Genomic DNA, 72,089 nt, shown 5'->3' on the forward strand with positions numbered 1-72,089 from the left:
CTGACGGAAACCGGTGTTACCACAGCGGCAAAGCAGTTGCTTGACGCAGACTAATACTATCATACTAATACCAGCAAAACTTGAACTTTAAATTCCTACGAATGAGACACAATATTAGCTGTCTTTATTTACCAAGCGAGGGGAGTAAAGTATGGCATTCTCAGTGGCTGTCGACATTTAGCTCATGACTGGTTGTCTTCATTCTACGTGACACATTGCGCCGTTACTAACAGCTGCACCTCATGAAAACCTCCCGATAGCGTTAAGTGCTCTCTCACTTCAGTCGGCTGCCTTTGTACTGTTATATGCGAAGCTGGTGTAGTGTATATAGCGGCTTCTGTTCTGGTCATATGTTGGTATGTGAGTCAATGTTGGCTCCAGGAACGCCCCCTTCCCCACTACTACTCATATTACCTGCTACTGCTTTTGGTCTCTGTTTTACGCAACGGTTAGACGCTAAGGGCCACTAAAACACGTCTGTTTCATAGCTCGGCTCGGTTCGTCACAAGTAATCAAGTCATCATCATCTTGCACAGTTTCCAGCCTCCTTCCGGGTCTGTATGGAACATAGGCCTCTGCATCGTCTTCTGTCTTGCCACCATCTCTCCGTCTTCACCTTGGTCCAGTCGTCTCCTTTCTTCTGGACGCATTCCTCTACTCCTTTCAGCCATCTGTCTCTCGGTCTTCCTCGTGGTCTCTTTACATCCAGTTTCATCTCGTGTATCCTCCTGGGTATCCTCTTCTCCTCCATTCTCTTAACGTGTCCGTACCATCTCAGCATTGATTCCTCTATCTCCTCCTGTAATGCTTCCACCTTCATTAACTCTCTGATCCTCTCATTTCTTAACCTGTCCATTTTTCTCACCCCAATAGTGTTTCTCAAGAATTTCGTCTCGCTAGCTTGTACTTTGCTTTTCTCTCTTCCTTTCGTAACCAAGGTTTCTGGTACATGTCAGTATCGGAACATGTATGACAGATACAACCTTTTTATTCATTTGGGGTACATCGTTGTCCATATCAGGCTTCTGACACTCTACCGGTTATAAATTCTCCTTCGTACGGGCACAAGGTGGAGGTTACCGGGACCTCCAATGTTAGGCGCATTATGGAGCTCCTGGGGGAAACAGCTTCTTGGGTCGGAAAGAAACCCGACGTGCTCTCACTATGTCTGCCGGGATGACCTCATCGGAGATATGCAGCAGGCCCTGCCTACGGCTATCGAGCATGCACGGTGCAGTGGCATGAAAGTCGTGGCTCACGCCGGCATGTAAGACGTCTGTCGATTGGGTTTTGAGGCCACTGCCTATTCATACGAGCGGCTGACGGAAGTATGGAAGGTTACAAGCTGTCTGGCTTGGCTCCTTCCGCTTATTTGCTGAATTCATCTTCCCCGTGCCACGACTGGCGATAGGCAGGACATTTCGTTTTCATCATGCTAAAACAGATAATTGTAAATCTAGGGCAGCGGAAGCTAAAGTAATTATAAGCAACTGATTGGCCAATTCTTGCAGTATAATAGGTGTTTACATACAGATTCAAATGGTTGAAATGGCTCTAAGCACTATGGGACTTAACATCTGGGGTCATCAGTCCCCTAGACTTAGAACTACTTAAACCTAACTAACCTAAGGACATCACACACATTCATGCCCGAGGCAGCATCCGAACCTGCGACCGTAGCAACAGCGCAGTTCCAGACTGAAGCGCCTAGAACCGCTCAGCCACAGCCGCCGGCATTACATACAGGTGTCAAAACTATTAAAACATATAACTATAGTTTGTTGAAGTCGGTTAGACTCACACAATCGGTTTCGCAACTTTTAAGTGCCATCTTTTGGCTTATATCATGCTATGTCATATGATATAGGGAGCTATTAATGCGGCAGATGAATATCTGTCGTGACCAGGCAAAGATCGCAGCATTTTTCAACTGGTAAAACCATTATCAATGTTGAATGTCCTGTCTGCTTTAAAATCACTTACTGTCAACACTTCATCGATAGGAATAAGTTCCCGTGTAGCTGTGCCAAGCTACGGACGTCGCCCCTCGTCAATGTCATGCAGGAAAGTATCGGGACCGGAAGCCGGCACGCTTACGTGTGTTTGTCAACAACATAATAATAATCGTAGCACTGACAACTCCAGCTGCGAGGTCTCCAAGGTGTGTTGCTGGAACGTGTGCTGTGGCTGCCGTCCGCGTACTGACTTTATTGGAATTTTCGTTCAGTTCTATATTTTAATAGTTTTAACACATGTTATTCCGCATGAAGTGGTCAATCAATATGTGTATCATGGTAACAGACTTATGACGTTGTTCAAAAGGATCGGGCCTGCAGCCGGTCGTCGTAAACTTCATTGCACGATATTCCGAGTGGACAACTGCCAGGATCTTCAGGTGAGCCGAACGAGAACTGAGAAAGACGTTCTCCGCTCCGTCTTATATAGTGCACTGATGGTACTTCCGCGCATGCGTCGCAGTCGCAGAGACATAAGGGCCACACCGCCCAGCGACAGCGCCCTCGCTGGTGGAACTGCAGTACTCAGCTGCCGTCGGTATTGTCGCTGACCGCAGCTATCGAAGTCTTCTGGCGTCTTCATCTCGAGCAGATTTCTGAGATGACGGGATTCCATGCGTTATTCAGTTGGTAACCAATGTCACGGTTCATTAGATTTCCCGCAATGCGTATTTCAACGGATTCTTTGATAATGGAGTCCCAAAAAGTTGTTGCTGTGGCCAAAATCGAAGTTTTGTCGTACTCCATTGAATGTCCGTTAGAAATACTATGTTTTGCAACTGCAGACTTACTGGGTTGCAGTAGGCGGGTGCAACGTTGATGTTCCGTTCAACGCTCTTCCATTGTACGCGTTGTCCGTCCTATATAGGCCATATCACATTGACACGGTATTTTGTAAATTCCCGCATACGGTGTCGGATGCAGAGAATTTGCCTAAGGAACTTGCACATATAAAGACGGTGTTCAAAGACAATGGATACTCGACCCGGCAAATTAACAGAGCCTTCTCAACTAGAGCCAGGATCCGGGAAGTGGATAAAGAAGAGAACGTGCCAGCCTAGTCTCTAGCTTTTCTTCCCTTCGTTGGAAATATCTCCTTCATGATAACGAGGATTCTTAATAATTTTCATGTGAAAATGGTTTTTCGTCCGCCTACTAAGATTTCGGATTTTTTGGGATCGGTGAAGGACGATTTGTTACTGCGGAAGGCGGAAATTTACAAAATACCGTGTCAATGTGATACGGTCTATATAGGACAGACAACACGTGCAGTGGAAGAGCGTTGTACGGAACATCAACGTTGCACTCGCCTACTGCGACCCAGTAAGCCTGCAGTTGCGGAACATTGTATTTCTAGCGGACATTCAATGGAGTACGACAAAACTTCGATTTTGGCCACAGCAACAACTTTTTGGGACTCCATTATCAAAGAATCCGTTGAAATACGCACTGCAGGAAATCTAATGAACCGTGACAGTGGGTACCAACTGAATAACGCATGGAATCCCGTCATCTCAGAAATTTGCTCGAGACGAAGACGCCAGAAGACTTCGATAGCTGCGTCCAGCGACAATACCGACGGCAACTGATTACTGCAGTTCCACCAGCGAGGGCGCTGTCGCTGGGCGGTGTGGCCCTTATGTCTCTGCGACTGCGACGCATGCGCGGAAGTACTATCAGCGCACTATACAAGACCGAGCGGAGGACGTCTTCGTCAGTCCTCGTTCGGCTCACCTGAAGATGGCTGGCCGTTGTCCAGCCGAAATATCGTGCAATGAAGTTCACGACGACCAGCAGCAAGCCCGAAATCTTTTTGAACAGTTGATTTGCCGGGAAAATTTCAAATTTTACAACTTATGCCGTTATTTAATGCTGGGGAATGTATTTTGCAAAACTGCAGTGGATGTCGGCCGAAGCTTGTAGATCCATTGTAAGAACGCGTGGAAACCACACTCATCTCATACACAACTCTGAAAGCGAAAGGGGAGATTACACGGCATTCGGAAGTTTTACTCCGGCTTATGTGCGGCGAGGAGCCACCTGAGAGGGCTCGCTGAACTCCACTGTCAATCAGTCTAAGACGAGATTCGCGGAATTCGACACGGTTCGGGTCTATAGGAGGCTGAGGGCAGTAGTCTCAAGCTCTAACTGTCACCTAACAACTTATAGTGAGAAACCACAAATCTTGAAATGACTGAGCCTACCGTGGTAGGAGGAGGAGCCTCGTGGAATTCCCGTCACATTAGTTCGGATTCTGAGAATTCGGGAGTGCATAAACAACGCTCTGAATCGCTCATCGCCTACTCACTTCAAAGGGTAATTTCTGGAGCAAACTGGAGAGGAGGATGTACTGTAACTGTCCCGTTTTTGGAGACTTTCTCTGGTGGGAATTTTTTAAACGAGACAGTTTTCACGCTAATGGTGGAAAACAGTAACATTTCCTGATTGACATTTGCGGCCGGAACGGTGCAAACAGCATAGTCGGAAGCAGGATACGCGAAAACTGACACCATTCGTTTGAGTGGAAGGTGAAAGGTCGCTGGTCTTAGACGTCAAGGACTCGGAGTTTAGAGTGAGGACGGGACTTCGTCTCCGACTTCTGGCGAGAGGGGTTCTAGTACTTCACTCTGACCACACACGACTGACTTACTGTCACAGCTAATTGCTGAAAGTGTGTATCAGCCCCGGTGGTAGGTGGGCCTTGATGTAGGCAAAGGCGACATACCGTTGCCACAGTACCGTTTTCATTTATTTTTCAATCAACCGCTGGAGTAACTGGGTTGCAGTCGTACTAGTGACTGAACATGCAGCTCGGATACGGTAGTCCTTCCCCCGGTTTCTTTTACCTTCATTGTAATCACTTTTTCTAATACTCATGTCAGTAAGTCTCATGCTACATCATTGCTTTTAAAAATAATGAAACATCAGTTAAACTTTATTCGTATTTCATCTGAAGTAACCTGTAGTTTCCTTCAGTTCATTTTATTACTGTTTGTCTTATGAGTAAAATAGTCCTTCAGTAGGATTTTATAGCAGTTCGCCACCTTAGGATTCCATGCTAGGGTCGTTCTTGAGAAAGCGATTCCGTTGGGCAATTAAAATTGAACATCGGGCCTTAAAGGGTGTGTGACAGAGTCTGGGCAGTTCCACCATTCCCGTACGATTTCTCAGCCACGCACCGCCGGGTTTCACATGTGGTGAAGACTGATGGGCTCGCGGGCGGGTGCAAGCAGGGCTCACAATTTCCAGCATCATTCACAGAATTAATCGGCGCTTTTGGACTGGAACTGAGTTGAGCGTCTCAACCAAAGGCTCTGGCGATTCTGTGAAGGTCTTGGCTGTAGGTTTCTGGACATGCGTTATGGGTTAGATAACTGTAGGACTTCGCTGGATAGGTCAGGGGTGCACTACACAGAGAAGGACCTACTCGGATAGCAGAGTACTTATGGACAGTACATGGTTTTTTTTTAGGCTCATGAACGCAAATTCATCAATATGCAGAGAGCGAAATCAGACCACGTACAAATTAGAGACTCTTCGACAGTAAAAATTTTAACAGTAAGCTGTCGAAATATTCGCAAGGATATTACTCAGTTTACTGCCCTCCAAGAAAGTGCTCGCGTTCAAATTATTCCCGGAACCGAGAGCTGGCTTGAACCTGAACTAGTAAACTTTGAAGTAATTAGCGAAGCATGAAACTTATATCGAAAAGACAGATTAAACGCCGTAGGAAGGGGAGCGTTCATTGCAGTCGACAAAAATATTGTGTATACTGAGGTCGAAATTGAGTCTAGCTGTGTGGTTGTCTGGACGCATGTAACAGATCTAGGTGAACTCAATTAATCATCGCATATTTTTACCGGCCATCCGACATCGCCGTAACGGGAAGTCTACGTTCAGTAGCGCAGAAACACACACACCATGCAGTATTAGTAGGAGACGATTTTAATCAACTGAATATAAACTTGGACATCTATGGATTAATTGCAGGCGATAGAGGCAGGCAGTCTTGTGAAGTACCTTCGAACAAGTTTTCCGAAATCTGTCGTCTGCCGTTGATTCGACAGCCCATATGCCATGGAAATATTTTAGACCTTGTAGCTTCAAGCAGGCCTGAACTTATCGATGATGTTTAAATAGAGACAGGAATTATTGATCGTGATATCATCTTACAGACGATGGTCACTATAGCTAATAAATCCATCAAAAAGGCTAGGAAAGTGTATTTTCTGGAAAGGTCGCATTAGCAGTTGTTGACACCCCATTTAAAAAATGAATGAACATCATTTAGTTCCAATGTAATGGACGAAGAGGAATTATGGGCAAAATTTAAACGGATTATTAATTGCGCTCCGGCGGAGTATGTGCCGAGTAAGTGCATTAAGGATGGAAAAGACCCACCGTGGTTTAATAAAAGAATGAGGCAGTTGCTCAGGAGGCAAGGACTGGTACACACTATTCTCGGTTCGAATGTAATAAGTTTTTCTTGAGACGAAAAAATTCCCGTCCACAGATCAGCACGGTCTCAGGAAGCGACGTTCGTGCGAAGCTCAGCTTGCCGTTTTCTCGCATATCCTGCGAACAATGGGTGAAGGTCAACCGGCAGATTTTATACTACTAGATTTGCAGAAAGCGTTCGACGTGGTGCTCGATTCCAGATTAGTATCCGGACACCTGGCTGAAAATGACTTGCAAATTCATGGCACACTCCATCGGTAATGCTGGAATTCAACATGGTGTTGGCCCACTCTTAGCCCTTATGAAAGCTTCCACTCTTGCAGGCTGGAAGGTTTCTTCGCGAATGATAGCCCATTCTTCTACGAGTGCTGCACTGAGGAGAGGTATCGATGTCGGTCGGTGAGGACTGCACGAAGTTCAAATGGTTCAAATGGCTCTGAGCACTATGGGACTCAACATCTGTGGTCATAAGTCCACTAGAACTTAGAACTACTAAAACCTAACTAACCTAAGGACATCACACACATCCATGCCCGAGGCAGGATTCGAACCTGCGACCGTAGCAGTCGCGCGGTTCCTGACTGAGCGCCTAGAACCGCTAGACCACCGCGGCCGGCGACTGCACGAAGTCCGCGTTCCAAAACATCCCAAAGGTGCTGTATAGGAGTCAGGTGAGCACTCTGTGCAGGACAGTCCATTACAGGGATGTTATTGTCGTGAAACCACTCCGCCACAGGCCGTACATTATGAACAGGTGCTCGATCGTGTTGAAAGATGCAAAGGCCATCCCGAATTGCTATTCAACAGTGCGAAGCAAGATGGTGCTTAAAACATCAATGTAGGCCTGTGCTGTGATAGTGCCACACAAAACAACAAGGGGTGCAAGACCCTCAATGAAAGACACGACCACACCATAACACCACTGCCTCCGAATTTTACTGTTGGCATTACACACGCTGGCAGATGACGTTCACCTGGCATTCGCCATACACGCACCTTCCCATTGCATCGCCACATTGTGTATCGTGATTCGCCACTCCACACCACGTTTTGTCACCGTTCAATCGTCCAGTATTTACACTCCTTACACCAAGCGAGACGGTGTTTGGCATTTACCGGCGTGATGTGTGTGAGGTTTATGAGCAGCCGCTCGACCATGAAATCCAACTTTTCTCACCTCCCGCCTAACTGTCATAGTACTTGCAGTGGATGCTGATGCAGTTTGGAATTCCTGTGTGAATGCCTGTATAGATGTCAGCCTATTACAAATTACGACCCTCTTCAACTGTCGGCGGTCTCTGTCAGTCAACAGATGAGGTCGGCCTGTACGCTTTTGTGCTGTACGTATCCCTTCACGTTTCCACTTTACTATCACATCGGAATCAGTGGACCTAGAGATGTTTGAGGAAATCTCGAATACAAACGTATGACACAAGTGACACCCAATCACCTGATTACGTTCGAAGTCCGTGAGTTCCGCGGAGCGCCCCATTCTGTTCTCTCACGATGTCTAATGACTACTGAGGTCGCTGATATGTAGTACCTGGCAATAGATGACAGCACAATGCACCTAATATGGAAAACTTATATTTTTGGGGGTGTCCGGATACTTTTGATCACATAGTGTATGAATGACTCGAAGGCTTCTTTCGCAAGGCAACCCAGTACGTTGTCCTCGAAGGCTTGTGGTCGTTAGAGACAAGGCTACCGTCAGAAGTTCCACAGGGAAATGTGATAGGACCACCTGTAGGGCGGTCCAAAAGAACAGCGAAAACGCTTAACAAGTTGTGAGGGAAGGCGCACTAGTCGGTTTTCAAGCAGGAACGTATATCCGGAGGCGTACGGCTTGGGCACTGGCGAGTGTAAAAGTCTGAGATTTGTGTGCGTTCCACATTAAGTCAATAACCCCAATATGAGTATCACATCGCGCTGTCGAACTGCTTACCTCCTACAGCAATGCAGAGTCTACATCGACGGTGCTGAGCTCCACGCATACGAGCCAATATGTCCTTTCGTCTTTGAAATATTTTAATTGCTCCGTGGACACGAGTAATAAGATTCTCCGCTGACGTTACAGGTGTGTCATACGTCATGATCTCCATACTACCCCTCCGAAAATTGTCGACAGGTGTCAGATCTAGCGACCGTGCTGTCCATGAACCTGGTCCACCGCTTCCAGTCCATCGATCGATTGGGATATGCGACGCCTAGGTGATTTCGCAAAGTCACATGAAAGCGTGCTGGAGCTGTTGTAGCCACATGTGCATCCGAACATTTAGTGGCGCTATATCGAATCGATTAGTCAAAATATCTCTCATAAATGTGAGGTGGGTCGGTCTATTAGTCTGTTGGCGTAAATATGCCGCAATGATATGTTCAGCAGTTATCCCGGCCCGAGTGTTAATACCTATGCTGTGTTGGTGATTTTGAATCACCTCCACAGGTGACTTTTGGACCACCCAAACATGAATGTTGTGCAAGTTTAATATGCCGTCTCTAATAAACGAGCATTATTCGTGTGAGTAGCACCAAGCTCGAGAACTGTGTCTGAAGAATGCATTGTATAAATAACACTCTGCTAAATGTACACGTCGTGGGTTGTCCTCCTCCCGTAATGTCTGGACTTTCTGCAAATGGTATGGGTGAGCCGGTGTTCATGGACAACACGCCACACGGCACTTTTACTCGTGTACAGCGACCGTGCCACCTGCCAAATGCTGGTGTCTGGGTCCTCTTCACATTTTCCTCCAACTGTAGTTATCGAGCCGAGCGTGAACGACTCTCACCATGTTTCGGCACCTACCAGGAGACAAACTGTGGACTGGGGATAGTATTCGCAAGTACCAAACAGAAGATGCTGCTTCTCTTCTGTACAGTAGATACACCTCAGACTAAAAATGCCTACGTGCAACGTTCCGTCTTCTCTGAGGCTTCTCTCAATGGCCACGAACGTGGAATGATGTGGGGCACGTCTGTTTTGAAAACGTTCCACATACAATTTTGCAGTAGCTCTCCCATTTCAATTTGATTTACCTTATGCCAACACTACGTCGGTCATTTCCACAGCTCCGTACTAGTACATGTTACTACACTGGTAGACCACACAAAGTTCGCCATAGGACGTGCACAAGGGCTGTGAGGAGGAGCGCAGTGCATGCGCAGGGAAGGTATTGGGCTCAGGTCGTCCGTCCGCAATACACAGGTGGCTAAGGGGTTGCGTAATCGGAACGAACCCTTACAACCGTTCGTTCTCAGATTTCGACGCTCTCCAGTGCCCAAACTGTGCGTTTCCAGATATGGGTTCCTTCTTGAAAACCAGTTTTCCTTCTGCACAACATACTAACCGTTGTCGAGGCTTTTCGAGACAGCCTCTATATACATGAATGATCAGGGTAAGCTGCATCCTGCAAATGTTTGCTCTGGTGTACGGGCAGGTGTCGCTGTTGAGTGACTGTAGGAGGATACAAGGCAACTCAGACCAAACTTCTAGTTGGTGTGACGAATGGCAGCTTGTTATAAAAGTAGAAAAACATAAATTAAGGCAGATGAGTGAGGAAAGCAATCCAGTAAAGCCCGAATACAGCACTAGTAGTGTTCTGCTTGACAGTCATTTCGTTTAGATACTAGGAGTAACGCTGCAAAGCGATACGAAATGGAACGATCACATAAGGACGGCAAAGGGGAAGCCGAATGCTCGATTGCTCCTTATAGGTAGAATTGAAAAACGTCTGGTTCGTGCGACCCATTACTGTGTAAGGTCCGAGTGTTTGGGATACGCTCGAGGTCGAATTAAAAGAAGACTTCGAAGCAAATCAGAGACGGGCAGCTAGATTTGTTAGCGGTGGGTTCGATCAACACACGAGTATTGCGATGCTTCGTGAATCCAAGTAGGAATTCCTGGAGGGAGGACGACATTCTTTTCGAGGAATGTTATAGAGAAAATTTAGGGAACCGGCATTCGAAGTTGACAACAGAAAGATTCTACCACAACCAACGTACATCTCGAGTAAGAGTAACGAAAGTAAGATGAGAGAAATTAGGATTCATATGCGGCAATTAGACAGTCGTTTATCCCTAACTGTATTTCCGAGAGGACCAGGAAAGGAAGTGACTATATCTGTATGACTGTATCTGTACCTACATCTACATGGATACTCTGCAAGTCACACTTAAGTGCCTGGCAGACGGTTCATCGAACCACCTTCACAATAATTCCCTGTTATTACACACTCGAAAAGTGCTCAGAACAAAACAAACACCCATATCTTTTCGTATGAGCTCTGATTTCCCTTGTCTTTTCCATGATCGTTTCTCCTTTTGTAGGTCGGAGTCTACGAAATAATTTCGCATTAGAAGGAGAAAAATGGTGATTGAAACTTCGTGAGAATATCCCGCTGCAACGAGAAACACTTTTGTTTTAATGATGTCCATCAAAAATACTGTATCATGTCGGCAACACTCTGTCCCCCATTTCTTGATAATACAAAACATACTTCTCTCCTTTAAACTTTTTCAACGTACTCTATTAATCCAATCTGGTATGGATTCCAGACGGCGCAGAACTACAAAAGAGGAAGGAAAAGCGTAGTGGAGGCAGTGTCTTTAGTGGATATGTTGCATCTTGTATGTGTTCTGTCAATAAATCGCAGTCTTTGTTTCACTTTTTCCACAACTATTTATATGTGTTCTTTCCAATTTAGGTTGTTCGTAATTGTAATGTCTAGGTATTTACTTGAATTTACGGGTTGGGTTGATTAGGGGGAAGAGACCAAACAGCGAGGTCATCGGTCTCATCGGATTAGGGAAGGAAGTCGGCCGTGCCCTGTCAAAGGAACCATCCCGGCATTTACCTGAAGCGATTTAGGGAAATCACGAAAAACCTATATCAGGATGGCCGGACGCGGGATTGAACCGTCGTCCTCCCGAATGCGAGTCGAGTGTGCTAACCACTGCGCAACCTCGCTCGGTTTGAATTTACGCTCTTTAAATGTGATTGCTTATGAATAAAAGAAATGTGTTTTGTACAAGCTCGACGAAGTACAGAACTGATGTATAATACAATTTTGATTTATTTCTTTTCTATTTTATTTGATTATATTTCTTGAGGACATTTCGTTTTCTAGCGATGTATGATAAATTTTAACATTCCTTTATTTTTAGTACGACATTCCTCTCTTTCTCGTTACAAATCAACAATTTTCGAAAAAAACCTTAATTAAACATTGACAACTTCATTTTTGTCATAAATACCACTTATTTTTAAGTAAGAGACAGGAGGATACTTATGCAGAACAAAAATGTACCATAGTTCAGCGGGCCTTTATACACTCCTGGAAATTGAAATAAGAACACCGTGAATTCACTGTCTCAGGAAGGGGAAACTTTATTGACACATTCCTGGGGTCAGATACATCACATGATCACACTGACAGAACCACAGGCACATAGACACAGGCAACAGAGCATGCACAATGTCGGCACTAGTACAGTGTATATCCACCTTTCGCAGCAATGCAGGCTGCTATTCTCCCATGGAGACGATCGTAGAGATGCTGGATGTAGTCCTGTGGAACGGCTTGCCATGCCATTTCCACCTGGCGCCTCAGTTGGACCAGCGTTCGTGCTGGACGTGCAGACCGCGTGAGACGACGCTTCATCCAGTCCCAAACATGCTCAATAGAGGACAGATCCGGAGATCTCGCTGGCCAGGGTAGTTGACTTACACCTTCTAGAGCACGTTGGGTGGCACGGGATACATGCGGACGTGCATTGTCCTGTTGGAACAGCACGTTCCCTTGCCGGTCTAGGAATGGTAGAACGATGGGTTCGATGACGGTTTGGATGTACCGTGCACTATTCAGCGTCCCCTCGACGATCACCAGTGGTGTACGGCCAGTGTAGGAGATCGCTCCCCACACCATGATGCCGGGTGTTGGCCCTGTGTGCTTCGGTCGTATGCAGTCCTGATTGTGGCGCTCACCTGCACGGCGCCAAACACGCATACGACCATCATTGGCACCAAGGCAGAAGCGACTCTCATCACTGAAGACGACACGTCTCCATTCGTCCCTCCATTCACGCCTGTCGCGACACCACTGGAGGCGGGCTGCACGATGTTGGGGCGTGAGCGGAAGACAGCCTAACGGTGTGCGGGACCGTAGCCCAGGTTCATGGAGACGGTTGCGAATGGTCCTCGCCGATACCCCAGGAGCAACAGTGTCCCTAATTTGCTGGGAAGTGGCGGTGCAGTCCCCTACGGCACTGCGTAGGATCCTACGGTCTTGGCGTGCATCCGTGCGTCGCTGCGGTCCGGTCCCAGGTCGACGGGCACGTGCACCTTCCGCCGACCACTGGCGACAACATCGATGTACTGTGGAGACCTCACGCCCCACGTGTTGAGCAATTCGGCGGTACGTCCACCCGGCCTCCCGCATGCCCACTATACGCCCTCGCTCAAAGTCCGTCAACTGCACATACGGTTCACGTCCACGCTGTCGCGGCATGCTACCAGTGTTAAAGACTGAGATGGAGCTCCGTATGCCACGGCAAACTGGCTGACACTGACGGCGGCGGTGCACAAATGCTGCGCAGCTAGCGCCATTCGACGGCCAACACCGCGGTTCCTGGTGTGTCCGCTGTGCCGTGCGTGTGATCATTGCTTGTACAGCCCTCTCACAGTGTCCGGAGCAAGTATGGTGGGTCTGACACACCGGTGTCAATGTGTTCTTTTTTCCATTTCCAGGAGTGTATATCTTCTCACAGTTTCTAGAGGGCTCATCGCTTCCAGTTTCTAGAGGAATCTACTACTTAATCACGAAATTATTGCACTTGCGCACTGTCGAAATAGTGCGGTGACGCTACAGCAAACAAGTGCTGTTGTCACTAAGGAAGACGCATCGCACTGTATATGCTTTCAGCTCAGTTGTAAATGTACTATCAATCCCGATTACTTGCTGACTAACGATAAGCCGACCGAGGCACCCTCTCTCCCAGGTGCAATAGTATTGTGCTCGGTTAATTGTAAGACACTGAAGGCACAAGTAAACAAAGCGATCGATATGAGGTAAAGTCAGAGAGATATGCAACGTGCCTAATGTACAGGTAATGCGGGCACGACTTTAACTGACCAAAGCTACTGGAAAAGGTACTGTAACCTACACTTACTTATGATACTCTACAGTAGTTTTACAAATGTGTCTCAGTAAGCCTACTGCGGGAATAGGACCGACAGTTTAATGTGGACTCAGAAAACTACGTGTGGCTCCTTGTGAATCTTCGCATCATTGTGACGTGAAAGCTGTGTTAAAGGTACACTGAAAAATTGTCATGGTTCGGCAGGGACTCCATCCCATGTCCTCTCGGTTTCCATACACGCAATTTAGCAGTTGACAACAATTCCCGCTGCCTTATTTATCAAAACGGTGTACATGACCACAGTTCAGTCTTAGGATATTATCGTTCGTGAACAAAATTATCGTAGGCACGTAAATGAAATAATATTTTCGTTTTATTTCGTTCTGTTTTTATTGCAGTCTGTTTAACATTTTTCTTGATGACGACTATCGGTTTCGTTCCAATGTCGAACATAATCAGATGTGTTAACACAAATAAAAGACATGCTATGTTTAACCTTACGTAATTAAATGGAAACACGCATATAATATACAACCATTACCATGCCAGGGATTAGAAAATGTAGGGTGGGCTAGCTTGTCACTCTCGTTGTTTGGTATATCGCAATGATAAAGTCAACATATTAAAACCAAACAGTTACAAAGATTAAATAAAATTATGGTCATTGTACAAAACTGAATTGTGAATGGAAGAGAATCCACAGTCTACATCTTGAACATATGGTCTTCGTTCATGCCTATCAGTGTACTTCTTTTGTGGGTCTTTTACCAGGGGTCGTCGTTTCCCATGGATCGGTGACACGTGCTGCGACTCCGCTGCTGGGTGGGTGTCATGTAGTCAGGCTGCACCCACCAGCTCGTGTAACCATCGTGCGACGTGACTGTTTCAGCACGAAGGGGGGGGGGGGTGTATGTGTCTAAAAAATGCCTTCATAAGATTAAAAGGAATCTATGCATTTGAAAAACATTTCGATCATTGAGCAGTTTGTCACCCTCCTTAAAAGATGTGTGAAAATTTCAAATTCCATCAGTAAATTAAGGAAACCATTTTTTTGGGGCTGTGAGCGTTACTGACAAGTAGTGTGCTATGTTTTGTGTCACGCTTTTCTCTGTTTATATTCCTATCGAACACAGTTTTATTACACTCCTGGAAATTGAAATAAGAACACCGTGAATTCATTGTCCCAGGAAGGGGAAACTTTATTGACACATTCCTGGGGTCAGGTACATCACATGATCACACTGACAGAACCACAGGCACATAGACACAGGCAACAGAGCATGCACAATGTCGACACTAGTACAGTGTATATCCACCTTTCGCAGCAATGCAGGCTGCTATTCTCCCATGGAGACGATCGTAGAGATGCTGGATGTAGTCCTGTGGAACGGCTTGCCATGCCATTTCCACCTGGCGCCTCAGTTGGACCAGCGTTCGTGCTGGACGTGCAGACCGCGTGAGACGACGCTTCATCCTGTCCCAAACATGCTCAATGGGGGACAGATCCGGAGATCTTGCTGGCCAGGGTAGTTGACTTACACCTTCTAGAGCACGTTGGATGGCACGGGATACATGCGGACGTGCATTGTCCTGTTGGAACAGCAAGTTCCCTTGCCGGTCTAGGAATGGTAGAACGATGGGTTCGATGACGGTTTGGATGTACCGTGCACTATTCAGTGTCCCCTCGACGTTCACCAGTGGTGTACGGCCAGTGTAGGAGATCGCTCCCCACACCATGATGCCGGGTGTTGGCCCTGTGTGCCTCGGTCGTATGCAGTCCTGATTGTGGCGCTCACCTGCACGACGCCAAACACGCATACGACCATCATTGGCACCAAGGCAGAAGCGACTCTCATCGCTGAAGACGACACGTCTCCATTCGTCCCTCCATTCACGCCTGTCGCGACACCACTGGAGGCGGGCTGCACGATGTTGGGGCGTGAGCGGAAGACGGCCTAACGGTGTGCGGGACCGTAGCCCAGTTTCATGGAGACGGTTGCGAATGGTCCTCGCCGATACCCCAGGAGCAACAGTGTCCCTAATTTGCTGGGAAGTGGCGGTGCGGTCCCCTACGGCACTGCGTAGGATCCTACGGTCTTGGCGTGCATCCGTGCGTCGCTGCGGTCCGGTCCCAGGTCGACGGGCACGTGCACCTTCCGCCGACCACTGGCGACAACATCGATGTACTGTGGAGACCTCACGCCCCACGTGTTGAGCAATTCGGCGGTACGTCCACCCGGCCTCCCGCATGCCCACTGTACGCCCTCGCTCAAAGTCCGTCAACTGCACATACGGTTCACGTCCACGCTGTCGCGGCATGCTACCAGTGTTAAAGACTGCGATGGAGCTCCGTATGCCACGGCAAACTGGCTGACACTGACGGCGGCGGTGCACAAATGCTGCGCAGCTAGCGCCATTCGACGGCCAACACCGCGCTTCCTGGTGTGTCCGCTGTGCCGTGCGTGTGATCATTGCTAGTACAGCCCTCTCGCAGTGTCCGGAGCAAGTATGGTGGGTCTGACACACCGGTGTCAATGTGTTCTTTTTTCCATTTCCAGGAGTGTATTTATACATACGTACTCCAGTATGGAAACTGAACCCCTTCTGTCCTTGTGTAATATCTATCAGTAACACTTACTACACTCTGCTCACTTTATCTTGTATGCTCCTAATCTACTGAATTTTCCTGCGTACTCATCGATCTTACGTTATAGTTTCATTCCAATGAAAACTTGTGTACGAAATGCTACGCTGATTGTTTCAGGATAACATCTTGGTATTTTTTAGGGTTCCGTAACCAATCCATTATAACGTCACTTTGTTGTCCGTCTGTTAAGGCTTAATTTTTTCAGGAGTGATAGAAGTGTCAAGCTGAAATTTTGTCTCCAACACTAAGATCTGCAGTCCTTTTTTGTTGTAAAAAATTTAAGCTTCTAAGTCAACGAAACCAAAAGGTACTGCGGTTTATGTCAAATATTTTAATGCTCACACACTCACTCATCAAAATCTATTGATGAACTATGTACTAGGATTGTCCAGAAAGTAAGTACCGATCAGTCGCGAAATGGAAACCACTGGGAAAATCCAGTAAAGCTTTGCACAGATGTGTTGGGCAGTGCCTCTAGTATGCCCTTCGATCGTGTCGCGTCGTCAGTTTTGAGTGAACAGTGAGCACGTAAAGATGAGTAGGGAATAGCGTCTCCCGCCAAGTATGATGGCCTTGTTAGAGATTTCGCCTGTGTCATGCAATCCACATAACAGAACTGTCGAGAATTTCCTTCTTCGTGCCAATTCTCGGCCGCACGCTGCAGGGGCAATGAAGACGCTCCTGCAGAGTTTCCGATGAGAAGTGTTTGATCACCCATAAAACAGTCCCTAATTGTCCACCCCCCCTCCCCCCTGAGTCTCATCTCTCCTCATAAGAACCGCTGGCTATGAAGACAAATTTTTTTCACGGGCAACGACCGCCAGACCGGAGCAGATAACTGGCCGAAAGCGCAGGCGGCTGCTTTCTATGACGAGGATATTGGAAAGTTGATACAATACTACGACAAAACTCGAAGCTGGAGCGGCGACTATGTAGAAAAGTAGGTAGAAGGTGTACCTAACTGTTCCAAATAAAACATTTCTGGTTTTCACTGTGGTTTCCATTTCGCGACCGATCGAAACTTACTTTCTGGACAACCCTCGTATATACACAATTAACTTTGTAAGTAACCTTCAGACCGCGAGTTCTACGCACACTTGTCTATTTTTTAGCTTTTGTTATCGTTATATAATTCCTCTATATATATAAGTGGTGTACATTACTTGTTCAAAATGAGTATGGCTGCTTCTTTGAAGTTGTTGAGATCCACTTTCAATTCCTCTGTGCTTCTATTACCGTGTATTGTATGCTTTCCGTCTTTCTTCGAATGCTTGTTTTACTTCTGTTTTACATACTCTCAAAGCAGTTCTATTTCTTACCTTTCTCTTCTTTCCTAAAACTTCATTTGCAGTTTTATGGATTGCCTGCATTATATTTACTCATCCTCTCCTTGTCTGTTTTCTTAAAGATTTCTTAAACTTTCTTGTCGTGGGAGACATAGTTATGCAATTCTTCATTTTCTCGTTCATGGTTTGGGTTATTTTTCCTCCATTTCTCGATGTAGTATAATTTTTGAAATTACTACATGTTGTTGTTGTTGTTGTGGTCTCCAGTCTTGAGACTGGTTTGTTGCAGCTCTCCATGCTACTCTATCGTGTGCAAACTTCTTCATTTCCCAGTACCTACTGCAACCTACATCCTTCTGAATCTGCTTAGTGTATTCATCTCTGGGTCTCCCTCTACGATTTTCACCCTCCACGCTGCCCGCCAATACTAAATTGATGATTCCTCGATGTCTGAGAACATGTCCTACCAACCGATCCCTTCTTTTAGTCAAATTGTGCCACAAACTCCTCCCCAATTCGATTCAGTACCTCCTCATTAGTTATGTGATCTACCCATCGAATCTTCAGCATTCTTCTGTAGCACCACATTTCGAAAGCTTCTATTCTCTTCTTGTCCAAACTATTTATCGTCAATGTTTCACTTCCATACATGGCTACACTCCATACAAATACTTTCAGAAACGACTTTCTAACGCTTAAATCTATACTCGATGTTAACAAATTTCTCTTCTTCAGAAACGCTTTCCTTGCCATTGCCAGTCTACATTTTATATCCTCTCTGCTTCGACCTTCATCACTTATTTTGCTAGCCAAATATCAAAACTCATCTACTACTTCAAGTGTCTCATTTCCTAATCTAATTCCCATAGCATCAGCCGACTTAATTCGACTACATACCATTGATGTTCATCTTATATCCTCCTTTCAAGACACTGTCCATTCCGTTCAACTGCTCTTCCAAGTCCTTTCCTGTCTCTGCCAGAATTACAATGTCATCGGCGAACCTCAAAGTTTTTGTTTCTTCTCCATGGGTTTTAATACCTACTCCGAATTTTTCTTTTGTCTCCTTTACTGCTTGCTCAATATACAGATTGAATAACATCGGGGAGGGGCTACAACCCTGTCTCACTCCCTTCCCAATCACTACATAGTGATCCGTATATATGTCACTGTCTCTGTGTACTGTAACGTCATGTACCAAGGAAATTCAATAATTATTGATTAAGTTGTGCTGGGAAGTAATTTTTTTACGTGAAAACTCTTAATGTTTTTTTTAAAATAAACAAACTTTGTTAGCAACTAAATTTTCAATCTTCATGTCTACATATTTATTTCTCAACACAGTCACCTTGACGACGAACACGTTTCTCCCAAAGGAAGACCAGTTTCTTGATACCGTCGCTGTAGAACGTTTGAGTTTGTTGGCGGAGCCAAAATCTCACCAATGCTTGCGTCGCTTGACCACTGTCAACTTGAAGTTCTCGAACGTGTTATTTAATTTTTGGAAACAGATGAAAATCGGATGTGGCCAAGTCGGGACTGCATGGAAGATGATCGATGGCAGATTGTAGCAGATCTCACAGTGCTCGTGTGTGGCATGGCACTCTCATGTTGAAGGGGAGAGGGCTCCATCTGTGGACGAACTTTTCGAATTCGGGCTTTCATTTTTCTGATGGTCTCGCAGTACGTTGTAGAATTTATGTTGGAGCCTTAAGTCATGAATTTCAAATGCACCACACCTTGACCATCCCAGAATCCAATAACACTGTGAACATGACTTTGCCTGCTGATGGTATGGCCATTAAATTTTTTCGCGACTGTGATCCTTTGTGGTGGAATTCCATTGGTGCTTTATTATTCTCAGAGTCAACATGGTGAACTCAGTTTTTATCATTTCTCGCAATGTTAAAGAACTCATCACCATCACACTCAAAACACAAAAGAAACTGAAGACAGATATCCAGTCCCATCTGTTTCGTGTCAGGAGTCAGCATTCAAGACATCCACAGTGAACACAGTTTTCTGTGCAGCAGCTCTGCAATGGTGGCCTCCACATGCTCTCGTGATATACCACATTTACCTGGGAACTGCGTGTGTGTCACACGATGATCTCCTCTGATGAGTTCGTCAACCCGATTCCTATGAGTCTCGTTGATTGCCGTTCGCGGTTGTCCACTCCTAGCACTGTCATACGAGCACGAACGACGCAACATCGCGCATTACTAACATCGATACCTCCTTACCGTACACAGCATTCACTCTTCTAAGGATTTAAATCGGAGTAACATTCTAATTTCTCCTTCCGCTTTCAGTATAGTAACAATGCTAATCCACACCTAGCTCTTTGTCTGCTCTGCTCCACTAAATATCATTGTGTATTGTCTCAAATCTCTAGTTACTTTTAATTTCTTCTTGTAGCTACATTTATATCTCTCCCCTCTAGTTCTTCTTCTGAGTCTTGTTCTTATGTATACCCTTCACATTCCATGTACCGTGTTTAAAATATATTTTACATCAGATCTAGGTCTAGTCGTTTCAACATACCCATTATGTTTTCCGCTAAATCCCTCCTCATGTTTATTGTGAGTTGATTAAGTGGAATTCGTTTTATGTTGGACTGACACCTATACCCCGAAGAACCCCCTAAGGGAAGGATAGGGTTCGATTTCGGAGCTCTTTCTCCTCGAATACTTATCTTGCAGCTGTTGATATTATCCTGTATTCGTCTCACTTGAAATCTTTACCTTTTTTCAGTTTTACTTCAGTGACACCTGACACCCACTATATCTAGACTGATACCTTGCATATCCATTTTCAGTTTTTTTGGCTCGTCTGCCACGTTCAAACTTCTGACATTCCTCTCTCTGAGTCGTAGAATCTTAATCCTGTCGTTGATTCCTCAGTCTTCTGCTGGTGGTTACTTCCTCCTTGGCAATCCGCTCCGGATATCCGACAGGGGGAGGGGGGGCGAATAATCTGGAATGTTTTTCCAATGGAGAGATCAACATGACACCTGAATGGCCAATAGATGCTTGTGTCTTTAATTCAGTGACTTCAATGGGTTTCTGCACCCTCATACCGTTGATCATTATCGGTTCTTCCGCCTTTTAGCGGCAGTTTTCCTCCCCAAAATTCCCTCCATTCCTCCGTCCTCTGACAAACTCGTTGGCAGAACAAAGATGACTCTTCAGACAGGAGGTCTTCGGTCGTCATTACTGATTATCATTATTAAAATGTGAACACTCCTTGGGAACGAACCAGGGACCCAGGTTGTTTTCATTGCTAGTCAAAGACGCTGCCCCCTTATACACAAACTACACTTCCACCACACCGTAAGGTGGCTTACGGAGTATAAATGTAGATGTAGGTAAATATATGGTAACCTACTGAACAGTAATGCAATCAGTATGCTTCGCGGGAGTAATAAACTTCTCTGTTTGACTATTAAATTATGAACGGGGGTATTCTGTAATTTTAAGTAATACTCTTCGTAAATGTACCCTTAGCACATTTTCAACGTCTATTTTTTATGGTACGATAATTGAGGTGTGTGAAACAAAAGGTGTATTTAGTTATGTTTAAAATTTAATTTACTACATGTAAAATGAAACAGTATTCTATTTCAATAGACAATAATACTGTGGAATATTTTATGTATAAAAGCCACAATTTTCACCAGACACAATTGGTGCTGAAAATTCGTAACACAATGTTATTTCTCTTTGACGTATATACAACTACCTTCTTTGTGTGACGAAGAGTAATTGGGGTACCACTGTTAGTTCAACATTCGTATTCCACTGGCGAATATTGAGCGGGAAGGACAATCGGTTGTAACCCTATGTGTGTGAACTCGAACCTCCATAATTTTACCTTCATACTGTTTTCGTGAAGTATGCGTAGGACGAAGCAGTGTACTGGTTGGCTTTTCTAGTATCGTTCTCATCGCGGAATTGTATGAGTAAAGCACACAGTGATGAAAAACATTTGCCTTGTAGTGTTAGTCACTTGACATGGCTGATCATTTTCACCACGTCCGCCCCCGGTAGCTGAGTGGTCAGCGCAACAGAATGTCAATCCTAAGGGCCCGGGTTCAATTCCCGGCTGGCTCGGAGATTTTCTCTGCGCAGGGACTGGGTGTTGTGTTGTCCTAATCGTCATCATTTCATTCCTATCAACGAGCAAGTCGCTGAAGTGGCGTCAAATCGAAAGACTTGCACCCGACGAACGGTATACCAGACGGGAGGCCCTAGTCACAAGACATTTTATCTTCAGAACGATTTAGATCTTACTAGCCAAACCAGTGGTGAAACATGCTCCTATTTTCTGGATTTTTGTAGTCCCTCTCTTAATTGTGCCTGGCAAACGTCTCCGAATGACACACAATACTCAAGTATCGCTCGTACTAGGGTTCCGTAAGTTACCTCCCGTGTGGGTGGACTACACTTTCTGAGTCTTCTTTCAAAGTATCTGTCATCTACCTTTCGTAAAATAGTTTTATATTTTAGTTCCGTTGTAAATAGCCCCGTACGTTAGTAATAGGTATTTGATGACTGCCACTGTTGCCCTTTTGCAGTGAAGATATCAGCAAACTCGTTTCTCGTTGGCTGAAGTTTGTCGCCAAGGAAACGGATGATAGTTAAATGTGTTGACATAAAGAATAAAGATGCAGATTGTTAGTAACGTCTGTTTTATTCAATAAGCTTTAAGACTTTTCAAATAAAAATTTCGGAGAAATTACGTTTCAGCACGCCATCGTATTAATCTGATCTCGAAACTTTTATGACTGATGGAGTATTGCGGACGTGTAGGCAAATAGATGGAAACTACTGTGGCTCCACGTTGTACCCCTGAAGTGTTCCGTATGGTCAGTGCAGAAAACAAGGGCAGTCCTGCAGCGAACACCCGTCACATGCTAACAGCTCTGAGGAAGCGGTAAAACTGGTAACAGCGGCGGTATCCACAAAGGCTGGTGGGGCGTAGGGGGACCGGAGGAAGGCTGCGAGCCCCCCGCACAGGGCTTGAGGGCGGGCACGGCGCGACAAAGTGCAGGTAATTCCGAGAATGAGGCCGCGGCTGAGGCGCCATTACAGTTATCTGCGGCCATTAGGCACGGGGCCAGGGTTCGCTCCCCAGCGGCGCAGGCCGTGCTGACGCGCCACCAGCCAGCGCCCCAGGGAGCCGAAGATGCCACCGCGCAAGGGGGCCGAAACGAGTCGACACACGCCTGATTTGTGGCGACAACGTGAGCACCGACCTTCCCACCAGTCAAAGGAAGGAGGATCAAACGTGTGCTCCATCGGCTGAAAACAATGAAATACTATTAGCGATCAATAAATAAAGCAACACATCTCCTCCTCGATCAATTTCGGCTGAAAAGAATTTGTTATGGGACATCGTGGAATATTCCCGCTTCAGTCCCTGAAGTTTCACGAAGTTCCGATAGGTGGCGGCGCTATACTCGTTCGTAGCTTTCAAAACGGCGTCTGTAACAGGGGTGTTTTCCAAGCAGAGAACTGGCATTGCCTTTTTTTGGCAGATAACCGGAGCATCGCAGATATTCATACGCGCTTCCATAGGGGCTATGGGCACTTGGGGGTGAACAAAAGCACGGTGAGTCGTTGGTCGAGGCGTTTCTCTTCATCGCAACAGTATTGAGGAAACCTGTCCTATCTCTCGGGTGCTGCCTGACCGCACTTCCGCGTCACAGACGATTAAACATGGGTTCAAAACACTTCGAACGGGAAACAAAGAGGCAATCCATGAAGTGGCGCCACAGTACCTCTCCGCCGATGAAAAAATTGAAAGCCGCGCCCTTAGCCGGTAAGGGCATGGCGACGGTCTTCTGGTACTCTGAAGGGATTACTCTGTTTGATGTCCTACACCATGGTGCAACTACCAATTCTGAATTGTTAGGTGCTACCCTCAGGAAAGTGAAACACACACCTTAGTGTGTTCGTTGCCACAAAAATACAAACGAACTTCTCCTTCTCCATGACAACGCAAAGCCTCACGCAAGTTTGCGTACCCGAGAGGAGCTCACAAAACTTCATTCGATTGTTCTTCCTCATCCGCCTTACAGCCTGGATCTCGCATCTTCCGAAGTCCATACGTTTGGCCCAATGAAGGATGCACTCTGTGGGAAGCAGAAGTTGGGGAAGTTCTTGATGCAGCAAGACTCTGCAGCTCCGATGTCGACCAGTAGTGTTTTACATTGCAGGCATTCAGGCCCCCACAGTAAGGTGGCAAAATGTTGCCGCACTGAACGGTGATTATGTTGAAAAATAGGGGTTTGTATCCAAAAGAGTGAGAAATAATGTGGTGTACCAGAACCCTTAATAAAAACCAAACTGCTTTCAGAAAACAAATGTGTTGCACTACTTATTGAACGCCCCTCCTATGTTAACGGATCCTTTACGTTAGTTACTTTTATTCTCATTTATGCTTTTATGGCATTATTATAATTCTTTTTAAATTGCATCTAGCAAACATAATTGTACACAGAATTCGCAAGTACCTGCCCCGCTTCGCCTATGAACTTAACTTTTTCCCCCCTCCCAGTTTCCTCTCTTCGGTAACCCACACATCCATACATATTATAAAAGTGAGTGTATGTTTATATGTATCACCGGGGTGGAAAAGAGCGCCGGTCTTTGTTGCCGAGCGGTTCTAGGCGCTTCAGTCCGGAACCGCGCTGCTGCTACGGTCGCAGGTTCGAATCCTGCCTCGGGCATGGATGTGGGTGCTGTCCTTATCTTAGTTAGGGTTAAGTAGTTCTAAGTCTAGGGGACTGATGACCTCAGATGTTAAGTCCCATAGTGCTCAGAGCCATTTGAACCATTTTTGATCACTCATAGTGATAATGTGCTTAGAGCTATTTGAACCATCTTTTTTTTTTTTTTTTTTTTTCTACTGAATACTGGATTGATCCAGTATTTCAGATGAGAGCTCTTAGTGACTTGTGACCAGTTTTACACATAATTTGAAACCTTTCCGATGCTGGAAGGGAAAAGGTTCGTCCCTTACTAATTTTTGCTCTTCAAGCAGTAATAAGTGGACCATCAGAGATGATCTTTTCATTTATTACTTCTTTACGACTAACTTTATTCCCCATGTATACTGGCATTTTGGTCAAAGGAAAACCACGCCAACGATGACGTCAGGGCACCTATCAAACGGAGTACTGTTTGTCGGGTAGTCCCACATCCACAGTCGGTGTGTACACAGTCACACATGGTACAGTATGCACAGAGGAGACGCCTGCCAGACTCTCTGCAGTTGAGGGCTATTGGAAGAATGGAAGCAGGACAGTCGCGAACTCATGTGGCCCGATGGCTTAGCGTGAATCGTTCTGCCTTTTTCTCGGACGTGGCAATAGTTTATACACTCATGCTCATAAATTGAGGATAATGCTGATACATGGTGAACAACGCTCTGGTGGGTGGTTTGCGGGTTTAAATCACCTCGGGGTATGACCATGCGGTGCATTTGACCTACGGTCGTCGCACGGTGGCGCTGGCAGCAGTCCACATACGCAGAGGTGTGTTGATGCATGTCAGAGTAAGATGCAGCGAGTAAGTGTGCACACGTTTCCAGACGTGTTAATGGTGACTGTGTGTTGAAAATGGCTCAAAGAAGACATAATGGTGACGTTATGAGGGGTAGAGTACTAGGGCGACTGGAGGCTGGTCAAACTCAGCAGGTCGCAGCACGGGTCATCCATGCGTCACAAAGTGTGATCTCAAGATTATGGCAACGATTCCAGCAGACAGGAAACGTATCTAGGCGCTACAGTGCGGGACGTACACAGTGTACAACACCACAAGAAGACCGATACCTCACCATCAGTGCCCACAGACGGCCACAGAGTACTGCAGGTAGCCTTGCTCGGGACCTTACCGCAGCCACTGGAACAGTTGTCTCCAGACACACAGTCTACAGACGACTGAACAGACATGGTTTATTCGCCCGGAGACCTGCAAGGTGCATTCCTCTGACCGTTGGTCACAGGAGAGCCCGTAAAGTCTGGTTTCAAGAACACAGAACATGGTCACTGGAACAGTGGTCACAGATTATGTTCACGGACGAGTCCAGGTATAGTCTGAACAGTGATTCTCGCCGGGTTTTCATCTGGCATGAACCAGGAACCAGATACCAACCCCTTAATGTCCTTCAAAGGGACCTTTATGGAGATCGTGGTTTGGTTGAGTGGGGTGGGATTACGATTGGTGCACGTACACCCTTGCATGTCTTTGACGGAGGAATTGTAACAGGTCAGGTGTATCGGGACGTCATTTTGCACCAGTATGTCCGCCTTTTCAGGAGTGCAGTGGGTCCCACCTTCCTCCTGATGGATGATAACGCACGGCCTCACCGACCTGCCATCGTGGAGTACATTGAAACACAAGATATCAGGCGAATGGAGTGGCCTGCCTATTCTCCAGACCTAAACCCCATCGAGCACGTCTGGGATGCTCTCGGTCGACTTATCTCTGCACGTCTTCACACCCCTAGGACACTTCAGGAGCCCCGACAGGCACTGGTGCAAGAATGGAAGGCTATACCCCAGCAGCTGCTCGACCACCTGATGCAGAGTATGCCAAGCCGTTGTGCGGCCTGTGTACGTGTGCATGGTGATCATATACCATATTGATGTCGGGGTACATGCGCAGGAAACAGTGGCGTTTCGTAGCACATGTTTCGGGACGGTTTTATCAACTTATTACCAATACTGTGGACTTACAGATCTGTGTCGTGTGTGTTCCCTATGTGCCTACGCTGTTAGCGCCAGTTCTGTGTAGTGCCACGTTGTGTGACACCACATTCTGCAATTATCCTTAATTTATGAGCATGAGTGTAGAAACCTATACTGCATCTCAAAGACCAGGTCACGGCCGACGACGTGCGACATCAGAATGAGAGGCTCGTTATTTGGCTGTAAGTGCACGACGCTGCCTCCTCAGTACCGCGCAGCAGCTGGCATCGAATCTCTCAGCATCCACTGGACGTGCTGTATAGAGGCAAACAGTGTAGAGAAGGATTCGACAGAGAGAGACCTTTATTGTCGGAGACGTGCTGTATGTGTGCCTCTGACGCATCTTCACAGAAGAGAACATCTAGAGTGGAGTCGTCAACATGCCACCTGGACGGTCGAAGAATGGACCAATGTTCTTTTCATAGATGAGTCCCGATTTGGTCTGGAGAGTGATTCTCGACGGACTCGCATACGAAGTTAATGTGGAACACGATTTGGAGACGCGAACATTGTGGAAAGAGACCGACATCGAGGAGGATCACTAATGGCGTGGGCAGGGATCATGTTGAGCACTCGAACACCTGTTCATGAAATTGTATGGGTGAATGGGAAAGATTTAACTGCTTTCAGGTATCGTGACGAGGCCATGGGACCTCATGTACGGTTGTTGCGAGGTACTGTTGTGGTCACACCCCATAGTGACAACATTAACGAGATGTCGCAATGTGTGTGTACAAATCTGTGAAGTCAGAAAGAAAACGAAAAACATTTTCGTCTGCTGCCATTTATGTTGCAGCTGTTTACGTGCTGTATTACTTACGTTGTTCCAACTTTGCTATTACCTGTTGATATTGTTTTGTGGCAAAATAAACGCAACCTTGCAAAATTTCGGTTTGTTACTTTAATTTTGGACAACAGTATATTTCATAGTCAGTATCCATATATACTACTGGATGTACCTGTAAAATTACATCATTGTTCGACATACAGGTCAGGAGATAAGATGCCATAATCATTGAGCTGCGTCAAAATAGAGCTGCAGAACGAAATTTGCTTGTGACACACGGGAAATAAATGTACAAATTTGTGTGAAATACGTTAAATATAGGTGACATTCTGGTACGCAGGCAAAGCCATGGCTAAAGGTTTACCCCTAAACGCCTTGATCGATTTTAACAAACTTGGTACACGTATTACTTATCATCTGGAAAGAAATTCTACGGGCATATGGACCAGCAGCGTCCTACACGGATGATAGTAATAACATGGAGAGAGGAAGAAAAGGGAACGAGGAGAAGAACAGAGATATCGAGGGGGAAACCGACATAGATGGAGGAGGGAATGGACAGAGAAAAGTAGGAGATATACAGAGAGAGGCGAGAGGAGGAAATAAAGAAAGGGAAGAGGAGAAAATGGACAGAAAGAGGGGGAGGAATGCATGGACAGAGAGAGGGGGAGGAGATTGTCTTGGACAGGATGAGGTGGAGATGGATCGAGAGCGGTGGGTGGAGGAGGTGAACAAGGAGAGGGTGGAGATGGAGATGGATGGAGAGAGGGAGGAGTACATGGACAAAGAGGGGGGTGACAAGGCGATGGTCTTAGATGGAATGAGAAGGAGATAGAGAGGGAAGAAATAGATGGACAGTTGAGATGGAGGCGAGCGACATAGAGGGGGAGGGAGGAGTTGAACTAATAAAAAACTGTGATAAATGCAAAGTTGGGCAACGCTGAATACTCAGATAATCCCTGTATAAACAACACACAGCAATTTGTTTGGATTAAGTCTGTTTTAATACGTGGTGATATTTGTATATTGTACCTCGGCATTTTATACGGCTTCATGATTTTCATAATAAATTAGCTCCCCGTCCAGGTCGTGAAGACTCAAGGGAAATCGACTGGCTGCCTATTGGTGTCATGGCAGATGGGGTTGGAGCGGCACGTAGGCAGCATACCGTTCTCCCTGCTGTTCTGACGACTGTGCAGACTGTGGAGCTGTTGCTGCCCAGTCAAATATCTCCTCAATGGCGTCCCAAGGCTGAGTGCACCACGTGTCGGTACTCTCACGAACGAAAAATCCTTGGAAATACCGGGAATCGAACCCGGGTCTTTCGCCCTGCAGCTATCCACGCTATCCTCGATGAACAACCAGCTACGGAGACGAATTTTGATTTTCAGAACCATCAACTGGAATTATTAAATAGCTTGACAAAGCCGAAAACGGTAATGCGAACACAGTAATTTTTAATCGATCTTCGTGCATTGAATTAATGATGATGATCTACATCTACATACACATTACACAAGCCATCATATGGAGCATAGCAGAGGGTACTATGATACTAGTCATTCTCTTTCCTGTTCCACTCTCAAATGAATGGAGCGAGAAACAAGTGTTTATAAGTCAAGTCCTGACCTCTCTTGCCATGTCTTCACGTTTCTTACACGAAGTGTCTGCTGGGGGCAATGGGATCGTTCTGCAGTCTGTCACAAATGTTTGTTGTCCGAACTTTCTCAACAGCGTTTCGCGAAATGAAATTCTACTTCTACTTCTTCTTCTTCTTCATCTTCTTATCTCCAGTGTTTCCCATTCGAAATCACCAAGTACTTCCGTAAATGTTGCGTGTTTGTCAGAACTACTTGTAACAAATCTGGGTGCGCGCCTCTCAGTTGCTTCGACGTTTCCTTTAACCCGACGTACTGTGGACAGACGAGTATTATTAGCCGCGCGGGGTAACCCGCTCCGTCTGAGGCGTCTTTTCACAGTCCGCGCTGCTCTCCCGTCGGAGGTTCGAGTCCTCCCTCGGACATGGGTATGTATGTGTTGTCCATAGCGTAAGTTAGTTTAAGTTGGATGAACTAGTGTATAAGCTTAAGGACCGGTGACCTAAGCAGTTTGTTCCCATAAGATGTTACCGCAAATTTACAAATTTTTTACACTCGAGTATTACTTACGTTTAGACCGTAGAAGTGTTCTGTACGTGGTTTCATTTATTGATGAGCTACACTTTCCTAGAATACTTCCAATTAACAGAAGACAACCACTCGCCTTCCCTACAACTGACCTTATTTGCCCGTTACATGTCATGTGCCTTTGTAACGTTACATCTAGATATTCAGTCGATGTGACTGTGTGAAGCAGCATATCACTAATACTGTATTCCAACATTACTGGATTATTTTTCCTACTCATCTGTACTGACTTAAATATTCCCATATTTACAGCAGGCTACTCCTTATCACATCAAATATGAATTCTGTCCAATTCATTCTGTGCCCTCCTACGGTCACTAAAAGTCGAGACTTTTCCATACACTACAGCGTCATCAGAAAACAGTAGCAGACTCCTACTCACCCTGTCAGAAGATCGTTTATGTATATAGAGAATAAGAGCGTTCCTATGAGACGTCCCTGCGGCACTCGAGGCGGTAACTTTGTTTTTATTTTTTATTTATTTTTATTTTACAAGTCACATTGTGTACGTCCAAATCGAGGAGCAAATGTCCGTAGTCATGGAACTAGTCACTGTATAAAATTTACATGCATGAAGTAAAGTGAAGACGAATCCTATACAGCTGTCAAGCTGTGAGTATATATTACTATAATCAACAATGTAACACAGGAATTACCTTAATTTTCCCAACAATTCCCCTACTGAATAGGAATGTGTCGTGAGGATACTCCTTTGTTTGCACTTCAACGTGTGAGATTTTTTAATTCCTGTGGTAGTCTGTTGAAAACAGATACAGCAAAATACTGTACGGCTTACCGCACAAGAGTCCAGGAGGTGCGACCCAAATCCAGATTGGTCTTTCTGCCTAGTATTAACTGAGAGACAGCTGCTAATTCTTAGGGATGAGCTCATATTGTTAACAACAAACGGCATTAAAGAAAATAAATCTTGAGAGCTCAACGTCAGAATGCCAAAACTCCTGCGCAGCGGACATCTAGATGTTCGCAAACTTACACCAGACACTGCTCGAGTTATCCGTTTCTGAGCCACAAGTACCATTTGTGAATGGGAATAATTACCCAAGAATATAACTCCGCATGTGAGAAGCTAGTAAAAATTAGCAAAATACACTAATTTTCGTGTTGCAGCCCTCACTTATTGTAGGTACTGTTCCATTGTTAAGTAAATGGAAGATCTTGAATATCAGCTTTCCGCGACAGTTTACAGTCTATCTAAATACCTACAAATCTGAACTGATCAAACTCATCGCATAAGGCGTATTATACGACTGGACCTTAATTGCATTTGGAACTAATGGCCATCATGGGCCTTAGTATAAGACGTGACTCTTACAGGCACGAATACAGCCATGTATTCGTTGTGGCTTGAAAGAAAACAACCTCTGGATTTCAGGAGGTCTCCTGTGCACGAGTTGCTGTTGATCTGACGGCCACCAACGGTGATGATACTCTGGACTACACACCATTGAACGCATTACACGCATTAGTAGAGCCTAATGGTTCAGTTCATTTATGTGTAATGTTCGATTGTCTGCTCCACGATGCATTTTCTTTCACAGCTAGATTGCTGTTTAAGTACAACGTTTGACCTTTTGTACAGAGAGGAGAAATTCCGAGATCTGCCGCCTTCGGGCAGTGAAATTATTCGCTGGCGACAAATGAAAATTATTCCAAGGAGACGTAGATGATTTAACGCAGTTGCTTACCAACCAGGAGGTCCGTCCGTATCGCGTAACCGTTTTTTTGTTTTTTTTTTTTGTTTTTTTTTTTTTGGTGAATGAAAGAGAATATTCTGATAATTGAATGAAATGTTTTGTTAAAAATATTCGTCATCGTCTTGCTCACGATGGATTAAAAAAAAATCTGTCTTTAAAGCCAGTTAAACAAGAAGCTTAATTATTTTTTCTGTGTGGGTTGATGCTCCAGGATAGCTGCCTATGTGCAATGGCAGCGTACACATTTATTGAAATTACTCTTAATAAAACTGTACCTCTGGCCAAAAATGAATTTGAAAATATTACAAGACGTCGTTTTGTATTTATTGAGATTATTTTTTTAACACTTTTAGCATTAAATGACTATTAAAATAGCATATATCATTTTTATTATTAATGGCGTCGCTACAACAATGAGCCTATACAAAATAGCCAGGGTAACATTTAATTATAACGTAACTAAATCATGGATAGGAAAAGTACTTGCTACTGACAAAAACAGAATTTTGAATGATTATTTTTAAATATATTCAAAATATTACTAGAATTACTACAGATAATTGTATTAGTTACAGACCTTGAACAATAAGCGTCCGTCAGCTGGAACGTTAGAACCAAGAAGACAACGAAACAAAAAACGTTCATCCCTTTTGTACCAAATGACAAAGATGCTACACATTACTATTCTGAGAGCGCATATAGCGCTTCCTTTGTTGCGTATCGATACTTTAATTTATACTCTGTTTTTCTCTGGAGGCAATGCTATATCCGTGTTCAACTCCCGGCCTTGGTACGAGTTTTCATTTGTCGTCGGTAAATTCTTTCATTACCCGAAAGTGGCAGAGATCCGAATTTCTCCTCTCTGAACATGTCTATCTCCAACCGCGGGATCAAACGTGGAAATGTTGATTATTCTTTCGAACACGTCCGAAACGACTGACACCACTCATAGAGATATATGTTCATCCTTGTCTGACCGATAGTGCGAGTACTTGTCTCTGTCGTGTGTTATTTGGATTAGAATATTTAATAAAACATTGTCTGAATAATGAGTTTAACGCAGCTCTCCACTCCTTACTTACGTACCAAAACCATTTCCTTGCATATAGAGAAACCAGTTAAAGTAACCTAAAACCTTGGATATTTCTCCAGAGGAGAGACAGTTGCGAGTAATAGAACGTAAATACTTTCTCCAGTAACTAAGTGGATGAATGGAAATTTATTTCAGTTTCATGTTATTTTATAGGACGTAAGCATATGTCAGTTGAACTGTATCATGATAATACCAAAACTTCACAGAAATCCAGTAAATGCCATGACACGACAGAAAATAATAATTCATATCCAAGACATATTTAATTCACTTTTCCAGAATTCCTTGCCTGCTTGAGCACTGGAATGTTGGCTCTTCGAACACCAGAGACAGTCGATATTTTCCACAAAAATTTTTACATCTACATCTAGCTACATCATACTCCAGAATCCACCTAATGGTGTCTAGCTGAGGGTACGTCCGGTACCAGTAACTGACCTCCTTACCCTTCTCTACAAGTGAATGGCGCTTGGGAAGAATGAGTGTCGGTAAACCTCTGTATTGTCTCTAATTTCTCAATTTTTCTCGTTGTGGTCATTTCACCAGCAATATATGGAAGAAAGTAGTATGTCATTCGATTCTTCCCGGAAAGTGCTCTTCGTGAAGCACCACGCCTCTGTTGTAACGTCTCTCTCATGCTGACTAAACGGTCCCGTGACGAAACGTGCCGCTCTTCGTTGGATTTCTCTATGTCTTCCATCAGTCCTACTTGTCGCGCTACTTCGCACCTATCCACCGTTTTGATTCCCGAATAAACCTTTTTGTTGCGGAGGGACTTCAATCCAGCTTTCCTATCTCACGTAATCCTAAATTCCCTAAGCATGAACGAGTTACATGTGATAAAATTTAATACATCAAATTACAAAACTGAGAAAAATATTAACATACATCTAAAGTCAAAGAAATTGCAGAATACAGATATTACCTTGGCGATACTTACCATAGGAGTTACACTGCCTCAGTGCGCATAGAAGTAAGAAACACCGTTGAAAACATGATGCATGAAGTGAATCATAACCAAGTAAAGAGCAAGTACTGTTGCATCTGAAATTTGCTGAATAGAAGCAAAATTACAAATCGCAAGAACCGCATAATACTTGTAACAATTGGTGTTAAATTTACATAAAGTTCCTAACTTGAAAAATCAGAGTTAAATCCTATGCAAAATCGCAGTCTAAATGCACACAGAAGCGCCATATCATTCCACAGACCAGCTCAGCTACTATTCTACAGCTTACTAACGCTGCACAAAATCAAACTTGCCTCACCTCCGTAACACAGACCAAAAAGACTTGGGGAGGCGAACAGACCAGTCAACAAGACGAATTTTTCAGAGGTGCAAGACGCCTCCGCCAACCGGAAGTCATTTTAGTAGTCCTCAAAATTTTCTATTGCTTCAACGTCTAAAATTTGAACTTCCATGTTCCTCGTGCGTACACCTGTGAGACCCTTCCGAAGCCACTGTTTATGAGAATCCGTCCAGATAACGCTCAGATTATACGATCTGAACTGCGTATCGCCTGACTTGAATGCTAGGCACATAAAGTAGCTGTCTTGCAGGTCCTCTAATCGCTCAGTCTACATGTAAATCAAATCCTAGCAAATGCGTCAGTAGAGATGAGAAATATATTAAAGACTGTAAACTCAATTTTATTATATTAAATGACATTTCAAAAACACTACCACACTCATTAGATTTTGACTTAACTAAGTCCGCCACATAAGCCATTCCAGCACTCTTTAGGCAAAATTAAATATATTTAAGAACAAGACACTTTGAGATAGTGTCTGGACTCCTAAAGTTCTCTGATAATTCTAAGTTGTTTTGGTCTTTAATAGGTTTCCCAAGCATGTGAAACATCGTTCGTGACACGAGTGGTTTATCATAAACTGGATGTTAAATTAACCAGTTAAAATTAACGCGATTAACAGCGGCAAGTGCTCTATGGCAACCTCAAAACTAACATATCAACTTTAATTTCTCTGTACTCGTCACTGAGCAAATATTTGTGCGCGTGTTTGAATTTTGAAAGACCTGACTAACTTGTTTGTTCTGTATCTCGATTGAAACCAAGTATCTGTAGCCAATGTAACTAAGCAAACGTTCCGAGCCTGACTGAGACTCGATCGCCAATAGGACTACACGTAAAGAATCAAGAAATACCGAAGTTTCCACCACTACGAGTTAGAAAACATGAACTTGAAAATTTCTTTGCTCTGCCTGATATCCTGTCAAAACCGTTCTCTCTCTGTTAACTAAAACGAAAAACTTTTAATATATTTTCAAGTAACGAAGTTTGATTGCGTTTAAAACGAAGTGCCGTGATCTACACTTTTGTGAAGGGGACTCAAACGCAGCACGTAAGCAGCTTCTTCACTAAGTAAAATCAAACGTTCCATACCGAACAATGGCACCTATCGTTATTGTTGTCAAAATATGAAAAAACATTAAAAATGTAAGTAGTTTGTCACTAGTAGACTTCAAATGAAACCATGAATATTTTTGTGCTGGATCACGATACGAACCCTCATACATACACTATGTGATCAAAAGTATCCGGACACCTGGCTGAAAATGACTTATGACTTCGTGGAGCCCTCCATCGGTAATGCCGGAATTCAGTATGGCGTTGCCCCACCTTCAGGCGTGATGACAGCTTCCACCCTCACAGGCATACATGCAATCAGGTGCTGGATGGTTTCTTGGGGAATGGCAGCCCATTCTTCACACAGTGCCGCACTGAGGAGAGGTATCGATGTCGGTTGGTGAGGCCAGTCACGAAGTCGTCGTTCCAAAACATCCCAAAGGTGTTCTATAGGATTCAAGTCAGGACTCTGTGTAGGCCAGTCCATTGGTGATGATGATGAGTCCCATACTTCTTTACAGAGTGTAGGGGAGCGACGCGGGAGACCCGCGCCGCCTTACTAGACAAGGTGGTTTGCCACTGCCTTCCTCCGGCCGTAATGGGGATGAATGATGATGATAAAGACGACACAACAACACCCAGTCATCTGACCCCACCGGGAATCGAACCCGGGACCCCGTGCTCGGGAAGCGAGAACGCTACCGCGAGACCACGACCTGCGGACAGGCCAGTACATTACAGGGATGTTATTGTCCGCCACAGGCCGTGCATTATGAGCAGATGCTCGATCGTGTTGAAAGATGCAATCGCCTTCCCCGACTTGCTCTTCAACTTTTGGAAGTAATAAGGTTCTTAAGACATCAATGTAGGCCTGTGCTGTGATAGGGCCACGTAAAACAACAAGGGGTTCAAGCCCTCTCCATGAAAAACACGACCACACCATAACAGCACCGCCTCCGAATTTTACTATTGGCTCCACACACACTGGCAGATGACGTCCACCGGGTATTCGCCATACCCACACCCTGCCATCGGATCACCACATTGTGTATCGTGATTCGTCACTCCACACAACGTTTTTCCACTGTTCAGTCGTCCATTGTTTACTGTCACAGTACCTGCAGTGCATCCTCATGCAGTTTGGAATTCCTATGTAATGATCTGAATAGATGTCATGCTATTACACATTACGACCTTCTTCAACTGTCGGCGATCTCTGTCAGTCAACAGACAGGATCGGCCTTGACGCTTTTGTGCTGTAGGTGTCCCTTCACGTTTCCCCTTCACTGTCACATCGGAAATAGTGGACCTGAGGATGTTTAGGAATGTGGAAATCTCGCGTACTGACGTATGACACAAGTGACACCCAGTCACTTGATTACGTTCGAAGTCCGTGAGTTCCACGGAGCGCCCCATTCTGCTCTCGCAAGATGTCTAATGACTACTGAGGTCGCTGATATGGAGTAACTGGTAGCAGGTGGCAGCACAATGCACCTAATATGAAAAACATGTGATGTGAGTGTTTTCGGATACATTTGATTACAAAGTATACCTTCCGTGGAGACCTAGAGGAATTTGCAATGATCGATCTATATCGTTCTGTGTGGATCAAGTACCACAAAAGGGGAGATTCGAATTCGAATCCTGTTGAGCACTAAATTTTTCGACGCTTCAAGTTCAAACATTATAAGAGCCCTGTGACCTTAAATATCTATTTTCTCAATAAGTAAAATAAAGCTTCTAGTTAAAGCTTCTTATTGGCGGCAGAATTTCTGTTTGCCGTGGCTTCCGTCTCTGCTCTGTCCCAATCTAAACCGGCTTTGTCCCAGTTGGAAGCGAAGGAATATAATGTATATAACGCGGACTCTGAACTGCGGTGCAACCTGATGTTCCTCACTTGGCGCTACTAGAGATGGAGGTCTGTTCGTGTGTGTTTGAAACACATGTTAGAAGTGGGAATCGAACACATACCTCGCAACTAAGAATCTAGGATCAATCCACCAGACCGCTGAAGCCCACACCTCCGACATTCGTGATTGTGGCGTAACGTAGGATGAGATTAGCGTATAAATTAGACAGGGTGAAAAAATTCAGTTCGCTATTAACTGGTAATTATGAGCAGGCTTCTGACACGGAAATCATGCTGGTCTCATGCCAGTAGGATGTAACGATACTTTTAGCTATCATAGCCTCGACTGGAAGTCATTTTTTAAGTTTCACTACTTCAATAAAATTTTTAGATCGAGAAATATAATTTCAGAGTACGAAGTTACCCAGTACATCGATTATTACTGCTATTATCGCCATTAACTTCTTCATCTAGAAAGATTGTCGGTATGCCTATGTGTGTGCTCTAATCTCTCTGATTTTATTCTCATGGTCTTTTCTGCAGGATATACGTAGGAGGAAGCAATATACTGCTTGACTCCTCGGTGAAGGTATGTTCTCGAAACTTCAACAAAAGCCCGTATCGAGCTACTGAGCGTCTCTCTTGCAGAGTCTTCCACTGGAGTTTATCTATCATCTCCGTAACGCTTTTGCGATTGCTAAATGATCCTGTAACGAAGCGCGCTGCTCTCCGTTGGATCTTATCTATCTCTTCTATCAACCCTATCTGGTATGGATCCCACACCGGTAGGCAGTATTCAAGCAGTGGGCGAACAAGTGTACTGTAACCTACTTCCTTTGTTTTCGGACTGCATTTCCTTAGGATTCTTCCAATGAATCTCAGTCTCCCACCTGCTTTACCGACGATTAATTTTTTATGGTCAATTCATTTTAAATCACTCCTAACGCGTACTCCCAGATAATTTATGGAATTAACTGCTTCCAGTTGCTGACCTGCTATATTGTAGCTAAATGATAAAGGATCATTCTTTCTATGTATTCGCAGCACTCGTCTACATTGAGATTCAATTCCCACTCCCTGCACTATGCGTCAGTTCGTTGCAGATCCTCCTGCATTTCAGTACAATTTTCCATTGTTGCAACCTCTCGATATACTACAGTATCATCCGCAAATAGCCTCGGTGAACATCCTATGTTATCCACAAGGTCATTTATATATATTGTGAATAGCAACGGTCCTACGACACTCCCCCGCGGCACACCTGAAATCACTCTTACTTCGGAAGACTTCTCTCCATTGTGAATGACGTGCTGCGTTCTGTTATTTAGGAACTCTTCAATCCAATCACACAATTGGTCTGATAGTCCATATGCTCTTATTTTGTTCATTAAATGACACTGGGGAACTGTATCAAACGCCTTGCGGAAGTCAAGAAACACGACATCTACCTGGGAACCCGTGTCTATGGCCCTCTGAGTCTCGTGGACGAATAGCGCGGGCTGGGTTTCACACAATCGTCTTTTTCGAAACCCATGCAGATTCCTACAGAGTAGATTTCTAGTCTCCAGAAAAGTCATTATACTCGAACATAATACGTGTTCCAAAATTAAACAACTGATTGACGTTAGAGATAGGTCTATAGTTCTGCACATCTGTTCGACGTCCCTTCTTGAAAACGGGGATGACCTGTGCTCTTCTCCAATCCTTTGGAACGCTACGCTCTTCTAGAGACCTACGGTACACCGCTGCAAGAAGGGGGGCAAGTTCCTTTGCGTACTCTGTGTATAATCGAACTGGTATTCCATCAGGTCCAGCGACCTTTCCTCTTTTGAGCGATTTTAATTGTTTTCCTATCCCTCTGTCGTCTATTCCGATATCTACCATTTTGTCATCTGTGCGAAAATTTAGAGAAGGAACTACAGTGCAGTCTTCCTCTGTGAAACAGCTTTGGAAACAGACATTTAGTATTTCAGTCTTTAGTCTGTCATCCTCTGTTTCAGTACCATTTTGGTCACAGAGTGTCTGGACAATTTCTGCTGCTACTACACGCATAGTTGACGGAAGAATTTAATGCTTATGGTTTCTCTCTCTCTCTCTCTCTCTCTCTCTCTCTCTCTCTCTCTTTCTCCCTCTGTCTCCCTCTCTCTCCCTCCCTCTCCCTCCCTCTCTCTCTCTCTCTCTCTCTCTCTCTCTCTCTCTCTCTCTCTCTCTCTCTCTCTCTCTCTCTGTCTCTCCCTTTTTTTTTGGAAGAAGTTGGCCAAAAGAAAATAATTAGTTCTCACTGCGGCGTTTTGTGGCTACTGTACCGTAACAAGTAGTTATTTAATACTTTATTTGTCTATCGATTGCTTTCCAAGTTAGTTTCGGGTATCTCCCGTTATTCTTAGAGTACATTAATACTGCATTAACTAATAAAGACTCTATCTCATAACAGAAATAACATTTTCATTGCTTTATTTACTTGTGCATCAAAACGACGCTTGTAAAATGCTTACACTGTCGGCAAACGCCACTTTCAAATCCAGAAGATGTTAAAGTCTCCTGTCACGATCATTCTCTCCAGATGACTTGGTCGACATCATCTGTTTCAAGTAGTCCAAGAAAGAAAATTGATCAGAAAATCATTTGTTATACATTGTTTTAAACTCATTCTGAGTGGTCCAAATTCACATCTTTGTGGAACCACTCTTAACTGTAGTATCCACTTCAACAATGTAAAAAAAATATTTCTACATTGCAAAAGTCGCATCAAACTCAGAGGCCTTACACTTAATCGTCGACCAGAAATTTTAACACTGTGAAACACCAGTTTCCATTAAGTGATGTAGTGAAGACTGTTTAGCCACGCTCTTTCTCATTGGAAAATACACAGTTGATTTATTAGGCTCTGTAACTATACTGCCTCAGTAACTTCGCCTACAAGCAGTGCATACAAACTGCAGAATTTAATTGTACCAAGTCCACCAGATGTGCATATTCCTGACCTACACTGGCTGAAATAAAAGTCACCTGACCTACCAAAATGAGAGGTTTCATTTCGTTCTTCCTTTCCTTCTGGGACTTTGGTTTCCTGGTCAGTAAGCTTCTTTCTTCTTGCGAGCAATAGGTGAAAAATGCGGACACCAATTGCTTCACAAACCGCTGTTAATAAGATTTCTTTTGACTTTGTCATAGGTGGAGGAATTATTTTCATCTTAAGACATGTTAAGCAGCATCATTCACAGATTTTCCAAAAAAGAAAAGCTTATTGTACAGATAGGAAAAGGTTTAAAACCAAATTCTGTACAGTCTGGGCCAGGTCGATATTTACTTCTGACAGCACTGCACAACAGTTGATCACAGGCTGTGTTCCCGTAGCTGTGGAAATAATTTGTTGAAACCGAGTTTATTATCTGATGGTATGGTAGTGCTAAAAATACAAAACGATTAACGAACGACAGTTGAGTTTATCCTCAAAGAGCAATTCGACAACCGTATGAAGCTCTGATAGAAGCTCCTGTGGTGTAACATGTGAGGTAACACAGTTGACTAAAACACGACATCCGGAGAAATATGACCTGACTCATAATGTGAATCTAAATTTTAACTTTAGTCTCTGAGAACTTGCCATTTTTATTACTACACGTCATATTTAGAGAAAAAAACATTTACACTATACTCTAAATATTATTCACAATAAACTAATTCATTAATTATTTTTTCATGGCATGTAATCAGGAATGAATTTGACTTCTTAGTCAAAAGAAGTGCTCTCACATTCTATCGCACTTCATTTCCTCCTGTCTTGTTAGTAGGTGCTTAGTTGGGAAATGTCAAGGCTCAAGAAATTTGGTAAAGGTGGCATTCTTGTGCTTTATGAAGATGTATACTGTATCAGCGCCATTTACCGTGCCCTGAATATACCATATCTACGATACATAACTGGGTGAATACGCATATGGAAGAATGACACGTCAACCGTCAACGTCGCCCTCGACGTCCATGGACTAGCACGGAGAATCAAGACAAATAATATATTCCACTGCAGTGATGGAGGCCCTTTCAGGACTAGCACGGAAATTAGGAACATCCTCCAGATAAGTGTGAGCAGATCGACCACGTTTCGTCGTCTCAACAAGAAATGAAGGTATTGATGAAAATCGGTAGTTAAGGAAATGTTGAAGGAGCAACATACGGCTGCCAAATTACACTTCTCACAGACCTACAGAAGGAAAATTTGTGTTAAGGTCATATAGGACCAAACTGCTGAGGTCATCGGTCCCTAAGCCTGCACACTACTTAATCTAACTTAAACTAACTTACGCTATGCACAACGCACACACCCATGCCCGATGGAGGACTCGAAGCTCTACGAGCGGAGCCGCACGGACCGTGACAAGGCCCCTTAGACCTCGCGGCTACTCCGCGTAGCCCGTACAGAAGGAAACCGCTTTCGTTCTCTGATCAAATTATAAGTATAGATATGAAGGTGTTTTCTACTGTACCATATATCTCAGTCCATGTATATCGATTAGTGGAACGATATTCGACAGCAAATATGTCCATCAGAGGCAAAGGTGTGGCCGAACTGCTGTCACAGTATGGGGATGGACGTCAGCAAGTGGCTGCGGCGTTCTGTGACGAAATACTTTAGAACTCAGTACTTCTTTCTGCTCGTTAGATATTTTCCAAAGGCAGAACAATCTTACAGCATGTCCGTTCTCTTGTTCACATTGTGAACTGTGTAAATACAGATTTCAGATGAACATAGACGTTGAGCTGTTGGACTGGCCTATCAAAGGTGCTGACCTCAGTGCCATACAGCACGTATAGGCAAACAAGCGCTTTCCGAAGAACCTCATGGCATATGGGGAGGGTTGTCGCAGAGTAAGAGATACATGCGGAAACTTGTCGCCTCGATTTCCAGCCGGCTGAATGCCGTTGCAGAGGACGGGAACTAGACACGGTATTGACTTATTGTGTTGTTGGGGAGAAAATTTTGTTTGTGACAAACGAACGTTTTGTTTTCCCTCGAGGAAGAGGAAAATTCGTTTGTCCTAGATTTTCTCTGTTTTTTTAAAAAGAGGAATAGGTTATACATAAAAACTAGGCTGTCTGTTTCAGTCTTTTCAGTCGTTCAGTAGACTCTTGATTTTAAACTGTCATATGGCCATTGATCAAAAAGATTGAGACATACATGAAAATAGTTCTTTTCTGTCACGTTATGCATGACGTCAATGGCGATGTAGGCTTTGAAGAGAAAGTATTTATTTTTTACGTCCTGAAAAGCACCGCTTTATCTGTGCTCTCTTTACTTACTTGTAGGCAGGACGCCCACACTGAACAAAGCACAAAGTAGATATTTTCTTTTAATGCCAAGCAGGAATGACGATACATAAAGAGAAAAACTCATGCAAGACCGGCTGCATAGAAGTAAAGTCGAGCGTTTGAGTCCACTACATCATCAGTTATATACCTATGAATACTTTGAAACTATGAATACTTAATAATTCTTGTTGTCTTCCTAATCTAATATCTCTTCCCACGAATTAAAATTCATGGAAGCAACAGGATTCAAATGCTCCATTTGCGGATTAGAAACTGGCCGCATTAACCATTGCACCTTTCCATCAGTCACACACCAACACTTTCGAAATGCTTTGATATGTTTTGTGATGTAACAGTTTCATCGTGAAAAGGAAATGCTATACCGAGTGAAAGCCGTGCACTGCGTCTTCAAATGGTTCAAATGGCTCTATGGGACTTAACATTGGAGGTCATCAATCCCCTAGAACTTAGAACTACTTAAACCTAATTGACCTAAGGACATCACACACATCCATGCCCGAAGTAGGATTCGAACCTGAGCCGTAGCGATCGCGCGGTTCCGGACTGCTCCTAGAACCGCTCGGCCACACCGGACGGAACTGTGTCTTCGAAAGAGATGTAGACACTCCATCTGACTTAGAATTCCATGAGCGGAGTTATGTAGAACATATACTAACTGAAGGAGACACACTAGGTATTCATCTACATTTTATCAGATCTGATTGTTTTGATGCCGCGTGTGGGAAGTGTGAGAACTTAATAGCTGATAACGCAAGCGTCAGGAAAATTCGACACAGAGATGGCAAAGCTATTCATGTGGCTCTTTCTCGTGAGAAAATAGCTTTTGAATCTTTGAAGCATGCATTCTGTCACTATGGTTGAAATGTATCACAAAATATAGTTGAATTATACTCTTCCTGGACCTATTTTATGACGAAAGTGTGATGTAATTAAAAAGAAAAAAAAAGCTGTTTGTTTCCCTCACAATTTTAAAATGATTCAAGTTTAACCAAAATTTATATACCTTCTGATGCAGATACAAAAAAAAAAATGCTATGAAAAAGTTTGAAATTGTGCTTCTCAATGCGTTTATAACCTCCAGATTTACGTGAATATATTTATTGCTTCCATAACATTTGTCCCTTGTGACTGTTCCCTGAATGACAAACAATTCACAAATTACTGTTATTAATGGTCCCTTTAAACCTTTCCTGAAGCTTACTTGTGAAGTAACTCATTATTTCCAAAAGAGAGACTTCTGCTCACTCCTACATTGTAGTGAACAGAAGTTGTGAGCTGCATTATAATGCATAGCTTGTCCTAGGATATTTAGACACTGAATTTCGTTCTGGCCTTTTGCAGATCGAATAAAGAAAACTAGAAAACAACTTAGAAACCGCAGTGTCTCTCCAGCGAGATCCGGACACCCTCCTATTTCAAATAGCGGATTGGAAATAGAGCATGTTACCGCTAAGCCAACATGATACTGTTTCGTAATGTAGATTGCTCAGAAGGTAATGTTCAGAAGTCGGAAGCAGTATTGTTAAATGCTCTGATTTAATGCATCAAAAATTAGAGGGATGACTTTTAATCAAAATTTGCTTGATCGTAATCAATTGACCCACTGAGAATTCCAATGCAATATTACTACTGGTGACTAGTTATAATGTCGTTATATTAAATTATTAAGAGGAATTAATGGCATGTACTCGAGCAAAGGGAACTGTGAAGACACTATTTTGCCTCTGGTGATTAAAAATGGATGTTGTACGTTACAAAGACCTTCGCAGCAATGTATACATCGCACCTGTTAGTTTTTACAGACAACTGAGATACGTGTCAGTCGCAGTGTATTGTAAACGACCTACGAAACTTCATCATGTGTCGATATTATCCAATAATGCACTCTGCTGGTTTCACTAACAAACTATCCGGGAGTTTGAAAAGTCACTCCTCACTCGTTTAGTATTCTGATCTTAGGCCCTCAAATGTTTACGTTACAAGCTCCTCATCGAAAAACATTTTCATCTCTAGACGAAAATGCACTTCACACCTAGTTTGACGACATCATTCACTCCGATCCAGTAGGCTTCTACCAGCGTGGAATCGGTAAATTATCTGAGCACTGTCAAACAGTTTTGGATAATGTGAAAGAATGTACTGTCGATGATTAATTTCTCTCTGATGTTTACTGTTGTGTTCAATAAAATAATGTATAACGCTATTAAAATATGCTCTGTAGTAATTCATATTGCCACGATACCCTTACGATGGAAGTCTTTTTTGATAAAAAGAAAGTAACCGTACCAGGAGCGTGCGTATGTCAGCGCTATGTAGTAAGATATTACTCGTTCTGGACTTTGAACGGTCTGTGTTTACTTGCTGTCCTGTGTCACAATGAAAGAGTGTGGAAATGAGACGTTTCATAAATAAAATTTCCTTATTGATTTTCGATCTGACTGCTTATAGCTCTGTCACGAAACAGCTAAAAATGTATCCTTCAGCGAGACTGGGGATGGAAGCTCCCACTTTACACGTGACCACATTAACTCGCAGCTAGCGGAATGCTGTAGGATTTTGTTCTCCCTTATTGCTCCAGTGCTGACAAGGACAGATCAGCTCGAAACGTAAAAGACGTGATTGGTTCTAACTTCCAAGTTGAATGATTTTCGTGGACTCAAAATCATAAACTAATAACTTTATTTCATACCTTGTGTGCGAAAATCTCACAGATTATTTAGCACAAGTGATATGAATATATGAAGTGAATTTTGTAGGCAAATTCTGTGTCGTCCAGGAAATAAGTCATCGGTCACATGATTACAAAGTATAGCCTGCTTTCTTGCCAAGATTCAGCTATATTTCAACAGGAAAAATACCGATATTCAACGTTATAGGAAGTACTACAGTTCGTGTCTCAAAGAAGTTGCGGTCAAGCACCTAAATATCCTAAGTATAAGTCAATGAATCTTGCTTGCGTTTCTGTAACTGGATTTAGGACCACCGTCGTGACTACCAGTACTCAGATGTGCCAACTGGTATGTAAACAACACAAATCATTAACTGCCACAATTATTTGCGTTTTTCTGTCCTGAGTGTACTGAAATTAAAATGCTCATCGCTAGAAATGTTTCACATTTTTGAACAGGCCCAGAAGCGATACAGTAAAGGCTATGGGTAGGTAGCACATCTTTTTTGTAGTAACAGACTTGGAAATTTTTTTTCCATGTCAGTGGCACTATGCATGAAAGTCAGGCACACAAACGAAGACACAAAAACACAGCATCGACTGCAAAATGTAACATCCACTGGGAGACGCGGCAAGGTAGGAACAGCATGACGTTCCAAAGCAATAAAGGCTACTATGAAGGAACCATACCAAATGACAGAAAATGCAGGCTCAAAATTCCATTGAAAATTAAACTACAGAATATATGAAGAGCAACACTGATTCCAGCTTCTGCTAACGCGAAAGGAGAAGCAGGTGTTATCAGAAAGTGAAACTAGGAACAGAAATCGCTGACGGTAATGTCTACAAATAGTCACCCTAGAGTAAACCGGTCATTCAGTCCATAAATACTAAAAAAGATATGCGTTTCGTCTATTCCTTTATGTTTAAAATGTATCAGCGTCTGATACTTTGTCAATAAAACCGAGAAACGCCTATGTTGAAGCGTTTGTCAACGTGAAGTATGCTTAGGACAGAAAAAACCCCAAAATAACACATTCACCAAGCTGAGCGTAATGCTGAGATTCTATGCATCAGTTGCACAGAGTGTTATTAATGTAGCCCCTCACGTTTTAATATTAACGACGCCTCTAGGCTATCACAAGAATCATATGAGAATATCAAGTTCTGTTGTTGTGACTCAGGTGGGCAGATGGTTGTAGGATTTGCAGAGACTGGCCATAATCTTCTGAATCATAACACCAAACTACTACTACATGAGGGCCATAATCTTCTGAATCATAATACCAAACTACTACTAAATGAGATTATAGGCCATGCTTTATTTCTAACTGTGAAAGAATTGCTCAACAGTGGGCGAATAGCATCAACACCACTAACCCTTCGCTCTACACACAACACAGTCGCAGTATATGCCAGTTAATCGCTTCAAAATGCTCTATGCTTGCATCTTTCTACCAACGATTTAATTTCTATCGCAGGACTGTCATCCTGTTTCCGAGATCATAAACAAGTGATATAGTCTACTAAACCACCGTTCACGCCCACTCCCTCCTTCCCTTCGGCAGAACGACTCTGGATATCTCATAAATTATGACACCGATTGCAAATTTGTACCTCAACGAACTAGCTTCTTATCAGCTTTCCCAACTAGGTATTCAGCTATTGCTCTGAACACGAACATTGAAGGTAAATATGAATATACCGTATGGCGATCGGCTAATGTTTCCATTTTTCCAGGCCCATTATTCGAAAAACTGTGAAAATAAGTGACAGAGAATCACCTAGGAATTAATAAACAACTGTCAGTGAAATTAGACGTACACCATCAATCATCTGTCGATTTTGAAAAACTACGTTGTGATCTCCATCACATTGCAGTATAAAATTAAGGGTTTCATAGGTATCTGTTACTGAAATTCATTGAGAACTTTAATCAGTTAAGATAGAAGAGGAGGAATAAGACTGACTTTGAATATACTATTTAATATAAACTATTAACCATTTATTTTTGAAATCGGGATTTGTAAAATTACGTGCACAGAAAGTCCGGCCGAATATATCGGACAGACGGGGGTAATTTATTGTTAGTTTTAGTGAACTCTTGCTAATGAAAAAAGGGCAAATTAAAAAAATATTCCCCCTTCGTTGAATATCTTAAAGCGTCAGTTCAGCAGTCCCTTAGTTTGGAAAATCTCACAATCTTACACGTAGAAAATAAAGGGCGAAAATTAAATTTGCTTGAGGGATTCGTAATTTCTAAAAATATTCGCTTCAAATCTCCGAGGCTTTCAAACGAACAGTTAGCGTAAAAAAATCAGGCGTTATTCGATACTATGATGCGCATCTACGAATGAGCTTATGTATTTATATTAGCTAAAAGTCTGAGCGTTGTTCCAGAGTGTTTGCACACAGCCTTCCATAGTTAGAAGTTGTAGTGTCGCCACCTGGCGAGCTTCCCGGTACTACGACACTGTGTGTCTTAGTTTTCGTCTAGTCAGACCAGTGCTCGCATGTAATGGAAAGCTGTGCGTATGTGACAAATGTAAACACGTTCTATTTTGTGTTTCAAGGGCGTCGCTTCCATATGGTAAGTCAAATAATGTCTCTGTTTTTAGCTGTTTCGACATGCAGAAAGTTTCCTTTCTCCTGTTGCATAGTCATAGTTTATATACTTTAACAGTGCTGCTTTCGTTCACCAGATGATTTCTTATGCTGTTGGCAGAACGTGTATTTTTAAAAAGTTACTTTCGATCTTACAATATAAAAGTTGCCCCTTATTACCATTATTGGCTTGTGGTGTGTCCCCACATTATTGTAAACCTTCACAAGGAAGGCTTTTGCCTACTTCTGTTCTGTGACTATTGCTAATAATGTTGTATTCGATCTAACGTCGTTCTTGTTTTAGGTACAAATTACGACCATCGCCATTGTTATGTATTTTAGCGTTATACATGCGCTTGGTCCATTTTTTTTCATGGTGTAATTTTATGCGTTTGATTCCTCGTTAAATTTTTATCTTTCGTGCTACGGGAGCTAGTATACTCTTCAGCTACGACCCCTCCCCCCCCGCCCCTCCCCAATGCAGTTTAGGACCTGTAATTTTTATGTTGTAGAGTTAAAGAATTTTTATGTGGCTTGGTGCTTCAGAAATTTTCTATATGGCCATAACATTTGTACCGGGTTTTATTATTTTCCAAGACAATCTGAAGATCCCTTTCAATACAGGCGAAACGCATCACAAATCCGTAGCGTATGGTTACAGTTCCAGCAGTACTAATCTACTGAGGAATCAAAAATGCGAACATTCTCTCACTGGTCTAGTACAAACTAAGGCAGAGAGAAGCAGTTTCAGCCGGCCGGAGAGGTTCGAATCCTGCCACAGGCATGGATGTGTGTGATTTCCTTAGGTTAGTTAGGTTTAAGTAGTTCTAAGTTCTAGGGGATTGATGACCTCAGAAGTTAAGTCCCATACTGCTCAGAGCCATATGAACCAGAAGCAGTTTCATTACCTACATTTTATTTAACGTATTTCAACTATGTTTTGCTCGACATCAGGTGCTTACCTTAATCTAAATTAACATAGAAACGTTTCATTCACTGTGCACTGCTGGAAAGGTTACTGGAATATTTGGTGGGAGGGGGTGTAAGTGGGTGGCTAGAAATCAACGTCCAATCGTGCCTTTGCTGGTGTGGACCTGTGTCTCGTTTGGACTGACACCACAACCTGTGTGGAGAAACAGATAATTTTGCAACAGTTAAAGTACTGAGCTATGGTGTGATTCACTATTTATGTGTTAGTTGTTCACTTACAATTCAGGCTTCCCAAACTTCATATGCTTTTTTGGTGCTTTGGAGCAGCTGTGTTGTAACATTACGCTTTCGAACTGCTTAATCTGACACTGATTTGGACGTAATTATTCCACAGAATCCTGGTTCCTAAACTTAGAAAGCCTGGAAGCAATTGATGAAGAAAGTAGCATGTTTCCCACTAAGCAACCGACGATACATTGTAATTTTCTCGTTGAATAACCTTCTCGCAGCCCAAATCTTAGTTTCCAACCTATGTTACGTACTACCCACGAACTTTTAAGAAAATTTCATCAAAACTGCAAGTAAATATCTAGTAAACTGAGTAGAATAATCCAATTCCCGTCCAAGTCCCATAGTGCTCAGAGTCATTTGAACCATTTGAAAAAATAAAAGTGAGTTTCAAACATTTTACTACGTAATTTCCTGAACAATTCGTGTGTAATAGGAAACATGTGTTGGAAATGTTAAGTTTTGGACTGCAAGAAGGTTATTTATGGAGAAAATTACAATGTCTATCGTCAGCTAGTTGGTGGAAAACATGCTTCTTTCTCCATTACTTGTTGCTCCGCTTCCTAAGTTAAGGAACCAGGATTCTGTGGGATAATTACATCCAAACCAGTGTCAGATTCAGCAGTGCAACAGTGTAACGTTACAAAAAGCTCCTCTAGAGAGCCAAAAAAGCAAATGAAGTTCGGGAGGCCTCAATCGTAAATGAACAACTCACACGGTAATGGAGGACTGTTTCCTACATAGGCTATGGTGTCAGTCATAATGATACAGTTTCACGCCAGCAAAGGCACCACTGGATGCTGATTTCTGGCCGCCCACTGACACCTCCTCCCATCTAATACTCCAATAAACATTCCAGCAGCGAAAAGTCCAATAAGCGGTTCTATGTTAATTTAGATTAAAATAATTTATCTAATAGTTTTCTATATGTATAAGCACCTCATGAGAAAACATGCTTGAAATGCGTTGCGATACGTTAAATTAGACATGACATAAACAAACTGCTTCTCTGCTTTAGTCTGTATTACACGAATGACAGCTGTTAAGCCTAGATTCCTCAGTAGCTTAGTGGTAGTAAAACTGTAGTCCTAGGCTCAGATCCCGCTGCAGTGGCATAGTTCAGCTTTATGATTCAGAAGCATACGGATAGTTTCTGCGAATTCTAGACTCGTCTGCCCATCTGTACCGCCGCAATAAAACTCGATAATTCTCATATTACCGTTGTGGTATCTTAAAAGTGTTTTTAATATTATAACGTTATATTCTTTCTATTAGAAGTATAACTGAATCCTTGCAACACTGTGACCGACGAGTTACTTCCTGGATGACAGAGAAATAGCTTATAAAATTCGCTTATACGAGGGCGGTTCAGAAAGTAGCCTCCGATTGGTCACAGTGCGGGTTGTGGGGGGTGTAGCGACGCCATCTGTGCGTTCACGCACTCAACAGGTCAGTCGGCATCAAGACGTGGTCGAGTGAACGTCGTACCTGCGCTAGTTTAGTTTTTGTGGCAGTTTGAAATGTGTGCTGCAATAGGAAACCCCGCCAAATGTGAAGTGCGTGCTGTCATAAGGTTTTTTACAGCCAAAGGATATTCTGCAGCAGCTATTCATCGTGAGCTTTGTGCCGTGTACGGACCAAGAGTTATGAGTGAAGGAGCATGAATGGGTACGTTTATTTAAAAGTGGACGAGAAAACGTTCATGATGAAGAGAGGCGTGGTAGACCATCATTGGTGACTGACGAACTCGTTCAGACAGTTGATGCAAAAGTTCGTGAAAATCGACGTTTCTCAATGTCGGAGTTGTCTACTGGTTTTCCACAGATTTCTAAGACTCTCTTGTACGAGATAGTGACAGCAAGATTGGGTTACCGTAAGTTCTGTGCACGATGGGTGCCCAAAATTCTTACCGACCACCACAAAACTCAAAGAATGGCCTCTGCATTAGACTTTCTGTCACGTTATGAGGACGAAGGAGAACCATTGTTAAACAGAATCGTGACCGGTGACGAAACCTGGATTAAGTACGTGAACCCTGAGACAAAAGAACAATCAAAGATGTGGGCACATTCAAATTCGCCTACCAAACCAAGAAAAGCCTCGCAAGATTCTTCTGCCAGAAAACTGATGGCAATGGTGTTTTGGGATGCCAAAGGGGTGTTGTTGGTTGAATTCATGGAACGTGGTACGACCATTAATCAAGACGTGTACTGTGAAACAATAAAAAAGTTACGACGGGCTATACAGAACAAACGCCGTGGTATGCTGACTTCCAGTATCGTTTTTTTGCGCGATAACGCCCGTCCTCACTCTGCTCGCAGAACAACGGCCCTTCTTGAGTCCTTCAAGTGGGACGTTATCAACCATCCACCTTACAGCCCAGACCTGGCGCCAAGTGATTATCACCTCTTCATGCATTTGAAGAAATGGCTCGGGTCACAGCGGTTTGATGACGACGAAGAGCTCAAAGATGCGGTCACAGGCTGGCTCCAGGCACAAGCGGGTGATTTTTATGCAGAAGGAATTTCAAAGCTTGTGAAGAGATACGATAAGTGCCTCAATCGCTATGGAGACTATGTAGAAAAATAGTGCAAAGATGTAGTTGTAAGACGTATATATTAAAATATTTTTATTTAACTTGGTGTATTTTTTTAAATCAACCGGAGGTTACTTTCTGAACGGCCCTCGTATATTCTTATCATTTCTGTTAAATTATCTGTAATTTTCACACAAGGTGTGAAATAGTTATGTTTATGATTTTGAGCCCACGAAAGTCATTCCACGTGGAAATTTCCATTAATCTCGTCTTTCTTGTTGCGATCTTGTCTGTCATAGCCGGCACTGGAGATGAGGGAGAACACAACCCTACAGCATTCCGATAGCTATGAGGTAACCATGTAACGCCGCTTCCTTTGGACGTAAAATTGAAAGTGTAAATAGTATCCCAAACCCAATAAAAGTCCCAAGATCCAAATTTCAAGTCCCGCTGGAATAGCATCACTTGAATAGTAAGTATATAGAAAGGAAATCCAGTATAAGGTGACTTAATGTTTGGAAAAGGGAAAGAAAGGAAAATAGAATGCAATTAAAATAATAGATCGCAAAGTATTCTACTTATAGATTACGGAACAGAAAGGGTAAACTCAAAGAATACTCTTTGCGAGTACTCTTTGAGGACACTGCGCAATACAGAAGAAAAATATACTTTGTTAATGTGCTGCTAGCGCTTGTTGGATCAGATCGTATCTCAACGTATGCTCTTGTACGTAGGCGCGACGAGATTGATTTTGTGCATTTTTGAAATTTTGCGATCTGCTAGGAATCATTGAACTTGAAATAGGTAGATCAGCAACTTGAGTATATCACTACGTAAAGTCAAGAGAGAAAATACCCGGACTTGTCTTAAATTGTCATACAGGGAAGACTGAACTTTACCCCAAAGTAATAGACTTTCAGCAATTTACCGACATAGGAAGTGATCATTGGTATTGAATTGTGAGAAAGTACTGAAATTTCGTTAAAGTAGCAAATGAAATCTGGATCTTGTTACAAAGTCTTTGAAACTTAAGTAACTAATTCACCCAAGCTTAGGGAAAAGTTACTTCCCTAATACAATGACAGGAGTTGAATAGTATATAATAAACCAGCAAAAAGTGGATTTACTGTGTGACATTCCTTTCAGCTCATTTAATGTGTGTTTATGAAATATTTATTTGTGCGACGACATAGATTAGTAACAGAGGGCAGCACGCATAAATAGTCTTCGCCGCGTTAGACAGTTATTGTACCGATTCGAATTATTAAGCTTATGTAAACTGAAAACTTTAGGGAAGAAACTATTGCCGTACGTGGACTGTAGCCATAATTAATACAAGGATAGCCATTGGTGTGCAACTACGGGTAGCTGTGCTCGTACACGTCGGGGAGCATATAATTACACTCCTGGAAATGGAAAAAAGAACACATTGACACCGGTGTGTCACTCACCATACTTGCTCCGGACACTGCGAGAGGGCTGTACAAGCAATGATCACACGCACGGCACAGCGGACACACCAGGAACCGCGGTGTTGGCCGTCGAATGGCGCTAGCTGCGCAGCATTTGTGCACCGCCGCCGTCAGTGTCAGCCAGTTTGCCGTGGCATACGGAGCTCCATCGCAGTCTTTAACACTGGTAGCATGCCGCGACAGCGTGGACGTGAACCGTATGTGCAGTTGACGGACTTTGAGCGAGGGCGTATAGTGGGCATGCGGGAGGCCGGGTGGACGTACCGCCGAATTGCTCAACACGTGGGGCGTGAGGTCTCCACAGTACATCGATGTTGTCGCCAGTGGTCGGCGGAAGGTGCACGTGCCCGTCGACCTGGGACCGGACCGCAGCGACGCACGGATGCACGCCAAGACCGTAGGATCCTACGCAGTGCCGTAGGGGACCGCACCGCCACTTCCCAGCAAATTAGGGACACTGTTGCTCCTGGGGTATCGGCGAGGACCCTTCGCAACCGTCTCCATGAAGCTGGGCTACGGTCCCGCACACCGTTAGGCCGTCTTCCGCTCACGCCCCAACATCGTGCAGCCCGCCTCCAGTGGTGTCGGGGCAGGCGTGAATGGAGGGACGAATGGAGACGTGTCGTCTTCAGCGATGAGAGTCGCTTCTGCCTTGGTGCCAATGATGGTCGTATGCGTGTTTGGCGCCGTGCAGGTGAGCGCCACAATCAGGACTGCATACGACCGAGGCACACAGGGCCAACACCCGGCATCATGGTGTGGGGAGCGATCTCCTACACTGGCCGTACGCCACTGGTGATCGTCGAGGGGACACTGAATAGTGCACGGTACATCCAAACCGTCATCGAACCCATCGTTCTACCATTCCTAGACCGGCAAGGGAACTTGCTGTTCCAACAGGACAATGCACGTCCGCATGTATCCCGTGCCACCCAACGTGCTCTAGAAGGTGTAAGTCAACTACCCTGGCCAGCAAGATCTCCGGATCTGTCCCCCATTGAGCATGTTTGGGACTGGATGAAGCGTCGTCTCACGCGGTCTGCACGTCCAGCACGAACGCTGGTCCAACTGAGGCGCCAGGTGGAAATGGCGTGGCAAGCCGTTCCACAGGACTACATCCAGCATCTCTACGATCGTCTCCATGGGAGAATAGCAGCCTGCATTGCTGCGAAAGGTGGATATACACTGTACTAGTGCCGACATTGTGCATGCTCTGTTGCCTGTGTCTATGTGCCTGTGGTTCTGTCAGTGTGATCATGTGATGTATCTGACCCCAGGAATGTGTCAATAAAGTTTCCCCTTCCTGGGACAATGAATTCACGGTGTTCTTATTTCAATTTCCAGGAGTGTATATGAACTGGTCGGTATCACTGATACGCACTCGGCGTAAATACAGTGCGGCAGGACAAATTTTTTATTTAATGTTCCTCATAAGACTATATTACCGCTAGTTAGTCGGAGCACGAATTTCAGCAATGAACATTACCAATGTGTCTTAAGAGGAGCAGTTACAACCTGTAAACTGAGGGCTGCTTTGGTTTTCAGTCCGTCTCGCTGAAGGATACGTTTTTAGCTGTTTCGTTAGGACATACAAGCAATCAGATCGATAACCAATAAGGAAATTTTAGTTTGTCGCTTTCCATAATATTTCATTGTGACACGGGACAGCAAGTAAAGACAGTATCAAAGTCCAGAATGAGTAATATCCCACTAATTCACGCTGATATAGACACACTCCGGTTACAGATACTTTTTTATTAAAGTAGATAAGGATATCTGAATTTCATTTCAGTTATTGTAGTGCATATTTTAATAGTGTTGATCATTATTTTAATGAACATAATAGTAAACATCAGAGAGACATTAATAAACTACAGTATATTCTCTCCCATTACCCAAAACTGTCTGATAATGCTCAGGTGGTTTACCAATTTCACTGCTGTAGAAATTTTCTGGACCTGAGTTAGACATTGTCAAGCTAGGTCTGAAGTGCATTTTCGCCCAGAGAGGAATTTACTTTACTGTTTTTCGATTAGGAACAAAGGTAAACATTTGAAAGCATGGGATCAGGATAGTATGTGGAGGTTGACTTTTTCAAATTTTGTTAGTGAAGTCGGTAGAGTGCATTGCCATGTGATATCAGTACCTCGTGAAGTTCTGTAAGTAATTTTTCTTACACTGCGACCGACATGTGTTCTAGTAGTAGGCAAAAAATAGTAACTGTGGTATAAACTCTGCTGGGAAGGTTTCCGTATGCACATCATCATTTTTAAGCCACCAGAGGCAGAATATTATGTTCACTCTGCCCTTAGCTCGAGACCATGTCTTTTGTTAAGGCTCAGCCATTAATTCTTCTTAAGAAGTTAATATAAAGATATCATAATAAGTCACCAGTAGGAATACTGAATTGGAATTATCAATGTGCTCACTGATGACAATCAAGCAAAAATTAAGTCAACCCTCTAATTTTTGTTGCTTTACCTCAGAACATTCAGAACTACTACTTCAAATTTCTGAGCTTTGCCTATTGAATGCAAATTTCACTTAAAACGTCGCACTTCGTCACACATGTGTTACCGGGGCTTGCGGAATGTACAAAATCATTCTTGCCAGAAAGAACTTTCTCTAAGCAAAACATCTTTCTGGCGTGTACTGCCGAAAAGCACTCTCACCAACCACAATACAAAGGTTCAAAGCTGCCTCTGCTGGCTCCCGCCTTCTACTAAACCCACAGTGAACAATATCTCCCAAATGTTACACGTTTTTCCACTTGGGACCATATTTAATCAGGTCGTTGCTAGGTTTGACTTGCAAAATCCAAATCTTAATTGCTAGATAAGTACAAGAGCTTCAAACAGAAAAATCACCATTTATAAATCCTCATAGCTCAGCGCAACGTTTACCTGGTGTCTAATGTTGGTTGCTGAGCGGGTGGAAAATTTCGAATATAAACTTTCTGATTTTGACGTAGCCACAAGCTGTTTGAGGGATATGTTCCTGGAACTTTTTGCTATTACACGTGAATTAGGAAATAAAACGAATTATTTATGAGTTTCTGTCAGGCTAAACCTTTACCAAACATCCGATATGCGATTTAAATAAGCTACGAAATGGAATGCACTGGAACACGTGACTTTGTTTCCAGAGCACGAAGCTTACTACAGGTCAAGAAAACTGACACAACATTCTCCATACACTTCCACATCCTACAGTGGGGCTATATTGTGCATATACCCAGACTTAGAATTTAGATTGACGGCCAGGAATATTGGCCATCTTAAGTGCATGAACTTTGTCTCTGCAGCGGCCGGCAGCAGCCAGGCTCTATTTATAAAACTGTATTTTATTGGGATCTCGATTAAATATTCTGTATGGGTTCCATTTACGATGTGACACAGAATAAGCTGCGGTTACTCTGTCACATTCTGAGTAATCTATAGTAGGAAACAGTATCATGTTGACTTAGAGGTAACATGCTCGATTCTAAATGCGCTGGTCCATATGCAAGGGAGTTAAGATATTGATGGAGGAACACTGTGGTTTGTACGCAGTTCTCTAGATTTCTTTCTTGATCTGCAGATTGTCAGAACGAAATTCAGTGTCTATATCGTAGGACAAGGTGTGCATTATATCCCAGCTCACAACTTCTATACAGTACATTGCAGGAGTGAGCAGAAGTGTCTCTCTTTTTTAAATACTGAGTTACTTCACAAGTAAGGGTCACAAAAGGTTCAGAGGGACCATTAATAACAATAATTTGTGTATTGTTTTTCATTCAGGGAATAATCATGAGAGACAAACGTTACGGGAGCAATGAACGTAAGTAAATCTGGAGATGAAAAACGCATTGAGAAGCACAATTGCAAACTTTTTCATAGCTCTCTTTTTGTATCTGCATCAGAAGAGGTGCATTTTCCCTAGAAATACACATCTTGATTACTGTGTGATATAGTCGAATCATTGCACAACTGTGAGGGAAACAGTTTTTACATCACACTATCGTCATAAAATAGGTTCGGCAAGTGTATAATTCAAATATATTTTCTGTTACATTTCAACCATAGTGACAGAATGTATGCTTCGAAGATTCGAAAGGTATTTTCTCACGAGCAATTGCCACATGAATAGCTTTGCCATCGCTGTGTCGAATTTTTCTGACACTTGCGTTATCAGCTATTAAGTTCTCACACTCACTCACACATGGCATCTCCAAAACAATCAGATCTGACAAAACGTAGACGAATACCTAGTGCGCCACGTTGTTAGTTTGTTCTTCATAATTCCGTTCACGGAATACAAAGTCAGATGGAGTCTTGCATTACTGTCGAAGACGTAGAAAACAGCTTTCACTCGGTATATCATTTGCTTTTCACGGAGACACTGTGACACCACAAAACTTATCATACCATTTCGTGAGTGTTCGTGTGTGATTGGTACAAAGGTGCGTTGGTTAATGCGGCCAGTTTCTAATCTACAAATGGAGGATCCGAATCCTGTCACTCCCATGAATTTTAATTCGAGGGATGAGATATTAGCTTACGAAGACAACGAGAATTATTAAGTATTCATAATTTTAAAGTATTCGTTTGTATACAACTGAGGATGCAGTGGACACAAAAGCTCGATTATACGTCCACACCGCCGGTCTTGCATCCATTTTTCGCTTCATGCATTGTGATTCTTGCTTGGCATTAAAAGAAAATATCGTATTTGCGGTTTATTTAGTACTGGCGTCCTCTCTGCAAGTAAATAAAGAGAACACACATTAAAGTGGTGATTTTTCTCGACGTAATGTCTTCATCGCCATTGACGTCATGCATAATGTGACAAAAAAGAATAATTTAGGTGTTTTCCTCAATCTCTTTGATCAGTGCTCGTAAAATAATTTAAAATCGAGAATCGATTGAACGACTGAAAAGAGTGAAATGACAGCCTGGTTTTTATGTACAATCTATTCCCCTTTTGGTACAACAGAAAAAATGCAGGACAAATGAACTTCCCTCTTCTTCGAGGGAAAACAAAACGTTCATTTGTCGTGAACAAATTTTCCTCGCCAACAACACAATAATTCAGTACCGGATCCAGTTTCCGTCGCTCTCTAGAATGGCATTTGTCCGGTGGGAAATAGAGGCAAGAAGTTCTCCAGTATTTCGCAATAGTTAAGATTAGAGAACAGAGTGTCCACTTGCCACGAAAAGCCGCAACCACTTACTCGCCAAAGTGTCATATCCGTCCAGCCTCACCTTTGCCTCTGATGGACCTATTTGCTGTCGAATCTCCCTTCAGTTATCGATATACATGGACTGAGATATATGGTGCATTGAAAAGCATCTTCATGTCTGTAAATAATTTTCTCGCAGTAAAAGAGAGATTTGCTTCTGCACACCTGTAAAGAGTCTGATCTGGTAGTCTGATGTCGCTCCTACAGCATTTTTTTCAATCACCGAATTTCAGCCATGCCTTCCTTTCTCGTTCACACAACGACGCACTGTCGACCTGCTCAAACGTAGCTACAGGATGTTGCTAATTTCTGTGCTACTCCTGAAGTGACCATCACTGCAGTTGAGTATACTACTGTCTTGATCCTCTGTGGAAGTCTGCTGACGTCCAGGGCGACAACGACAGTTGACCTGACCTTCCTTTGTCCCACCTCTTCACTCAGATGTGTAGCGCAGATTTGATGTATCCCGGGGCATGGGAAATGGCGCTCATAGAACATCGATTTTCATAAGGCACAAGAATGCGATCTTTATCAAAATTCTTAAGCTGTGACATTTCGCAAGTAAGAACCCACTGACAAGGCAGGAGGAAAAGAAGGTGGAGAGCACTTCCTTTGCCTCAGAAGCCACGTTCACTCCTGATTACGTGCTTTACAAAAGACTTAATAAATTAGTCATTTGTTAATATTGCTTAGAGTATCATGTAAACGTATTTTTGTCCCTGAACGTCATATGTCGTTATAATTATCACATCATTTTCAGAGACTAAAGGCAAAATTTGATTCTTGTTACTATCTAACTCATGTCGCTCTGGCTATTGTATTTCGGTCAGCTGTCTTACCTCACAATTACACTACAGAAGTCTTCAACAGCGCTTCATATATTATTCGAATTCTGATATAATTAAATTTTCCCTGAGACGTTTGAGTGTCAACTTTATCTACAATAATGATAGAAGCTGAAGAAATGAATTAAAGCTTTTGCCATTCCGGAATTGGGTTCTGGGTCTCTTGTTCAATAGGCAGGTGTGCTAGCCATTATGCCACTGCAGCAGTGTAGATAACGCAGCTGCTAGGGATGGGATTGGACTAAGTTAAACACACAGCTTTGTTACCTATGCTACTACAGTGGCGTAATGGTTAGCCCACCTGCTAAATAAGCAAGGGGACCTGGGTTCAAGTCCCGACCATGACACAAAATTAGTTTCTTCAGCTTTTATCATTATTGCAGTATTGTAATTGTTGTTTGAGGATAAACTCAATGCTCGTTAGTTAAATGCTTTGTATTTTTTAGCGGTACCGTACCTTCAGAAGTAGGCTGCTACAGGAACGGAACCTGTGATACCTCTTACATAAACTATAGAGCAGTGCTGTCAGACAAAAAGATAGACCTGGCACAGGCAGTGCAGATTTGGTTTCTAAATCTTTTCCCCTCTTGACACTTAGTTTTCTTACCTGGTAAATGTGTGAACATTGCTGCGTAAGATGTTTTAAGATTAAACTAAACTCTTTCACCTATGACAACGTTAAAAGAAATCTTCTTGACAGCACTAAATAGCGGTTTGTGAAGCGATTAGTGGGCGCATTTTGCCTTATTTCGCTGGGTAGAAGAGAAAAAGCTTACTTATCAGAAAACTAATCTTCCACAAGCAAAGGAAGAACGAAACGATACCTTTCATGTTGGGAGGTCATGTGTCTTATTCCTGTGATCACAAAATAAAGTGAAAAGAAAAATGAAGTTGGCAGTAATAACTCACTCTTGGTATCTGTACGTAGTGCCAGTATCTGGGGCCTCAAATGAGCAGAGCCAGTTTAGGTCAGGAACATAAGTGGAAGACATGGCACTATTAAAATCGGCAATTTGTATTCGTTGCAGACGAAATTACTGTTGCAATATAGTTGTAGAGTCCAGTAATTACGCTGCATTTTTTATTTTTAGAAAGATCGTGGTTAAACAGTCTTCACTACATGTGGTTGACTGAAACTGAAGTTCCACAGAGTGAGAAAATTCTGGTTGGTGACTAAGTATAAGGCCTCTGACTCAGATTGGACTTCTGCAATGTTGAAGTGGATACTACAGTTAGAGTAATTCCGCAGAAATGTGAATTTGGATCACGTAGAATGAGTTTAGCGCAATGGAAAACAGCTGATCTTCTGTGTTATTTTCTTCCTTGTACAACGTGATTTAGGTGACGTCAACCAAGTCATCTGAACAAAATGACCGTGCTATTCAACAGTAAACATTAACATCCCCTGGATTTGAAAGTGGCATTTATTGCGTGAGCATTTTACGAGTAGCGTTGTGAAGTGCGATCCAGTGAAGTTTTTGGGGTTGTGGTCTTCAGTCCAGAGACTGGTTTGATGCAGCTCTCCATGCCACTCTATCGTATTCATCTCTTGGTCGCCCTCTACGATTTTTACCCTCCACGCTGCCCTTAAATACTAAATTGGTGATCCCTTGATGCCTCAGGATATTTCCTACCAATCGATCCCTTCTTCTAGTTAAGTTGTGCCACAAATTTTGCGTTTCCAAGACACTGTGGGCTTTTTGGGTTTGTTATCTGACTCGAAATTAACTTGGCTCCCTCACCTGATAGACCTCTCATTGAATATTTTGAAAGGTTTTAGCGGAATAACTTGGGGATGACAAGTCCCGCCTTCTCCACTTTTATAGGACATTTGTTCGACCATGCGTAGATTATGACAGCGTGGTCTATGAATCGGACTGTCTTTCCTGACTCAGAATGTTAGGTGCTGTCCACCATGAGGGCATTCGGATATCGACTGGAGCCTTTCGGACCAGCTCACTTTGGTGTCTGTGTGCAGAGGCTGGTGAACCATCACTCTGGATTCAGCGGAGTATCCTTTTGGCTCGACGGGCGCTGAAAATCTCAGCGTCACCTCAGTCTCTGACATTCAGTTCAGTTCTCCAAACCACCTTTGAACGTCTGTTCAGGAATCGGACCCATGCGACCAAGCCATTAGGTATACGTGCCACAGACTGTCTCAAGGATCTGGATCTCTCAGGCATCAAAATACACAGCCAGGGATGGAACGCATTGCAGCCTTTGCGTCTTCAGAGGCCCAAAGTGATTTTAAGCTTGACACAGTACAAGAAAACTTGTACTTCAGATTTTGTTTTTACAACTTTATCGTTGTTTATACAGGTGGATCCCAGCAAGAGAATGCTCTCAGTTGTTCTGCTATTTTCCCTGACAGGGCAATTAAAGTGATACTTCCAGAACAATTTACAAATAATGATGCGGAATTATGTGGCATTCTGATGGCACTGGAGAGGGTTCACAGACATCACTGTAAAAGATTTCTTGTCTCTTACGGCTCCCTTAGTGCACTGCAAGCATTTCATCAAATTTTTTGCAGTGGTCCCACTGATTCAGCTCATCCATGACTCCTTAGAGCGAATGCAACACTGTGGCAAGGTGGTGAACTCTTCCTGGGTACTTGGCCACATTGGGGTACAGGGCAGCGGCATGGCCGACAAAGTTGCCAAGGAAGCATGTTAGGATAGTGATATCCCTCAATGTCCCATCCCGTTGCATGCCATCATCTCATTTTCTGACAGATGGATCATGCGTCAGTGGGAGACTGAATGGTTGTAGGTGAAAGACAACAAACTGTGGTCGCTCAAATCGACCAGAAAGGCGTGGCGGACTTAATGTCATCGTCAGCTCTGGAAGGAGGTTCTGCTTACCAGACTGCACATCGTGCATCGCCCTTTAACACATGGCTTCCTCCTCCAGTGGAAAGGAATCACCACTCCGTGATGTTTTACATGTGTCCCATATACCGATATTAGGGGAACTCTGTCTCGCTGGAGATCTGACCACCATCCTCGCAGATACCGATTCCAGTGTTACAAGGGTGGTGAAATTTTGTGAACTGTAGGGCCTCATCCCTAAATTGGTGAGAAATGGCGGCAGACTAAAATATTATAAACTGCTCCGCATGTGGGGACAGCCTTGGTCCCCACCCATGAGATTTGTATGCTGACTTTCCATCAGGTCGCTGATGACAATGATGTCGAGCGCCCCCTCAACCAAAATCACCACCACCATCATCACCGCTGCACTTCAATAAAGTTTCATTGCTCAGGGCAGATTTAGTAATGTCGTTTGGATTTGATGGCCGTTTCCAGAGCCGCAGCACCGGCCATACGGTAACGTTCACCAAACTCTGTTCCCCCCTTTTTTTGTTGCTTGAACTGGTTCTGATACTTCAGCATTCTCTTCAAATTGTTCTCAATTAAGTGTGCATAGCTCTAGTTCACTACTCTTCCTTGGTGTTGTTTTGTCATTGTGTTTCGTCAGGACTTTTACCCAGTGTTCTGTAAGCTAGTGGATGTTGGAGCTGGAAATATGCTAGTTGACCCTGTGATATATGAGCTGACTTAGACTCCTCCTCTTGGGTTAAATATTCTGAAGGTAAAATAGTCCCCCATTCGGATTTCCGGGCGGGGACTACTCAAGAGGGCGTCGTTATCAGGAGAAAGACAACTGGCATTCTAAGGATCGGAGCGTGGAATGTCAGATCACTTAATCGGGCAGGTAGGTTAGAAAATTTAAAAAGGGAAATGGATAGGCTAAAGTGAGATATAGTAGGAATTAGCGAAGTTCGGTGGCAGGAGGAACAAGACTTTTGGTCAGGTGAATACAGGGTTATAAATACAAAATCAAATAAAGTTAATGCAAGAGTAGTTTTAATAGTGAATAAAAAAATAGGGGTGCTGGTAAGCTACTACAAACAGCATAGTGAACGCATTGTTGTGGCCAAGATAGACACGAAGCCCATGCCTACTACAGTAGTACGAGTTTATATGCCAACTAGCTCTGCAGATGATGAAGAAATTGATGAAATGTATGATGAGATAAAAGAAATTATTCAGGAAGTAAAGGGAGACGAAAATTCACAAGTCATGGGTGACTGGAAGTCGAGAGTAGGAAAAGCGAGAGAAGGAAACATAGTAGGTGAATATGGACTGGGGGTAAGAAATGAAAGAGAAAGCCGTCTGGTAGAATTTTGCACAGAGCATAACTTAATCATAGCTAAAACTTGGTTGAAGAATCATAAAAGAAGGGTGTATACATGGAAGAATCTAGGAGATACTAGAAGGTATCAGATTATATAATGGTAAGACAGAGATTTTAGGAACCAGGTTTTAAATTGTAGGACATTTCCAGGGACAGATGTGGACTCTGACCACAATCTATTTGTTATGAACTGTAGATTAAAACTGAAGAAACTGCAAAAAGGTGGGAATTTAAGTAGGTGGTACCTGGATAAACTGACTAAACCAGGGGTTGTACAGAGTTTCAGGGAGAGCATAAGGGAACAATTGACAGGAATGGGGGAAAGAAATACAGTAGGAGAAGAATGGATAGCTCTAAGGGATGAAGTAGTGAAGGCAGCGGAGGATCAAGTAGGTAAAAAGACGAGGGCCAGTAGAAATCCTTGGGTAACAGAAGAAATATTTAATTTAATTGATGAAAGGAGAAAATATAAAAATGCAGTAAATGAAGCAGGCAAAAAGGAATACAAAAGTCTCAAAAATGAGATCGACAGGAAGTGCAAAATGGCTAAGCATGGATGGCTAGAGGACAAATGTAAGGATGTAGAGGCTTATCTCACTAGGGGTAATATAGATACTGCCTACAGAAAAATTGAGACCTTTGGAGAAACAGAACCACTTGTATGAATATCAAGAGCTCAGATGGAAACCCAGTTCTAAGCAAAGAAGGGAAAGCAGAAAGGTGGAAGGAGTATATAGAGGGTCTATACAAGGGCGATGTACTTGAGGACAATATTATGGAAATGGAAGGGAATGTGGATGGAGATGAAATGTGTGATACGGTACTGAGTGATGAGATTGCCAGAGCACTGAAAGACCTGAGTCAAAGGAAGGCCCCGGGAGTAGACAACATTCCATAAGAACTACTGATAGCCTTGGGAGAGCCAGCCCTGACAAAACTCTACTACCTGTTGAGCAAGATGTATGAGACACGTGAAATACTCTCAGACTTCAAGAAGAATATAATAATTCCAATGCCAAAGAAAGCAGGTGTTGACAGATGTGAAAATTACCGTACTATCAGTTTAATAAGTCACAGCTGAAAAATACTAACGCGAATTCTTTACAGACGAATGGAGAAACTGGTAGAAGCCGACCTCGGGGAAGATCAGTTTGGATTCTGTAGAAATGTTGAAACATGTGAGGCAATACTGACCCTATGACTTATCTTATAAGGGAACCTCCCCATCGCACCCCCCTCAGATTTAGTTATAAGTTGGCACAGTGGATAGGCCTTGATAAACTGAACACAGATCAATTGAGAAAACAGGAAGAAGTTGTGTGGAACTGTGAAAAAATAAGCAAAATATACAAACTGAGTAGTCCACGGGTCGCATAAGCAACATCATTGAGAAAGTGTGTTGCGGAGCGTAGTGGTCCCGTGGTAGCGTGAGCAGCTGCTGAACGAGAGGTCCTTGGTTCAAGTCTTCCTTCGAGTGAAAATTTTATTTTCTTTATTTTTGCATTATCTGTCCGTTCGCTCATTGACGTCTTTGTTCACTGTAATAAGTTTAGTGTCTGTGTTTTGCGACCGCATCGCAAAACCGTGCGATTAGTAGATGAAAGGACGTGCCTCTCCAATGGGAACCGAAAACATTTGATCGCAAGGTCATAGGTCAACCGATTTCTCCACAGGAAAACACATCTGATATATTCTATACGACACTGGTGACGGCATGTGCGTCACATGACAGGAATATGTTGTTGACCCACCTAACTTGTACACTTGGCGAAGGGGTAAAAAGATTCTTCTACCTTGCCCGATTTAGGTTTTCTTGTGGATGTGGTAATCACTCCCAAAAAAGTGATGAAAACATAAGAGTTTGTCACATAAACTGAAAATAAAAAATTAAAGTTTTCACTCGGATGAAGATTTGAACCAACGACCTTTCGTTCCGCAGCTGCTCACGTTACCACGAGACCACGGCGCTCCTGCGCTCTGAGTGTCCTTGACGTTGCCTATGTTCCCATGAACTACTCAGTTTGTATATTTTGCTTATTTTTTCACAGTTCCACACAACTTCTTCCTGTTTTCTCAATTGAAGGCGTATCCACTGTGCCAACTTATAACTAAATCTGAGGGGGGTGCGATGGGGAGGTTCCCTTGTTAGAAGCTAGATTAAGGAAAGGCAAACCTACGTTTCTAGCGTTTCTAGCACTTATAGGCTTAGAGAAAGCTTTTGACAATGTTGACTGTAATACTCTCTTTCAAATTTTAAAGATGGCATGGGTAAAATGCAGGGAGCGAAAGGCTACTTACAATTTGTACAGAAACCAGATGGTAGTTACGAGTCGAGGGACATGAAAGGGAAGCAGTGGTTGGGGAGGGAGTGAGACAGGGTTGTAGCCTCTCCCCGACGTTATTCAATCTGTATATTGAACAAGCAGTAAAGGAAACAAAAGAAAAATTTGGAGTAGGTATTATAATCCATGGAGAAGAAATAAAAACTTTGAGGTTCGCCGATGACACTGTAATTCTGTCAGAGACAGCAAAGGACTTGGAAAAGCAGTTAAACGGAATGGACAGTGTCCTGAAAGGAAGATGTAAGATGAACATCAACAAAAGCAAAACGAGGATAATGGAATGTAGTCAAATTAAATCGGGTGATGCTGAGGGAATTAGATTAGGAAATGAGACACTTAAAGTAATAAATGAGTTTTGCTATTTGGGGAGCAAAATAACTGATGATGGTCGAAGTAGAGAGGATATGAAATGTAGACTGCCAATGGCAAGGAAAGCGTTTCTGAAGAAGAGAAATTTGTTAACATCGAGTATAGATTTAAGTGTCAGGAAGTCGTTTCTGAAAGTATTTGTATGGAGTGTAGCCATGTATGGAAGAGAAACATGGGCGAGAAATAGTTTGGACAAGAAGAGAATAGAAGCTTTCGAAATGTAGTGCTACAGAACAATGCTGAAGATCAGATGGGTTGATCACATAACTAAACGAAGAGCTATTGAATAGAATTGGGGAGAAGAGGAGTTTGTGGCACAACTTGACAAGATGGAGGGACCAGTTGGTAGGACATGTTCTGAGGCATCAAGGGATCACAAATTTAGCACTGGAGGGCAGTGTGGAGGATAAAAATCGTAGAGGGAGACCAAGAGATGAATACACTAAGCAGATTTAGAAGGATGTAGGTTGCAATAAGTACTGGGAGATGAAGAAGCTTGCACAGGATATAGTAGCATGGAGAGCTGCATCAAACCAGTCTCAGGACTGAAGACGACGACGACGACGACGACGACGACGACAATAACAACGACTTAAACTACCTGCAAAATCATGAATTCGGAATTCTAAAACTACCAAATTAAAAGAGAATCGCAATCACTTCGATTTAGTACCATAATGACTCATAAATCATCTGATAAGCAATAATAATGCTGAATGGTAACGGCGCAATATGACACAGTGGTTAGGTGGTCATTTGCTTCCAATAGGATGAAATGAGTCTCAGATGAAGGACAAAATAGCTGACCGATCCTGAGAACAACTTAATATCACAAGGGAAGTGGAGGCCCTGATGCTCTAAGACCAGTGTAGATAAAATGAATTTTGTCATGGATCAATTTTTAAAATCCTGCACAACAATCTGCAATAGCTCAAACCCACTCAAAAATCCCACCAAATCTATGATACAATGGAAATCTTGCAGTTCTGTCAAGCAAATCCAGATAACTTCTGTAGCCATATAAGCATCATGGACAACTGCAGGGCCCAGAGACAAGCACAGAAAAACTGGTAATGAGCCAAACAGTTTGACAGTCAGCCGGGCTAGGTGGAGCCGAATATTTTTTGAGAGTGTCATGTGTGATGCTAACAGATTATGAACGTAAGGGCAAACCATCAAAGGAGCATAGCGCTGAAATCTTCTGGTGAGGTTACAGGAAGCCTTCAAGCCTACATGGATAGAAGCTGTCAAAGGAGGTGCTTTTACTCCACGGCGGTGCACCAGCTCATTCTACATAGTCACTTTCACAGTTATTTTCTGTGAGCATTTAAACTACACCTCCCTCCCAGACACCAGTATTTTCCACATATAACACTCAGAAATTCCTTCCTCTTTCCTCAAATGGAAAACTATTGCATGGCAGGTTTTTCCAAATTGATGATGAGAGGATTTATGAGGTGGAATGTTTCCTGAACTGCCAAAATGCTGACTTTTGCAACCAAAACCTCTGTAAAGTTGTCTGTATTTTGGGGAAAACATATTGTAATGAAATAAGAATAGGTAGAGGAAGATTAACACAGTTGCCAAATTTCATGATTTTTAGAAGTGACATTTAAAACGTATGGTTAGCCTCCATACAGCTGTCATTGATAGATCTGTGTTATGCTCTATATAGGAGGCATATTACTATTCCACAACAGATTGGCGACGAGGATTACAGGATTGTGTTCTTTCTACTTGTTTTGCTCTGATTTATTTCTGTCATGGCTTCGCCAGATGTACTGTCCGAATTTTATCGCTTGCAGAATCAGCAGACGCAGGCGTTATTGGATGCCCTTGGACAGCTCGTCCAGGGTCAACGTGCTATTCAAACCGATGCGGCAGCCGCCGCTTCACAGCTACCGCAGCCACAACTCACAGTTGCACCGCCTTTTAGGCACTACGATCCAGCGCAAGAATCTTGGACTGAATGGTCCCGACAGTTTGGATTTCATCTAGCCGCCTACAGAATTCAAGGTAATGAGCGGCAGCCGGTTTTGCTTGCTTGTGTCGGTGTGTCCACCTACCGTGTGATAGTGAAATTGTTTCCCCGACGCGACGTAGCGACTCTGTCCTACGAAGAAATTTTGTCTGCTTTAGATGCCTATTTTAAAGAAACAGTCAATGTCATTGCAAAAAGGTATACATTTTTTCGTACAAAACGTATGGCCGGTCAGACTAATAGGGAGTGGGTTGCAACTTTGCAAGGACTTACTAGGGACTGTGCCTTTGAATGTGACTGTGGCCTTTCTTATTCAGATACAATGGTACGTGATGCAATTGCACAGAACGTTTCTGATGTTCGCATATGGGAGCAAATTTTGAAACTAGTTAATCCCTCCCTTCAACAAGTGATAGACATATTGGATAGGCAAGACACACTTGACTGTGCTCAGGAATCTTTTGAAACTTCGCCAGCAGTGTGTAACATTAACCGGCCCGCCGGGCGAGCTGCGCGGCCCGGTCACCTGCCCTCGCGCACTTCGACGCAGCCGCCGCCGCGCTCTAAACCAGGTGTGCCGCGCCAGCACACAAATGCAGTGAAATCATGCCCGCGGCGTGCTACTAGACATTCGCGTGAACATTGCCCGTCACGCCAAGCTATTTGCTTTTTCTGCAATAAAAAAGGACATGTTCAAAGTGTTTGCCAGAAAAAGCTCAGTTCAGACAATCACAACCATTCCAGGCCCTTTGCTTCGCGCCGGAAGCGAACCAAGGACACTCAGGCTCGTGGACCTTTGCCCATGGACATTCATGTCGTTACTTCCACCCAGTCCAGTGCCACTTTCTCTAACAGTGACTGTGTTCGTCCCACAAAAAGTGTGCGTCGACGTCGCCGGAAATCACGTCAATTAGCAAGTGATTCTGTACAAGTGTCTGTTCAATTTGCACAAAACAGTCGCTCTTCTCGTCAGCAGGACAATAAACTTTTTGTAGATTTGGACTTTAATGGCCAGGTCATACCATTCCAGCTCGATACCGGAGCTGCAGTTTCCTTGCTCAATCACGACATGTACAAACAACTGGGCGCACCTCCGTTGCGTGCCGCAAATGTTAAGTTACATAGTTATTCAGGACAGAATATACCTGTGTTAGGACAGTGCAGCCTTCTTGCCACATACAAGGGACAAACAAAACTTGTCATTTTACGTTCTTCGTTCTTCTTCTGCAGTGAACTTGTTTGGTTTAGATTTATTTCAATTGTTTAACATGTCTATTGTAAATCAGGTCCTATCAGTGAATCAGACTGTGCCTTCAGACAGTGTTTCTCGTCTGTGTGAAGAATTTGCAGACATTTTTGCACCGGGCTTAGGTTGCGCTAAAAACTATGAAGCACATTTGGAACTGAAAGTCAACGCGCAACCGCAATTTTTCAGAGCGCGCAATGTTCCCCACGCATTGCGTGATGAGGTCGCAAGAACATTAAACGATCTAGAATCACAGGGTGTAATTGAACGTGTGCAAGCTTCTCTCTGGGCCTCACCCTTAGTAATTTTGCCAAAACCTTCCGGAAAATTGAGACTTTGCGTGGACTTCAAGGCCACAGTGAATCCACAACTAGTGACTGCTACTTTTCCTTTGCCCCGCCCGGAAGATCTTTTTGCTAAACTGTGCCCGGGAAAATATTTTTCGAAGTTGGACCTAGCCGATGCGTACTTGCAAATACCGGTGGACGACGAATCCCAGCGCGTATTGGTGGTTAACACGCATCTTGGATTGTACAGGTTCAAAAGACTGCCGTTTGGGTGTGCATCCGCCCCTGCATTGTTTCAGCAATATTTACAAACTATTTGTGCGTCGGTCCCTACTGCAGCAAACTATCTGGACGATATAGTGATCCCCGGACAGACAGAAGAAGATCATCTTGCGAACCGACGAACATTATTTCAGGTCTTGCGACAAAATGGTCTTCGCTTGCGGAAGGACAAATGTGTGTTTTTTGTTCGTGACTTACCATACCTGGGACATGTCATTAATGCCCAAGGCATACATCCAAGTCCAGAGCACCTCCGTGCCATACAAGAATTGCCTTCGCCACAAAATATGAAGCAGCTACAGAGTGTATTGGGTAAAACTAACTATTATCATAAATTTGTGCCGCACGCTTCTTCCATTTCAGCTCCGCTTCATCGCTTACGCCGTAAAGGTGTTCCGTTCGTCTGGACGACGGAATGCGAACGCGCTTTTCGCCAGTTGAAATCGGCGTTGCTTTCTAATACTTGCCTTACGCCATTCGATCCCCAGAAACCCCTTTTGTTGATGGTAGATGCATCGGATTTCGGGATCGGTGCTGTGCTTGCGCACAAAGTTGGCTCGCATGATCGCCCTATTGCCTTTGCGTCCAAATTGCTCTCGTCTGCGCAAAGAAATTACTCACAGATAGAGAAAGAAGCTTTGGCTCTCGTGTTTGGTGTTACTAAGTTCCATGATTTCTTGTATGGTCGTCACTTTACCATCATCACAGACCACAAACCTTTGACATTGCTTTTTCATCCGACCAAGCCTGTACCTCCACGTACAGCGCAGAAATTCATTCGCTGGTCTATTTTCCTCTCGCAGTACCACTACGATATCTTGTATCAGTCCACTGCTAAGCACGGAAACGCCGATGCGTTGTCCCGTTTGTCTGTTGCTGAGGATAAAGCATTCGATTCTACCGAACTTGCTTGCATGTTCATTGATTCGGAAACCGATGAAGTGGTCGAATCGTTTCCGATTGATTTTCGTCGTGTAGCTACCGCCACAGCTGCTGACCCTGTCCTTGCTACTGTTTTGCGTTTTGTTGCTACGCAATGGCCCTTCTCAAAGTCACGGATCAAGGATCCGTTGGTTCGCCGATTTTTTGCTCACAAGGAGAGACTTTTTGTTCGACGTGGTGTTTTGTTGTTGCGTTCTGATAATGATCAGTCCAGAGTCGTGGTCCCATGTTCGTTACAGTCCTCTGTTTTGCGGCTTCTTCACCAAGGACATTGGGGTATAGTGCGAACGAAACAACTTGCTCGTCAGCACTGTACTTGGTTCGGAATCGATGCTGCGATTACGAATATGTGTTCTTCTTGCATGGCGTGTGCCGAACAACAATCCGCACCGCCGCGGAAAGTCTTTGCGTGGCCAAAAGACACTTCCCCTTGGCAACGCTTGCACATTGATTTTGCTGGTCCATTCTGGAATGCTCGATGGTTGGTTCTGGTCGATGCCTTCAGTAATTTTCCTTTTGTTGTCAGGATGTCTTCCACGACGGCCTCTGCCACCATCCAGGCGTTGTCTGCTATCTTTTGCATTGAAGGTCTTCCGCAGACTATTGTTTCTGACAATGGCCCACAATTCATGTCCGCAGAATTTCAGTCATTCTGCCAGGCCAATGGTATTCAACATCTGACATCCGCGCCGTTTTCGCCTCAGTCAAACGGTGCCGCTGAACGGTTGGTCCGGACTTTCAAGTCACAGATGTTGAAGTTGAAAGAGTCGCATTCTCGGGAGGACGCGTTGTTACTCTTTTTGTCTTCATATCGCTCTCAACCCCGAGATGGTCGCTCGCCGGCTGAGTTGCTCCACGGTCGTCCTCATCGCACCTTGATGTCTTTGCTGCATCCGCCGCATCAGGTTCCTATGCAGCGGCAGACTTCTGCTTTTGCTCCAGGCGACGTTGTATTCTATCGCAACTATCGCGGTTCACGGCGTTGGCTCGCAGGGCGCATTCTTCGCTGCCTCGGCCGCGCGATGTATTTGGTTTTGGGGGCCTCTGGTGAGGTGCGTCGGCATCTCAATCAGCTGCGCCTCTGTCGTCGCACGGGTTCTGCCGCTCCCCGTCTGCTTTCAGCGACGGTGCCGTCCGGTCAGCGCCCTGGGGACCCATCTACTGGCTCGCCTCATCCCCAGGTGTTACCGACGATGCCTTCCATTTTGCCCCATGGCGACGCGCCGCCGCAGCCGCCGCCGCCACCGCCGCCGCCTGTTCTCCAGCCGGCGCCGCCTGCAGTGGACGTTTCGCTGCAGACTCCAAGCGCCTCCCTGGGTCACGCGCCGCCGATCGCTTCCCGTGACCAGCCGTCCGCCGCCATGGAACTCTTGCCCGCTCCGGACCACATGGCGTCTTCGCGCGTCGGGTACCCCGACGCAATGGAGGTCGACCCTTCGGCCCCTCCTGTCTCTTTACGGGCGCATACACCGCATGTTGACGTGCACCCCGGACTAGGTTTTCAGGCGTTTCCTAGCTCCCCTCGGACCGAATGGCCGCGTGCGGGTGGCACAGCCTCGCCTGTTGTTAGGCTCCCCACCTCATCGCATACATCAACATGGGGTCCTCCCCACGGCGAGCGGAAGCCTTATAACACGACCGTTCGCCGATTTGCGGGGGAGGAATGTGGTGTCACTGCCAGACACCACACTTGCTAGGTGGTAGCTTAAATCGGCCGCGGTCCATTTAGTACATGTCGGACCCGCGTGTCGCCACTGTGTGATCGCAGACCGAGCGCCACCACAAGGCAGGTCTCGAGATACGGACGAGCACTCGCCCCAGTTGTACGGACGACATTGCTAGCGACAATACGGACGAAGCCTTTCCTCTCATTTGCCGAGAGACAGTTAGAATAGCCTTCCGCTAAGTCCATGGCTACGACCTAGCAAGGCGCCAATTGTAACAGTGCATGTATCTTACGAGTCTCATTTGTATAGTCAAGAGAGATGTATCCCAAGGAGTGATTAAAAGTTAAGTATATTCCAAAGCTACGTATTTTCTTTATAGCAGTCATAACGTATCCTGTTCCAGACTTGACGCCAGTCGGTGTGTGTGTGTATGCGTGCCTTTCTTTCAGCTCCCTTCTCAGTGTGGCGTAGCTAGCTTTTTACGCCACAACAGTTAGCACACTGGACTCTCATTTTGGAGTACGATGGTTCAAAGCTGTGTCTGGCTATACTGATTTTGGTTTTCTGTGATTTCTCTAAATTGGTTAAGA

Source organism: Schistocerca piceifrons, chromosome 8 (genome assembly GCF_021461385.2).
Source record: "Schistocerca piceifrons isolate TAMUIC-IGC-003096 chromosome 8, iqSchPice1.1, whole genome shotgun sequence".
NCBI lineage: Eukaryota > Metazoa > Arthropoda > Insecta > Orthoptera > Acrididae > Schistocerca > Schistocerca piceifrons.